Genomic DNA, 71302 nt, shown 5'->3' with positions numbered 1-71302 from the left:
ATGAAGGTCTCCAATTTTCTGAAGAATAGCAGATGGCTTGAAGGTCTGAGGAAGCCGGTCCTAAAGGAGAAGGAGTTTGGTTGCTGGAGATATTTTGTCGTAATCGTGGATCCTTCAGCTGCTCGTGGTCCATGGCAGCTTGGTAAGGTTCTGCGTGTTTTTTTCTGACAACCAGGGACTTGTGCGTTCTGTGAGATGACAAAAAACAAAATCCAACATCATTGAAAGGCCAGTAACACAACTCTATTTGCTACATGGAGTGTTGATTTGTTTGTCTGTACTGGACTTGGTCATCACTTAAAAAGTATTTTTTACAGATACAGTTAGAACGTAACGCCACGGCACTGAATTTGATTATGAAATATTACAAAATCATGATAATTGCCTCATACGAATGTCAGACTTCTTTTTCTGGTCTGGACGACAGCTGTAATGCAGTTCCTCTTTATTTTTTGATTTCCTATTTTACACAGACACATGAGAGGAGCCGAGCACTTCTCAAGACAAACTCTTTTACCCTGAAGTAGTTGTAATTTGTTTGCCAACATATCAATATATCAATACAATAATGATATTGTGTAATGATTTCCCTCACAACATATGAAATATTCATTTTCAGTACCAAGGATGCAATCCATGTTGATGTGATGACGATATTTCCCGATCTCTTTGGATGTATTTACAAGTTTGCCAAGACCCAGGGGTGAAATTCAGAGGGGATGTTTGCAGTTACTTTAAAAAGATGAAATGTTACAACAGCTTGCAAAATACTCACATTCAAACAAGGGTGTTAGCTTTATTCCTGCTCTCATTTTTATGTTTAGCACCTTCAACACAAGATTTGGCAGAGGGTAGCCTTGTTGTAACTGCTCATGCTGTACCCTACATGATTTTATGTGTTATTATGAATAGCAGGAAATCCAACTGCAACTAGTCAAAACACGCCAGGCATGGGCGGAGCAAGAGAAGAGAAAAAGGAAAGAACACAGGAAGTCCAGACCATTGAGCTCAGCGCCTGCTTCATTGAAGCAACACGGATCCTGAATCCAGAGTTTGGACCAATCGTACTCTAAGAAGACATTAAACTTCAAAATTGTAAGTGATTCTTATAATTTTTGTATTTCTTCCAAGTCTAAGTAGAGTAATAAACACAAGAAAGTTGAGTTCTAGTGTGTAGCCTGAATGAGGAACTAACATGTACACCATTTTATGTGTACAAGGCCACAACCTGACGACAAGATGGCGCAAGTGTCCGTGAATGGCGGAGGGGTGACAGCAGTGTTAGTTTTATGTGTTGATTTTAAACTATATCGCAATTTGTTTCCTTTTGAACTATACTGTTATGCCACTTGGTGAGCAGTTTGGAAATGGCAGATGTTTGAATCGCCATACTTTAAAAAAGAACGGCAGCCTTGCCAGTGATACAACAAGCAGGAAGTTCACGCCGGGACTTTGTTTCTACCTAAGATTAAAAAAAGGCCGGCACAATCACTAGTGCTTACTTTATTAACATTTCAGTTATGTATGTGTATGTATTCATATATAAATACATAGGCAATATCGATATATCTGTAATAAGTTGAAATTGAAAATATATTGGCATGGCTAAACAGGAACCGGTTCTACATTAGTAAAATCTCCGGAGAAAAGGTCCGGAGTTAGCGGTTCTGCTATCGGTATTGATGAAGTTACGGAATGAGCACAAATCTCCTCTCTCTGTCTCTATGCCTGTCTTTGCATGTGGAGCGGAGTTGTGCTTTAGTCTTAGACACACAACTCCGGCTCAGTACAGTGTGAGAAATAATAAAACAATGTCTATTTTTTTCTTAATTAATTGCCCTTTTTTCTCACAATATAATCAAAAAGAACCGATAAGAGTATCAATAAGGAATAAAACCGATAGGAGTACTCACAATGATAGAATCATAACGATACCCAAGCCTAATCATAAAAAAACATACATTTACAATGTTTCATGTATTTTAAGCAGATGAAATGTTTACTGAAGACCAAATATATCATCAACACACAATGAAATAGGATTATATGTATTCCCGATTAAACATGCTTCAAGCACAAGACTGAAGATATTATAACCAAACTCATCAATACTGGCAGAACTGTCTGTGTAATAGCTCTATAGCTGGTAGTCTGAAGTTTTGCACGGCATCACATGTTTAACATTAGCCTCATGTGTTTGTCTTTCTACAGAAACTCTGAAGCAAAGAAGGAAATATCACCAAACAGTTATGGAAGTCATCCCAAAAGAAAAACAAAACACTATAGTGCAATGTATAATGGACAATGACCTGCAGGCCCTCAAAAATCTACTAAAGGACAACATTAATGACGTTTCCCCATGCAGAGACTGGAATGACTGTGTAACCCCACTGATTGCTGCTGTTGTCAGTCACAAGGAGGATATTTTTTCTTTCCTACTGCAAGAGGGTGCAGACCCAAACAAGGTGTCAGAAAATGGCTTTACACCTTTGCATTATGTCTCTCTATCCAAAGCACCCCTTGCTTTTGTGACAAAACTGCTGGAAAAAAAAGCTAATCCCAACGGAAGTGATGTCAACCAACAAAAGTCGCCACTGCAAACTGCTGCCATCGAAAACCGGGCCGATGTCTTAAAGGAGCTCATATCTGCTGGTGCACTGGTAACAATTTTACCTGCAACTGTCCCTGAACATATTACTCACAATAAATGTATATCTCAGATGATTTATGGCCTTGCATCGGAAGGAGATGAGTTTTTCTCCAAAATCAGACATTTTCTGGAGATGGAAATTGCTGTTCAAGGGGGACCACCTGAAGAAGTGTTTGAAACCTTTGACAGACACATGCTGTTGGAGAATCCTCAGACCCATCTGACCATGGTTGAAACACTTTGTAATGTAACTGGGAAAGATGCAGAAAAATACCGCCAGGGAAGTGTGAAATGGCTGGAGGACACTAAAATAAAAGTCAGTCGCTTTCCAAACATTCTCAGACGATTGGAAGAACTTTTCAGCAAACAAACCTTGGAATGCAAAGATGATACAGACTTAACCAGATCTGAGTACAGAAATGACCAGCAAGAAAGTCCAAATGACCCAACACCAGCTCCTGTTGCAGAATCTGCTCAAACGTCAAATGGTTTACCCATCCAACCTGGTCCATCAAAACAACTACAGAAATTCTCAATCAGCAAGAGGTGGAAAGACAAGTTAAAAAAGCTTGTGAACACTGATGAAAGTGAAAGAACCAGGGTTGGACGCCTGATATATGTGAAGAAAAAAGAATTCCGCATAGCGGTGGGTAGTAATGGTACTGAAGTCTTCTTGGGGCTGATAGATGATGACACTGAAGTTGCTATCAAGAGAAAGTCTAGATGCAACGATGAAGAGCTGAATAACGATGAATTATTTCTAAGACGTCCAGAGCTTGATCATCAATTTATTGTGCGATATGTTGGTAAGGAGGAGGATGAGAACTTTGGATATCTTGCTCTTCAACTTTGTGAATACACTCTGGAAGAATGCATCAAAAATCCTCCTAAAGTTCTAGATAAGAAGAAACTTGTCCGTCAACTCCTCAAGGGTTTAAAGGTGCTTCTTAGTGCATGTGATTCAAGACCTCTAATTCTTCGCCGGGATCTCAAACCACAGAATGTTTTGATCGGTAAGACAAGTAAAAAATATACACAAACATGTAATTCACGATCTAAAAGTCAAAGTGCACAAATATGGATCATATATGATTTTGTTCACTGAATCTATTTACTCCATTTGTCCTGCAGATGTTTTGGGTAGGGTAAAATTAGCTAATTTTGGCATCAGTAGACAGTTACCTAAAGGCCAGACAACGCATCGCTCCGGCAGAGCAGGAACAAAATGCTGGATGGCCAGAGAGACTTTAGAAGGAGGAGCTGACACACCCTACAAGTGGAGCACTGACATACAGGTTAGTGCTTCTGCTATATGAATGTTCTTGAATGTTATATGTGAAAAATATTTTGATAACATAACTGTTATGTTAACTTTCAAGGTGGCAGGGATGCTGATTTGTTATATCCTCTCTGGAGGACAACATCATTTTGGTGACAAACCCAATGGATATGAGTACAACATTCATCATGGGATCTGCCCTTTGGACCATGTTGAAGATGTGGTGGCCAAGCATCTCATTGAGTGGATGAGCAATAAAGAACCAAAGAATAGACCTCAAGTGGAAGAGTGCTTGAGTCATCCATTCTTCTGGAAACTAGACAGGTAGAAAGCCTTTAAATATGGCCAATTAATTCAACTTAATTGTTATTATTTTTATGTTTTGTACCAGGCATAGCGTTAAAAAGGCCGAGTCTACAGCCACAGCCTGCCCTTAAAAGCAATTTCATCCAAATGCTAACATGCTGATGCTAAGCAGGTATAATTGCCATGGCCACTATCTTAGTTTTGCACTTTAGTAGCTCAAACTTGCTAATTAGTTCCAAACAGAAATAAAAACAACACACACACACACACACATTTTTAAATTACAGTTTTGGATGATGGTATTTGGTCAGAAACGAAGTGCTGGACAAACTGAAATCTTGACTTGATGATGGCACTAGAGAAAAAGTGGGGTCATTAGGATTCATTCTTGAGGAACGATGAATGCACGCACAAACTATCAAAGCAATCCATCCAATAGTTCTTGAGATATGAAGAATCATCAAAGTGGTGGACTGGACTACTGATTATTTTAGTCATGCTCGTCTTGTGTTGGATTTTTTTGTTTCTTTTTCTTCGGTTGCTCTTATTTCCCTGTCAATATATTTTGCAATGCCTGTCCATATCACCATTTATTTGCAATATGATATGACAAAAATGTTTACATTGTTTATATCTTGTCAAACAACCACCTTTAACATAGGCTGCATTTTATTTTTCAGGAAAGTAGAATACTTGAGAAAGATTGGAAACGAGAAGGAGGTGGAAAACTGTCGAAATGCTGACCCAGAATTAATTTCCTCGCTGGAGAAAGATGCTGGGGGTGAATCCTTAAAACTGTGGAAGGAGAAGGTGATTTCGACATAACGATTTTAGTATTTATTTGGAACCCCACTAGTTTGTATTCCTTAAGTTAACTTTATCACTATGTATAATTTTAATGTTTTGCATTATAGTTTCCACCAGAGGTGGTCCAGAAGTTGGAGGGCAAGAAGAAACCCTACCCTGAACATGTGGTTGGATTATTGCGCTTCATGCGTAACCTCCATGAGCACTAGTAAGTTAAACTGAATTAAGAAATATGAAGGGCCTTCATATGTCAAGAATAAACTCACCATCAACATGATATTTTCTCTCTTATTTCTCCGTTTATTCTTTTGGTGGAAGGAATGAAAATGTTCACAGTGACTGGAGGACATTTTTTTTCTGAAAAGAGACGTTGATATTGAATTTTTCAATTGTAACTTTTCATTCCCCTGAGCTCCACAAACAAAATCCACCTTTATTGTATTGGGTTGAAGGTAAAAACTGCAAAGTGAGAAAAAATGCTCAAAAGACTGAGCTTTTGATATTTTGATAGGTCCTATTCTTTGCAATGTTAAGGATTCTTGAAGTATGTGTAAAATGAATTTAACATATTTATTGAATATTTTCACTGTTTTACTGGTTTCTTGGTATATGCGTTATGCAATATCCCTTTACTTACATTAGGTATCACATTCATCTCCCCGGCCACATCAGTTTATGTCAATGTCTGCTCCGTTACCTTTTTGACATTATTTTGTTTTTGTTGCCACTTATTACAAAATAAAATCTAAACAAAATAGACCTTTCTCTAATATCTGCTTTTCTGAAAGCAGTTACTGGGTCATCTTACCTTTTTAGGCCTTTAAAAACTCAGTTCAAGGGGTCACTAGCCAAAATGTTGGGAATCACTGGTTATATTGTGGATGACTGTCAGGGATTTTCTTTATAATACAATTTCATCTTTCTGTTTGCAGTCCCGAGGACGCGGCCAAATGTGATCTGATGGTGATGTTTCCTGATCTCTTTGGAGGTGTTTGGACATTTGCCGAACGCGAAGGGTGGAATTCCACTGGAGTCGTAACACCATCTGAAAAGAGTGGAGAGGATCTTAACTTCCCAGTTCAAGAATCTCAACGCATTTCCACTAAGCCAACTGCTAATTGACACCACGCTCGTCATCGCCGTTTTTCAATTTAACAGCAGCTAAATGCAATGAGACCTGGTGCTGTGTGGCTGTTAATCAGTGCAGCAAATTCACTTGCTTATTTTGTCATTGATCTGTCGATTCAAAGTACACTTCCTCATTATTTTGGATTGATTAAGACACTGTGGTGTTAAAATGTTCGTCTGTTTGCACAATTAAAGGCTGTAAATCAATCAATGTGCTGCAGTCCATTTATTTTCCCTTCAAGATACACTGTATTGCAAAAAGACAACTCTGCAAGCCTCTGGATATTGGAGACCTGGATCTCCCAGAATTCCAAAGTTATTATCCAGTAGCTAATGCAAGAACTCTGGTCCAGTGGCAGATTGACGACCCTGATAGACCCTGCAAGGCTGCCTGTATCACGATATGTCACAACTCAAGCCAGCTCGAAGTCATTCTGAAGACCTTGTCCTGTTTTTGACTATGCGTAAACTTTTTGTTTTGTCTTTGAGTTGTGTTTCTGGATTCAAGCCTGTTGTTCTCTGAGCCTTCACAAGATATGCATTTTTGTTTGCAGGAAAGTTCCTTACTATCTTTTCAATTAAAGATAATGTAATGATCAATGTTTCCCTAAAAAATTGGTATTGGATAAAAAAAGCTTTCATGGAAATAATGGTCTTAACCCCTGTCTTCCCTTATCACACTTTGCCCCATACAATTCAGATTTGTTTTCAGATGAATAAAAAAGAATCTTAAAAAGGCTTGGGAAAATATATTTTAGTTGTAACTTCAACAGATACTTGGTTTAATGCACTTAAATGTATCCAGTCGTATTAGAATAAGACACCAGTTAATTAAAAATAAAGCGATTCATCTATTTCACTGTTCTCAGGTAAAACCGAATTCAATATTTCCATCAGTCCTGCAAGGATTCTCTTGGTGAAAATCTCTGTCCTAAACTCTAAGTGAATGGTTTGCAATTTTGCAGAACTAATTCTATCTAATGATTATCTTATTACTTTTTATATTTTTTGGCATATTGAATATGTTCAGAATATACTGCAAATTTAAACTTGAATTTAAATATGTTCATTTTTATATTTTGTGTTACTAATACATGATTGTAAGATGTGTTTTGTCATGTTTGTGCTATCGTTATTGCACAATGTCAGTCAAGTATAATTTCCCCTGTCTCAATGCACCCAGCAATAAGTTAATAATATCCTTTGTACCATAATACAAGGTGAGAATTAAGGCCCAATTCACGAATCTAATTCTGAAGCTATAAGAGCTAAATATAAATCATTAAAATGTCTGACTTATTTGTATCCAATGTTGATCACAATTACATTTTTACAATGACTGCGTGCTTTTATTGTGAAGGATATCTTGTTCAATTTATGTTATATTACAATAATTCCTCTTCAGGATCGCTCTTGTTTAGCTTTACTTCCAAATAGTGCAGGCTATCCAGTGTTTCTTTAAAATTTGTAAATCAGAATTGCTCAAAACTCATTTTCTTCCACGATGATTTTATTTTCAATGCAATACCGGAAGAGTAATCTTCTTCTCATCCACGGGACTTGACAGTAGAGTCAAAGAAAAAAAAAAAGAAAAGTGACGTTGCAGGATAAACAAACGGAGCTTGGGCAGAGTCAGAGAGGACAACCTGTATTCTGACATTTTGTCCGAATATTTTCGGACGATGCAGTCTTCTAAGAGGAGCGAGAGTGACTGGCAGGGGCTGGTCAGCGAGGTGAGTGGATGGCGAACGCCGCGAACAGCTGTTGCGGAGACGGACTGATTTTTTGCAGACGCTCCCTTGGACCGTGTGGAACGAGCTTCGCTGTCTTGGCATTACTTAATAACAGACCGAGGAGCTTTTTAACGTCACACAGAAAACCTGTTGACGTTACTTGTTCGTGTTTTGCTCGATATGCTGCAGAACAAATGAAGGGGTAAGCTAGCGTGCTGTTGTGTCAGACCGACAGCATCACGACCCCTCATCCAGCATGCAGCGACACTCCTGCCCGCCTCTTCAACATGTACAGTACGGTGATATGTATCTATATATAGATATATATATATACATATACATATACACGTTTGACCAGACGTATAAGACACCTGTGGGGCTGCATTTAACCACTTGTGAACATAACTAGAACCAATTCAAACCTAACTTAAGTGAGATTCGATGAATAGGGATATACATATATATTAAATATACTTGAAAATGTAATGTAAGCCTATAGCTGGCTGTTATTAGCATACAAAACGTTATGTGAAATGTGCAAAGCAACAAAAAAACCTTTTTTGGAAACTCAAACAGTAATACCAAATAGTAATTCAATTACTTGTGGTCGAGCCTGACTACACACTGCCTCTGCACAGCCAGCTCTGCAGCTGCTACTTAATTTGGTTATAGGCGGGTCTGACAGCTATCGAGGTTTACTCTGCTGTGTCTTATCTCCACCTTAAACACTTGGCTCCAGTGTGTGTGTTTTTCCACCTGTGGGGAACCGTTCGGGGCCAAGAACAAACTGAATGATGGTGTTATGATTGATGGATAAGATGTGACCTGTGGTCCCTGGAATTAACACGGAGCTACAATGAACTGTATCCACACAAAAACTCTCTGTTCTCTCCCTGTGTGCGCTGTTTGTCTCAGTTCCTGGTGTGTAAGCGCAAGCTGGAGAGTAAGAAGGAGGCCCTGCTCATCCTGTCCAAGGAGCTGGACACCTGTCAGCAGGAGAGAGACCAGTACCAGCTGATGGCCAACCAGCTGAGGGAGCGCCACCAGGGACTCAAGAAAAAGTACAGGGAACTCATTGTGAGTGGTTCAAGGTGACGCTGACTCTTTGTGATGAAGCAGTCTGGTCATGCTCAACAGTATGACGACGAAGAATATTTTGATTGTTTGACTCTTTTCACATTTTAGGATGGGGACCCCTCCTTGCCGCCAGAAAAACGCAATCAAGTAAGTCGCGGTTGATTTAAAAGTCAAGTATTTGCCTGCATTATATTGCAGTGTAAATGTGATGTTGACTTAGTTTGGTGAGGATAACCTCTGGCACGTGACTTCACATCGAATACAGATCACGTGCTCACACCGCTTGCAGACTTGTTATATGACAGCAGTAACAACATGCCCCGTTTACCAGATAATCACAGTTTGGGATAAATGTTAAGGTGGTTGTGTCTGTAGGACTCTGCCTGGTGGTGCGTTCAAGGACGCCGTGACAACCAGAATTTAAGAGTTGGCGGCTGAACTGCATTATAAAAAAGGAGTCTTGCTGATTAGAGGGCAAACACCAGTATTGTAAAAAAGGATAATGCTGACATGCACACTAGATCACTTTTTATATCAAGTAAATAATGTGATTCGTGGACATCAGATGTATTTAGTTCTGATAGTTATTATTTAGAATTATATTGTTTTTTTCATAACTCTATTTAGCCTGTTTTTGATGGTGCATGACCCATTCAAAAGCAGTTAATGAAAACAGTTGACAGCTGTGTCTGTGTGTTAACAATTGTTCCTTGAGCTGAAGAAGAAAGATGTGCAGTGCTACCCAAATCGAATGGGTTTTATCGGTGGATTTCTCCACGACGGATCAAGTGGCCTTTCACCAGCTGTTTTGCAATAAATGACCGTTCACTTCATTTCTTCTTCTCCTCCTCCTCGTTCTCCTCAGGTGAACCTGGCTCAGCTGTTGCGAGACTCGAGGGAACGAGCAAAAAAGCTGGCTGAGGAGGTGAAGGAGCTGACTCAGAGACTCACGGAGGCCCAGGGGGACAACAAGGTGACGTGAGGATGACCCCTCCTCACGGTGCAGTGAATGAGTAGATGTGTTCGAGAGAAACGGTGAATTCAACATGTTTTTCCTGTTTTCTGCAGCTCCTGAGGATGACCATTACTCGACAGAGGCTGGGGGACGAGGAGGTGGGGGCACGCCATTTCCCCCCCCATGAACGGGAGGATCTAGTTCACCAGCTTGAGAGAGCGGGGCTACAGGTTGATACAGTTCCTTTGCTGAAAATAGCGTGTGCACCCTCAGCAAATTCTTCTCTCGTGAACAAAGCTGTAAGCGCTCTCACAAACACTTTTTTGCCTTGCTGCTTTTTTTTCCCTAGATGGTGGAGATGGAGCACAACATGAAGGCCGTGACGGACGAGCTGCAGGACGTGAAGGCGGAGCGCAGCGTGTTCAGGGAGAAGGCCTACCGACTCAACGTGGAGCTCAACCACGTGTTGGGTAACCGCGAGGCTCGCATCATCGACGTGGACGCCCTCTGCATGGAGAACAGGCAAGTGGGACAAAGAAGCAGATCCCAAGTACACACAGCTGCCTCCAGTGGTCACATCGTTTCAAGTCCGTTGCACTGTTGTCCGTTTTCTGAATCTTCTCTCCTCTTTTTCCTCTTTCTGATGCTTCACCGAGACATTTTAAACTCTAAATTTCATTTTTTTTTATTAATCATTTTCTAACATGCTTTTTAATAAAGGGGAAACATGTATGAAAATTAGGTCATTAACATTACACAACATCAGTACAACACAACATTAGTAAAGGCCCATTTACAATATCTTTGGTACCCTTTGCGTAGTAGTTGCACCTTTTTTTAGCTTTGCTAAGATTTAACCAGAGTACTGATCCGATACCAGTGTTTAAATGTTTAAAAAATCATACATGTGATTGTCTTCAAGTTAAAACTATTATAGTCTGGTATGTCTTGCATGTAATCAATTGTGTTACGTGTGCGTTGGCTCTCCTGATGTATCACTTTGATCGTAGGTATTTGCATGAGCGCTTGAGCCAACTACAAGAGGAGGTGAACCTGCTGAAATCCAACATCATGAAGTACAAGGTGCGGATGAAATGCCTCTGATTTCGGCCGCTTTATGAATCCTGAACAGTTGATTTGACTTCTGTTAAATTTGTATTCTTCTGCGTATACGCACTAAAAGCAAGACTTTTAATTGATATTGTTCATCAAACATGGCGCGGTCAGCTTTTATTCTCTTGTTTTTTTTTCCCCCCCTCCGCACAGACGGCTCTTGAGAGGAGGAAAAACTCCAGCACATATGGGAAATCAAACAGCAGTCCCCTCACTGGAGTTCTCTCAGCCAAGCAAGGTGAAAACCACAAACTGTTCAGCTCACTTTGAAACTCCGACATAAATAGATGGCCGATCTGGAGAGTGTTGAAGGCCATCGCCTCAGTCTTTATGGCACGTACGGTAGTTTTTGATCCGATAAACTCTTCAACTGATTCTTTCTTCAGTGTAACAAATCAGTTTCTTTAAAAGGCCCCTTGGTTCCTTGCCGCGTATCAGCGCTTTATTTAATAACTCTTTTTTTTTTTTTTGCGCCGATGCTTCAAGCCACCGCCCCGGACTCCAGCTGGGCTCCTAATTGTATTCTGAGTGGTAGAGAGCACCACTGGCAGGGAAATGAGCCTGCCAAGATGACTGACAGTTGCTGGCAGCAGCAGCACAGTGGGCTCCGGAGTTAAAGAGAGGAGAGTGTCACTAGTAGACAGCTGTTTCTAACTCTCCATCACTGCCTTGCTCTTGTCATGCTGTTTTTCTCCCCGTCTCATGTTAAAGCACCCTCTCTTTTATGTATATTTTTGTAAGTTTTGTGAAAGTTTTATCCGTGCGTTATTGGCAGGTTGTAGGAAAAGCACCACATATTGTCGTTGATGGCTTCAAATTCAAATTGCTTTCTCATTCATCTTTCATCCCTGTGTTTCTTTATTAATCTGCCATCCCTATTTTGTCCTCTCCCTCTCCGTTTGTAGTCCAGGAGATGCTCCTGGAAGAGCAGGGCTGCAGCCTGCCAGCCACGCCTCAGTCCATCTCTGACCTCAAGTCCCTGGCCACGGCTCTGCTGGAGACCATCCATGAGAAGAACCTGGTCATCCAGCACCAGAGGCACACCAACAGGTATTGAAATGCGACATAACAGTGATTCTCTGACTCATTGGATCCTTGCTGACTGCAAGGGCTTACGGCGCACAAGCAGAATGTTTGCATACCTGTTCTGAAAATCCTCCTCCACCTCCAAGGCAAACACTGAACTGTGACACACAAACACACACACACGCACACACACACACACACACACACTGTTCATCAGTCCCAAGAAACCTGATCCATTGTATTTGGTCTGCAGGATCCTTGGAAACAGAGTAGCAGATTTGGAAAGGAAGCTGAAGACGTTGGAGGTTTCTGGACTCTGGAGTCTTCCAGGTGGGTCTCAGGGCCAACAAAAGAACCACTTCAGCTGTACCACGTTGCAGCTTCCTTACTGAAGTCCTGAAATCATTTCAACCTGACATCAAACACAATCCTCTTAGAGAACAAATACAGAGTAATAACAGTCATTTACATCTTTTTATATATATATATTCTTTAAATATTTGCATATGCTTTGACCTGGTTGGAAATTTAAACTGTACCACACCATTAGCAAACATGACCGTGTGCCTATGGGCCGTTTTTGTGCGTGCTAACCAGGTTAACCAGTTCCAACCAGTTAACTTGTGATAAACTGTCTCATTTCTGTCCCCTTTTTATAATTGGGAATTTGCTTTAGAAATTTGAGAAGAGAAATGTTTTTCCGAACATTAATCCTCTCTCTCGTTTCATTTCAATCCCTTTTTTTTTCATCATTTATATTTTTGAACGGATTCTTGTGTCTTTTTCTTTCTCTAAATACATGATTGAGGTTTTATGTTGATAACAGTGTGCCTTTTCTCTCTCTCTTCTCTGGCTGCGTCTCAGGCTTGACCTACCGCGTATCCGTGGGAATTGGGAGTATGTATTCCTTCTGCCCCACTTAGCCCATCCATGCCCTCCGCTATGTCACGCCAGGACAAATCTGGGCAGACGCCCAGAAAGCGTGTCACCTCATGCCCACCGTTTACAATGTGTTTACTCCATTGACCACCCGCTCATGTGTCTGTTCCTGATACCATTGACTGCAGCAGGCTGTATGAGTATCAAACGCTGGTCCTTTTGGTCTAGTGGATCCGTCTGAAATGTGCCGTTCAGAGAGAAAAAAAAAAAAAGATCATTTATTAACGTTGGGGTTGGGACTGTTTTACGGGCAGGAGAGACCGTGTTAATGCAGCGCACTGCTTTCTTCTGGGTTGATTTAAAAATAGGCTCAGATGCTTTCTGGCAAGATTTTGAATCGTAAATCATTTGAGACCAAGACTGAAGGCTGTCATAGCAGAGAGAGAGGGGTATGATGCAGACTGTGTAGTTGGGCGTAAGAGAACAAGAAGTGATCAACAGACAAAACGTTATTTTTCTGAGAATTGGGGTCAACACAATACAGTGTTTTTAGGATATGAGAGGGAGAATGAATAGTGAAATATGCTGTCGATACTGCAGATATTCTTTTTAACATTCTTGGCAGAGAGTGGAGAAAAGCAACATTAAAATTGAGGAGCAAAATGTAATTTAAATTTAAAAAAAAATGTAGATCTGTATCCATGCATTATGAAACCCAGGCTTTAATATTAAATATCTAACATGCACTGTATTTATAGCAGCCCTTACATTTTGCTAAGACGTCTGTCAGCTGTTCCCTACCTTTTTAAAACAAATTATTATAATAAAAATGTCATCCTTTAGAGCAGCAAAACCAAACAAAAATGTAAACTGCATGAAAACGTTCTATCAAAAACTACATTTGATGTCTGAAAAGAATTTCCAAATGCAACCAGGAGACGAGACGCTCCACCGAGTGAATAGTTCCCGGCTTTTCCCACTGGAGGGGGATGTTGTGCCGTGCATGAACCAAATTGAGAGGTGGAGAGACTGCGGCTGGATGGAGGTGCCCTGTCATGAGACCGTCATTCTCACCGCCATAAAACTGACAAGCATCCATTACTGAAAATGATTGCCCACATTACAAACACATTTAGGGGAATGTGCCGTTATTAGGGAATTTGTCGGCGAGGGCCCAGAGTGCCTGACGACCACGCTGTCCACCACAGTTAGGGAGACAGAAATATATAGAGGGACGTGAGCGTCTGTGGCCTTGATGTGATATGAAGTTGTGCTGATGGATATTAAAGGCAAACAGGATAGGATGGAGGGCCTTGGCCGCCTGTCTGAGGCCCGGAGAACAGTAGAGGTGACTACTTCGTCTCCGGATGAGGGAGAGACAAAAACAATAACAATGACATCGATGCAGTGAGTCAGATAAAGTTGTGATTGATAGAACCCCATCAGTCCTCCAGTCCACCCAACACCCCCCCCCCCCCCCACTCCCCCATGGTGACGGAGTGCAAGCTGAAATGTAACACAGCAAGTGAAAGCTTGTCAGTGTGCATCACCTATTGGAAAATGCATCCATGTAGCTCTGTTTTGGACAGCACAGCATCTCAGTGGAGGGTTTAAGCATGTGACTGTTTGATAGACGTCTCTTCTTTTTTTTTTTGCCCTCTCCTTATTGGTGATATAGAGAATGTGATCTGATATATTGGAGTATCATATCATGCAGAAGAGTCTGTCATCTTTGCAGGATGGGTGCAAACGCATAGACAGTATGTCATATGTGTGATGAGGAGACGGATCGATGGCTGGACATGCAGCTGCCGGTAGGGTTTAAAGGAAGTCGCTGGTGCCTCCCCCCTGAGTGCTGCCTGGCTCCTGGAGACACTGCTGTGCGCAGTAACCAACACCACCTTTATTATTGGCTTTCAAAGGCAGTCTGCAGAAGTCCTCTAAGGCCTCACTTTCAAAACTTGAAGACATGCCAATGGTCACAATTGTTCGAATGGAGATTCTTCTCAACTGATATCGATTGGTTGATATCTGTTTGTATCGGGTCGTGGGCAGTCACTCAAATGTCATACGTGGCTATTTTAACTAATCATTTTATGATTGAAAGAGAAACGAGGCTACAAGTCTACTTCCACGTGAGCGATACTTCAAGCTAAATGCTAACGTCAGCACGCTAACGTGCTCACAGTGGCAATGCTAACGTGCTAATGTTTCCCATCTTTATTTACAGTGTTCGCACGCTAACATTTGGTCAACAGCCATAAACACAATTTATGGGACTGTCATTAGTTTTCCAGGTAATTTGGTCATAAACCAAAGTACGAGACTAATTGAAATGTTGACCTGGAGTCACCAAAGTTATTATAATTCACCCTGAGGGCGCATGAATGTTTATACCAAATTGCGTGGCAGTCCATCCAGTAGCTGTTGAGCCATTTCAATCAAAACCATCTGACATAAATGATTACAACACCCGTCTCAAGTAAAGGAACTTTTTAGACAATCGGCAACTTTGTTGGTATGTAGAAGCCTCGGGATCCAACCAGCACCCACCCAATGCTATCGCTCACTGTTCCCACATCAGTGTCAACACTGAGCATCCACCACAATATGGCCGGCATCCATAACAATATGGTCTCCGTTCGCCATTCATGATTCTCACGCATCGTGTCACCCAGTCATCCATTTTCTCATTCTTCTGTTTGTTTTTGTGCCTCACACTTGAATGGTCAGAGAAACAGGCCTATTCAGGGGGGTTTCTGTGAAGGCACAGGCTGATGTGCACAATTACAGGCTCGTGTGTATTCACATGTCTCTGTGAAGACAATTTTGTGTGTGTGTGTGTATTTGTGATGTCTGGTTTATAGCGCACAGTCTCCTATGAGTAGCATATGGTGTCAGCCTAAGAGGCGTGCAGCCATCACTAATGAAGACAGATGACAGGGAGCTGAAACCACTTCCTGTGAGCACTGCAATGCATACGTGCGTGTATGTTTGTACACACAACACGGCGCCATACATGTGCTCGGATGAGCTCCATCCATATCCTAACATGTCCCAAAACTCTTCATACCGCTCACTTTGTGTTTTGTGCCTTGTTTGGGGTCTTGCAGGGAATCGAGACAACTTCACACTGAGTGAAAACCTTCAACCGGAGCTTCACCCAACGCCCGCCACGTCTCAGCCGTACACGCAGCCACTCAAAGGTGAGCGTGCCTATTCTGTTTCTCCAGCCATTGATAAGAGAACCCGCAGCTCACGGGACAAACACTGCAATTAGCCACCTCGTGCTAAACACTCCTTGCTATCTTCCACGTTTAACCCGAGTCCTATCCCGTCTCGCCTCCACTCCTCTCTGCTTCTCATTGGTGCAAGCTGCCCAAATGCCATGGCATTTTGGAAATGTGAAGCAAATTCTCGCCCGCTGACATTCAGAAACTTCTGCCGTGTTCCTTTTGAAAGGGGATGGGGGACGGGGGGGCCATAAATATGGATGCCAGTTCAAGTAATGTTGCTTTCTTCCTGGGTGTTTTTGTGTGTGCGTGCGTGTGTGTGCATGTGTGTGTGTGTGTGTGTGTGTGAGTGTCTGAAAAGGTGGCTGAGACTCCATGTGCAGTCTTTAACCTTTTTGCCTGCACATCCACAAATATGGGTCAGTAATCCCCAAAGTGAGAACATATTTGGGTGAAGAAGCAGAACTAAGCTGTTGCTATTGCCGAGATGCGGGGCGTCACACTTGTCTTGCGTCCCCTTGTCTGGGGGGCACTGCTGCTATATTTAGCCTGTTGCCATGGAAGCACTTCAGTCACATAAGTAATTGAAATAACTTTCTACGTTGACACAGTGGTCCAGAGGAGGAAAGCTCTCCTCGTGTTTTCTTTAGAAAGTGTTTTTTCAACATATTTCAATTTTCTCACAAAATAAAAGGATAGAAATAGTTAAACGATGGACTGGCATGGCTTCATGGGCCTTGGTCTGTCAGCACCCTTAGTTTATATTGGCTGTTCAATTACTTAATAATCTTTTGTTACTGACTATCATTGTTTTGTGTTTTAGATGCTTTTTTTGCTCCTTAATATTCATTGTAAACTCTGGCTGAAATGCTGCATCTCAACTCGAGTTCTTTATTAGTAATATTATCGTTAAACATAATTATTACAACAATTTTCACAATCTTATTTGAAGTTCTTTATCAAGCAAAAATGCCAAATATTAGCTTTTCCCATTTCTACTTCCCTCTGTTTCATATTATTGCAAATCAAATAAAGTTGTACTTTCATATGTTGGTCAAACAATATCAGTCTTCAACCATGAATGTTTCAGTGAAGGAGGAGTTGAAGTAGATGTAACAGAAGGTATTGTTGTTGTTATTGGCAGCTCTATTTTTTGGTAGTTGATCATGCTGATGTTGCCAGATAACCCAAATCAGAGGCCGCCTTACTTCAGAATAGGTCCAAAAGTACTAGTTTTTTTGGTGCATCTATGGCCTCTGATCAAGTGAGTAATTAAAATGACCAGTTGTCTCATCTTCCCTCTCCCAGTTGTGTCAGACGACAGAAGTACACATGAATCATCGTGGGAATGCCACGCTGCTGGCAGCGACCTTGGCACAGATGGCGTCAGCAGGGAAGACGCACCTGCACTGCTCAACAGCCTGGAGCCTCTAGTGGGGGTGGAGACGAATGGGATTGACAGGCGAGGGGGAGAAATCGTGACCCTGACGGAAGACGGCGCTCTGATCGAGCTGGAGGAGGGGCGGAGTCCGGTGGAGGAGGCGGGGCATGAGGTGGAGGGAGTTGAGGAGGATGAAGAGCTGGGCTCCACGGTGGAGGAAGGAGAAGAGGCGGCTCTGGCACTGGGTGTCGCGTCGGACCTTCCGTGGCTTCCAAATGTGCAAGCCTCTGTAGATCAATCAGAGGTGGGCCATCAGCCCTGCAACTCCCGGGACGCTCGGTCAAATCCCGCGCCTGAACATGTGGAAACCTCACTATCAATCCCAGAGACCCAGCGCACAGAGGTGTCGAATGCAGGAGGGTGGGACATCGTAGAACTGCAGGGTGACACTACCTGTCGTAGTGACAACCTTGGCATGATCTGACGTCACTGAAAGCCTTTTAAATCCTCGTCCTTGTCGTTCGTGCTGGTAATTGCATTAATCGTCCCTAGTTGCATTCACACAGCGTGGCCGCCGCTCACCAGTTCCACCTCGCAGCTCCGTTTCAGTCAATAAAACGGAGAGAAAACACTTTTTCAGCCGCCGTCGACGGAGCCGGAGGTGCACTTTGTATCTAGACAGGCTTGTTGCTGCGCAGGAACAGGCAATCTGGAAATCAATGGAGTTGCAAACTCCATGCCCTACAGGAAGAGTTTAGCTATGAAAATAAAAGATATGGCAGCCTCAGCTCCTCTGCCCCATATTCCCTTCTTCCTCTCCCCTGCGATAAGATAATCCCAATTGTTTGCTTTCGTCTTCCTCCCAGAGGAGGCCAACAAGCCGAGTGCTGCATTTTGTTGTTACTCTCATAGGTGGTCCAAACACTTGTAATGAATGTTTTGTGAATATATGTAAATTAATATTCAAGATTCTATTTATGTATATTCATCTGTATGGGTGAATATTACTGATCTGTCAGTTTTTATTTTTCCTTATTTATTTTAATTTAGAAGTCGATATCTGGATGAGACTACACGTGCCTTATATGTGGAAGTACTGTATTTATTGATATTTATTCATATAAATGCATGATTCCGCAATATGACCTGTCTCGAAGTTGGTCTTTTCCGACCCCTGCACATACACAACAGAAAATATCTGAGGGACTTGTACCACAGGATGTACTTGGAAGGTAAAAGCAATGGTGAAGATAGTTTGATTTGTGCAATAGATAAATGGTGAAATAGCTTTAAAAAGCCATGCAGAAATAATATAGTAATTGATATGGTTGAAATAGGTTTCTGAAAGTAGCCTAGTGAATAAATGGTTAAAATAACTAAAATCAATGGCTAAAATTGGATAAAGAAAATGCAATGTTGACCAGACCGACCTGAACATTGACAGATCAAATGTACGATTGGAACATTATCCACTTTAAATAACTATTTAACGATACCGTCGTCAGTAAAGGGGTGTTGAGTTCATCCTCTCGGGGCACGTTTTTCTATTTTTCTTGCTCTTAGTATCGGCTCGCTCCTCTTTAAGCTCGAAACCGCACAAGGAGCAATTCAATCGGATTGAAACTTCCACTCTGACACAGAGGCTGACTTTGTGAACTTGGTGTAATATTTGTTTGAGCTTTCACACACAGATGAGGTTTGTTTGATAGTAATGTTCTGAACCAGAAAATGAGCCCATATCTGCAGAAAATCTCTCTGACTAATTTCTTTTAGTGTTCACAAGGTTGGTCTCTCATTAATTCTAAATGCAGCAGTCTCAGTCTTTTGATTGTTTTACAGATTAGAGCGGCTTAACTTGATTCTCTTCTCTTTTTTTTTTACAGCCTTGGGAGAGAGGATTGTTCCCGGCATCCCAAATGAGTTGTCTAAAATTCTTCAAATTCTATTTTTAATTGAATTAATGTATACATTTTTTGGAAAGATATTTATTGCATCTGCCACCGTTTGGGGTTTTCCTTCATGTCCAAAAGAATGTTTATTTTCTGTTCGATGTACATAAATATGCGAACACATACACACAAAGTGTCTGAGCATGATCGTGTAACTTTAAAAACAAAGTTATAGACACCAAACGTCTTCCAGCACCGTGAAACGGATGCACAGACACGCCCATTTTGTCTAGCAGCCAGAGTCCACAACCCCACTGTGCATTGGGAGTCGGTGGTGAGGCCTTCTCTTCCTGCATGCAGGTGACAGCTGGCCTCTCCAGGCCAACGCAGTGTAAAAAGCCAGAATCCATGAACTGCTTATTTTGCAGAAAGCCACTTGCTATTTTTAATCTCTGACACAAAATAGAGGCGAAGAGAGAGAGAGAGAGAAAGAATTGAAGCTCTGGAGCTACAGTATGGTGCGTACCCAGTGTCGGCCCGGTGCCAGGCAGCTGATTTGGCACACTGCAGCGAGCCTTTTTTCTCCAATGAGTTTAAGTTTATAAACCAGATGGAGTCTAAACTAATGGAATTGTAAGATGATACCAGCTTGCATTGGGTTCTTCATAAAGTCGTTGACCTTTTTTTATTTTTTTTTGCATATCTGTTAAAAAAAGAAAGAAACACTATAGTGAGACGCATTGTCTGATTCAGGGAAGACTTGGTAAGAAAGAGTCACGGTTGTGGGCCGGTTAAAGGTGGGACATGGGTTAGAGTTGATCATATTTATTTGTATATATAAAGAATCGCAAATGAACAGACGCCGTATATCGGCTTTGTGTATATGTTGGCCGATGTATACAAATAAATTAAAGTGCAGAAATGCCAAAGATATGTTTGGGGTCTTTTAGAAATAGTCTGACCATTACATAGTTTGTCCACCAGAGAGCACTGACAAATTGCAAATCGTCCCACTCAGGACATGTCGTGGCCAAAGTTCTCAACATGTAGATGTTTTGTGTTTAAGCCAATACTGGATTTCTTGAATTCTTTAATATTGAGATCGGTATTTGCGTTAAAAATCCAGTATTGGTCAGGTTATACCAGGAAACCCCAACATTTTTAGGTGACTTTATCAATATCGGACAGCTCGTGGTGATTTCAAGCTCTTATGAATGCATCGCCAGATAGATTAGGCACAAAAGAAGAAGAAGACAAAGTAAGACTCGTAAAGAGAGAATATGTGGAGGTGTATTGCTTGCTTAATCAATAACTACTTGAAAAAAAAAAAACAACCATGATAGAAAACCCACCTGTATATGAGCTTTTTACTCGCTAAACATTGATCAGAGACGTATCACACGGCTGAAAGGTTCAGGTTGCCTCCCCAGACCCCAAAGAGCAAAAGGAGGATTGTTGAGAGCCGTTGAAGCCAATCATCACCACTCCAGATAAAATGAGCCAACAGTACCAGACCGCTAGCCCATGCCAAAAACTAATCTTAGCCCCTTATCTGTGACGGCGACATCCCCCACTAGAGGGCAAGTAAAAGAAAAGTGCATTGTGAAGTGCTTTGATTGGCCCCATGCTGCTTCGATCAGTCAGGTGTGTGTTCGGCCCCCCCCCCCCTGTATTTGTGGTTCAAAGAGAGATCAAGGGAGGAATCATTTGTACGTGTGTGCATGACTTTTGTAGCTTTGTGCCTACCCTTTCATGTTTTAGATGTTGAGAAGGGTTGTACCATATCATACACCACTCATCTTATCACAGTATCAACCCACTTTGTTCTGCCCCCCCTACCCCCCTCCAGTTATCTTACCCTGGAGCCTGGATAGTGGGAGAGACCAGCCGGGGTCACAGCAATGCTCACTGGCTCTAATAAGTGTGACCAGGGAGGTTTTGACATCCCATCATCTCTGGGTCCTCCAAAGGTTTGAGGGATAGGGGTGGACAGGGGCATGTGGAGCCAGCAGTTTCCAGGCCAACCACTCAGCAGGGTTAATTACTATACTACCCAGATGCCCCTTCCAGTGATGGTCGGTGCCCTTGTGATCCATGCTTCTTTCGCTCACCCCGCTTTTTTTTTTTTTTTCCGCTTACCTGAGTTTTATCATGTGGCGCCTCCAAGACGCAGAGAGCGCCGCAGGACTTTCTCCCCGGGGGTGCTGCGATTTGAGGAGTGTAACTTTCTGCTCTGTTGCTGACAATGCTGTTATTATCTGAGATAATAGAGGAAAGAGGAGGGGGGAGAAAAAAACAGGCAAAAATATGTCAATCATCTTTTATCCCGCTTGTTTCATGTGGAGATAATAATTCTAATGTATCAGAGACACGATATGCATAACTGCATCATTTGCTCGGTTTGCATTTTCATATGGACTCTGCAATTACCATGTGGATTTTCTCATCGCTTCAGCCGTCAAATTTGAATATGATTTAGTCAGTTGATAGGTAAATTGTGTCTCGACTCCACTTTATGAAGGCTATGTAAATTTAGTCCTAAAGTGCAAACGGTGACGTTGTATGAGCTCAACATTGCCAGAAATAAACATATTTAGTTTTCGTTGCTTATTTAGATGAGTAGATTGATATCACTCTCATATCTGTTTGCTAAATGTGAAACTAGAGCCTCATCATCACAGATATGAGGGTGGTATACATATTCTCATCTAACTCAACAAGACAGCATATAAAATGTCAAACTATGCCATTAAAGCAACTTAAAATGTGCATGTCGTTGAACAGTTTTTCAAATTACAGAAAGATTGTAAATACACTGGAATCACTGCATCAGCCCTCATATCAATATAGAACTTTCTTTGATAACTGAATACTTGCTGCTCTGCCGCTGCCTGTTGTTCTTTGTCCCGTGTGACCTACCGCAGTAGTTTACAGATTACCGACTAATTGCATCAAAAACAACATGGCTCCGAAGGGCCCTGCTGGCCGAGCAAGGCCGGCAAAGTTGCTGGATGTTGGAGGAGTGTGAGCTTGTGGACGGCCGATAAGCAGAAAGGCCACGCCTGGGGTCAGCACGTAGCCACGGCGTACAGTCAGATCTCTATTAAGATAGGAGATGGTGGGCCGGTGTGATAAGAGCTGACAGGACCTGATGTGATATCAGTGTTGGGGCATCAGCTGCAGATGCTACCTTCCCCTTCCCAGCAAGAGAATCACGGTTGGGCCAAACGTATTCTAGGCATTGGTATGATGAGGTAGTCCTTAATTATCTGTCTCTGGTTGCTTTGTTTTTCTTTGTAGTTGTTTTGAGGGTCGGTTTTGGTCATTTTGTGTCTATTTAGGTGACATTCTGCCGTCTCAGGTGCTGTATTTGAATGAAATGTTACTGTACAGCCTTGATATGAACAAACAAATCAACGAAAACAAGTATTGGTGAGGATTTGGTTGTCAGTCACTCAATACTGACTGTTGAAAATGACTGTGATCAGGATCTGGATCAAAAAAACGATCAAGACATTTCTACTTTTTATTGAGCTCTTTGACTTTCCAACAATAACAGTCACTTGAAACAGAGGCATGGGCCTCCGAACCCTCGGACCCCTTGGCCTGTGGGGTTCAGAGATCCGTTCATGCTCGAATATTGTACGAAACTAAATTATGATAAGAGGCATAAAAACATCGCTTCTAGATCATATTTTCTAACTTACTGTCATCTTTAAAACCTTTTTTGTCTTCAGTTCTTCAATGCTGGGGGTTGCAGTTTAAGTTAATGCGGCAGTATTCCAAATGATTAGTCCCCAGTGTTAGTAATGTCCATACTCTCATACTGCCAGCTCTGCAGCTGTGTTTGCCAGAGCTATTTCAAACAGCGTTTGGACTGCTATTTAATAGCCTGTGAAAATGAGACAGACAGAAAAGTGGGGGGGGGAAACTGTATTTAAAATTATCCTTGCATATTAGAGAATTATGACTTTGTTGTAAAGTTGACTTCTCCTTAACCATCACCATCAATCCCCCAGCTATAAGCAATGAGCCATTTGCCATTATGCAGCTTGTTAGCAATGTCCAGGCTGTGTAATTACCTGTGTCAACGGCAATGATTGTCTTCAGTGACAGATTATTCATCACTTTATAATTGTCGAGGTTGAAAGAAGGATTTCTAGTTCTTCTGTAGCAGAGCTGAGAATTAAAAATGTCCACGCTCATCACTTTTCCTGCTTGCACCTTTCGGACTGGATCAAGTGTGTCTGCAGTCCTGTAAACTACAGTCCTGATAAAACAAGACAAATACCTACTCCTATTCATACTGGAAGGACATTTTAAATGCATCCAGCATCATATGAAAACATGAAAATTAACTAAATAAACAATACTTTAACAACTCCATACATCACTACAAATGGTGTTCACCAGTCACGTTTCTTTTATGTGGCAATGGGAAAATTCTCAAACATTGTGATTTCAGTACTTATCAGTAATAATATATTATAATAGCCTGATTTTCTGTCTTTTTTTCTGCCTAATTCCTTACATAGAGTACAAACAATATATAATAACTCCCCTTGAACCGAGGAGGTGGTTTAGTTACAGACTACTAGCCCTTATGTGAAGGGCTGATGATCAGTGGTTGATCATAGTACATTTGGGTACCAATACTGCCTGGAGGCAGCCAGGTGCTTTAAAATGAAAGGAAATGAATGAAGAGGAAGAGTAGCAAATTAAGATGACCAATAATGTCATCCTTCAAAATGTAAGTCAGTGTTTGCAATATGAATTGCTGTATTCAATATTTAAAATTACTTTTGTCCTGTTACAAAATAATTCATTTAATGGCTATTTTTTGCTTATGTTGGAGTTATACTCTGCACATTAGAACAACAACAGATGCTGAATACCCGCACAGTGTCACCATAGTATGGCTCCTTAAAATGGGGCCCCCAGCCATGGTGGTGTGTACAGCTTTCAATCAAAGGACGAAGCAGTCGACACTTATACTGAGCTCACTATTCTGATCATCCATGCAACGAGTCCTGCTTAAACACTAAATAACAACGAGGTTGCGTGAGACAAAACGCACACCATCCTGCACTGCAGTGACTGCAGCTTTGGGCTGAAGGGGGCGAGGGAACACTCGCGTGTGAGCGTGCGCGAGCGTTGTTTGGCGGGCACATCATCATCTCGACCGAGAGGCAGCAGACCTCCCACATCCTCCCCGGAACCACTGCATCGTATCTGCAGCCACTGCGACAGGCGTTAACGGACCGCACCATGTGCATTGCTCAGTGAAGCCAGTACCTTTTTCTATGCAACGTGCTCGCAGGGTCTCACAGTAAACCACTGCGTTCGAGTCATTTTGTCAAGGATAACGATGAGGTAAGAGCTTCCGGTCGCCATTTTGCTGGTGTTTTGAGGGGAGAATCTGCATGGAATAATAAGCTGCTAAAGCCGCTGTTTGGAGGATGTTCAAGCGACATCGTTTAGATTTGGGGGATGATACTTCGCCCGGTAAAAGGAGACCTTCCGACGGGTATGTTACGTTAACGTTACCTAAAAGCGTCCAGCTGTTGGAAGTGTTTGTGATTTCTCCCGGCTGTTTTGCTGTTGTCTTGTTTCTAACTAGCCGTGCTAACGCTAACTCGTAGCAAGTTTAGATAGCGAGCTAGCACCGGCTGGGGTGGAAATGCACAATTGTTCTAAATATGACTTTACCAGTCACCTGTATGACTGGTAATGTTGCATGTTGTAGGGCGACACGGTCGCGCAATGGTCCAGCAAAGTGGCTAGCTAGTGTAATGTTAGCTAACCTAGCTAGCAAACAGCCTGCCTGTTCTGGGCTGCACGTGGCTACATGCTAGCCAGTGCTAGTTTAGGCGCTGTGTCTGAAATTTAAAGGACACGCATTTCACGAGACAAAGTCAATATGTCTTAATTAATTCCTGGTTGTTATGACATGTAGCTTTTACTACTCATTGAAGGAAAGCTGAACACAGAACCTCCATTTAGCCAGGCTAATGTTAGCCGTTTAGCGGAAATGAGATGTCACTGCTATGTCTCAAATTACTGTCCCAAGTCAGTCGGGCGACTTTTGCTGCGATGCCAAGCTCTCCCTGGGACTATTAAAGGACTGCTGAGCGTTCACATGTAGGTCTGATGGGCCTGTAGAAGTTGGAGGACCAAAGATGAAGCGTCCCTGCTTGTCAGTTGTCAAAGTCACAGAGAGTGCTCTCGGGGTCGCTGCCCTGGATTTTACATCGCTTTGATTGACCGGGAACGACGAGCAAAATACACATTTACACCATCAAGTGGATCGCATGCATCACGTGAAGGATAACTTAGAGCCCGGCGTCATTCCACGTGCATGCTGCAGCTTTCCCATCGTCAATGACATGAATGAGAGGCTACATCCAAGCCAGCTGATCGGTGTTGAGGTTTCAGACCAGATGATACACGATGATACACTTCTGTATGAGTCATGCTTGGCTTCACTTTTGTTGTGACTCACTATACACAACTGTCATTGACACGTTTAGGCACAACTGCATCTTGATTAGTAGTAAATAATATACATTAGTAATGGAAATGTGTTAGTTTTGTGTGACAATGCTTCATCAAATCTTAACTCCACGTGTCTCCCTCTCACAGGCGTGACCGGGACAGAGACCGCGATGAACGGCCGAGGGACAGGGACCGGGACCGGGCCCCGGACCGCGACTGGGACAGAGATGTGAAGTCATCCGGGGTCCCCAACAACCCAGCTGCAGGCTTCCTGAAGCAAAACCCCGTTCAGCAGCAGCTCAACCCCTACACCAACCTGCCCCACACGCCACGCTACTACGAGATCCTGAAGAAGCGGCTGCAGCTGCCCGTCTTTGAGTACAGAGAGCGCTTCACTGACATCCTGATGCGTCACCAGTCTTTTGTGCTGGTGGGAGAGACGGGCTCCGGAAAAACCACACAGGTACGAGGCAGAATGTTAAAAAATTGGTTTTAAGAGTAATGGTGAGTAAAAAACAACAGGGTGCAAAGAACATATGATGCATTTTAAACAGTTCCTCTGTGGAGCTGATTCAGTGTTTGGTTGTTAAGTTCATTTAAAGTTGTTGAAAGAGCTAGGTTGTCTCTTTTTTTTAATTTATGTATACATATATTTCAAAGTGAGAAGTTGAGTTGATCACTGGTTGAGCCTGAGCATCCTCCTGAGGGGAATACAAACCATCTTCCAAACACTTGTTAAATAATTTGGTGTAATCTTCTCAGTGTGTTTAGCCTCGTTTGTATTGCACACAGTCATCATGACTTTTTGAAGACACCTTTTTATAGAGGGTTTAGTTTGCGGTCTCCTCTAAATACATACATGCTCAAAAGGAAGGAGCTCCATTTATGGATCTTTCAGGAGTTATTTCTCATAAAATGAATGGGGAAAAATCATCAATGCAATTTTAGAGAGACTGTTTAGTATTTTATTCATCTTTCTCACGTTTTAAAACAGACATATACTGCATTAACTCTTGTCTTCATGCGAATGCAGCTTAAATCACGAGGTAGCATGCAGGCGTTCCACCAAACATATTCCGATGATCAGGGTCAGGCCCTGTGAGCACTAATAACAGATGTTCACACTGTCCTTGACATGTGTATCTCTTCCAAACCTGTCGTCTGCATTTTTTTTTTGTGTGATTCTTCTGATTGGATGACATTTCAAAGACTGGTAGGAGTCGAATCATCGCTAAAGGGCAGTCATCTGAATCTCAAGCTTAATAGGGTGGAAGTAAGACGCTCATCGTTTGGAGCCTCTCTCAGTACGCTGAGTTTTGAAGCTCTAAGCGAGACCATGCCGTCCGTGAAACATGTTGACGGGTATAACTCTCACAGGTATTTGTTTTTCAGGACACGGTAAACCGTAGTGTCGCCAAATGTTTGTTATACTCCGGTACACCCACTGCATTAATTCCCCTAGTTTGCTTGATGTCTTTTACACAAACCGGGCTCGTCTTTTGTCTTCCAGATCCCTCAGTGGTGCGGGGACATGGTGCGGTCGATGCCGGGGACAAAGAGAGCCGTGGCCTGCACCCAGCCCAGGAGGGTGGCGGCCATGAGCGTCGCCCAGAGGGTCGCTGATGAGATGGATGTCATGCTGGGCCAAGAGGTGGGCTACTCCATCAGGTTCGAGGACTGCAGCTCTGCCAAGACTGTACTCAAGTAAGAAGACCAGTTAGAAACATTCCCCTCATGTCTCCGTTTATGTTCTAAGCAACCGATGACAAAAGCCGCGTTTCCAACAGGAAGTTCATGGTCATTCTAGTCCCGGGACTACTTTTTAAAAGATCTGTAAGGTTTCTTCAGCGCCATCGTTGTCTGTGTTTCCACAGCAGGATAAAGACCTGGAGACTGAAATAAACCGTGGTTTTGTCTCACTGCAACGACATTTACTGCTGCATAGTATTTACTGATGCATGTTGGATGTAATGAAGGAAATGCAAAGAAGGAAATGAAACCAAGAGTGTCTGTCTCCACAGTCAATCATCTGTTGAGTGTTTGATGGTTATTTATTTGTGCTTTAGAATGTAACTGCCGTGAAACAATCAGAAATTATCTTTTTTCTCTCTCATTCGCAGCACTTTCTCTCTTTTACCACTCGCGCAATCTCTGTTTTTTTCTCTCGCCGACAACAAAGCCAAACTTTACTTTTGATGTTATCAAACACAGAAAAGCTTTCCCCTCATCCTACAACGGACCTAAATTTATACTAAATTCCTTGTTTTATGAATGAAGCGGTACGCGAGTTGTGCGCTTGACCAAACAATTTTCTCTAATCCATCTGGATTGTTATACTTCCTCCCCATTTGATTATATCCTGACCACAGCAGTTTGAAGGGGGGAATGCTGTGCTCATTACGTTCATTTAAATCACATAATGCCATTGTGTGTGCTGATGAAGCCTGCGTGTCTTTTTCTTCGTCCAGGTACATGACCGATGGAATGTTGCTGCGGGAGGCCATGAATGACCCTCTGCTGGAGCGCTACGGTGTCATCATCTTGGACGAGGCTCACGAACGCACATTAGCTACAGATATCCTCATGGGAGTCCTCAAGGAGGTGGTCCGCCAGAGGGCTGACCTCAAGGTAAAAAACAAGCGCTATTTTCTCATATGATCTTAAGTTTAGGATTATTTATTGCAATCTTTTGATAGCAGGTGGATTCATTTGAAAGTTTGTAAATCTTTTTTTTCTGGAAAATCCAGCTCACTTTTCTTTAGCTTGTGTCTCTAGACTTGGTGTTGAAAGTGCTCTTGACAGTAGTCTGATTTTGTTTCCACAAATATGTCCCACTTAATGCGTTTAATACATTGTTAAAGCCCCAAAACACCACTTCCTGCGGGGGATGTCCCTCTTCCGTCACCTACCTTTTGTCACATTTTCTCCCGTCGCCGTGTCTGACAGCTGTGTCTCTGTTGAGGAAAGCGAAATGTCGCTGTTGGGCTCAGAAATGCACATCTATTCTGCACCGCAGCTAGTGGAGATTGCTCCTAGAGTCGGACCAATTTTAAGCCAATCAACCAGGGGGGGGGGGGGGCGAGAGAATGGCAATGTGTCGGCGTGGATGGGAGTTTACAGGCAGGTGGAGGTTTTATAGTCAGACTGTGCCAGACATCGCTTCCATAAAGCAGATGGATAATGACTGGTTGTTTGTCAGCGTGGAATCAAAGGTTAGATCGTTGTTCGCGGACTGTTAAATGAGGTCTAGGTTATTGGGAACGATCATCCACCCACACACCCCTCTATCTCCTTCATCCCTATCCCCTTTCCAAATTTGAAAGTTTAATTTGCCTTGATTAAGAGCAATTATGATGTGTCGCAGAGCGTAAAGCGAGATGCCGAGACACTGGCCCCTGAAAATGTTTGAGATTGAAAAAGGGAGACGCGTTTCCCATCAGAATCCTAATGCGCTCTATCTAATGGCTCTGGAGAGAACATTGTGTACCCAACATCAGGAACCCGGACTGTCCTAGCTCTGTGTAGGTCAGCGACTCGGAGTGTAATGCCAAGTTCTACACCGTCTTAGTTTCGTGCCAGAGACCTCACCCTAAATCCTGATTCAGGAGCATTATTCATCCTGTATAGCTTTTTGCACTCTTCATCTATTCTGTATTTGGTGGCACCCTTATCCACTTAGTATGTGTCCTTATCTTCAATTATCATCAAGCCACATCAAATGTTAACTCATTCTGCACTCGAGCGCTCACTCCCGTAATCACCACATTTACACTCCGCTGTCCTTACTTTCAGTTTCATCTTCCCTTTCACCGCTTTTGTGAATACACTGCCCCTCACAGACATTTCCTGTGCCCTTGTCCGTCCAGGTGATCGTGATGAGCGCCACGCTCGACGCCGGCAAGTTCCAGGTGTACTTTGACAGATGCCCGCTGCTCACCATCCCCGGACGCACGCACCCCGTGGAGATCTTCTACACGCCCGAACCAGAGCGGGACTACCTGGAGGCGGCCATCCGCACGGTGGTCCAGATCCACATGTGTGAGGTGGACGAAGGGGACGTTCTGCTCTTCCTCACTGGACAAGAGGTACGCCTCCATGGGTTTTAAATGAGATGGTTTTTACGGATTGCCCGAGGGTTGTTCTAGGTTTGATAATAGAGATGCACTGATTGCAAATCTGAAAGTTGTGACAAATTGCGGGCTGCAGGGCTGATGCTAATGATAATTTTCATCATCGATTAATCGTTTGGTTATTTTCTCTGGTAATCGTCTGGACTTTGATGCCCATCACAATTTTCTAGATCCTACGATGAGATTTTCAAACAGCATTTTTCTGTCAAAACACAAAGATAGTCAATCTGTCAGTCAACTAACAACTAGATACATGTATATTGTTTAGTTTTTTTGTCCAAACAAACAAGGTTATAGCCTTGTGCAAAGATTTTCTACATCTCCAAAGTTAAGAGTGCGCATATTAATCTAATTACATAGATGAGTTACTCCCATACACGGTGCCATGAGCCCACTCCTGCACCCTCAGCACAGGATATTATTAATCCTCAGTTTGATAGATGTTGATGCACGTGGGTGTGCCTGCTTGGGAACCACCAGGATTTGCACAGTGGAGGGAGAAAAAAAAAAAAAACAGGAGTGACCCACATTCTGCCCTCCCACAAATCTCTGAAATTAAGTCATTTATTATTTTTTTCCCCCCTTCCTCCCTGCAAATGTTGTCCACTGATGTGTAATAGAGGGCAGGGTTCATGCCCAAAATGATGAATTGGGTCACAGCAGGGTGAACACACACGCACGCACAGGAAAGCACCAACAAATATTTCAACGTCCCGATCACTGGACAGGAGAAGCCTGTCAGAGCCGACGGTGCCTGTGCTGCTATGATTATTCTCTCAGCACTCTGACAAAATGCTGTTGGAGACCATGTGATCACGTCGAGAATGTAACTGGTGGGAATACAGCACAAATTGCTCCGGAGATTAAAATGACATGTTGGACTTTTAGTATTAACGCTTTTGTTCCGCGGTACCATTTATTTTATGTCGTTGTCTTTCTGGCTTCCCCGATCACATCTTGTGACATGTTGTTTATTAGCCGTAATTATTTGTCACTCAAACATCGGCCCCGACTGTGGCAGGACACCTACGTCAGTTTTCATTTGCCAAAGCAGGATCAATATGCGGCTTGTTACGAGGGGGATAAAGTCATCGGAGGGCACGGTGTTTGAAGTGGTCTCCTTCGAGGGCTGGTAATTGATTTCAGATTTAGTGGTATCCCGGCTGCTCGCAGGGCTAGAAACGCTGATCGCCGCGCCTGTGAATGTGTAGAAAAGTCCGGGGATATTCGCAAGCAATGTGTTGAACATTTCTCATGCAGTTAAATGTAATTTGTTGATTTATATTCACCCCCCCGCACTGTGTCAAGCTAAGGCATTACTGAGAGCACTCCCACGTTGAGTTCATTACCCCCCCCCCCCCCTCCTAATTGGGTTAAAGAAGTTAATGTGTGGTAGGTCTGGCAGAGATGGGTGTTCAAAGGGTGCTGCAGCCCCCCCCCTCGAGCGCTTCTTAACCTCTTCAGTCTCCCAGCAACTTTGATGTAGACTAATGATCGGGAGGCAGATCCACGGCGAAGCCATAGACTCTCTTTTTTTTTTTTTTATCTGTTTAATTTATAACTGGCGAAAGCAAAATGCACGGGACTCTCTCCCTCTCTCTCCTCCACAGGAGCGAGATATTTCGCTCCCACAAACAAATGGAACCGAAACTCCAAACAAGAAAGTTGAAACTTATCACAGCTGTTAAGCAAAGATAAGTCCTAATAGTTAAGCTTCCCCCTCAGCAGCTAACATCAAAACACGGGGATTGGCGGGGCGGTTGTTTGCTAGTCAAGAGGAGTGCCTAAATGTGTCGGTTATTAGCTTGGCTGTAGATTGTTGCTTCTGGGGTCGCGGGGAGAGCCAGTGGACAGGTTCCCAACACTGGCCAACTGCCCCCCTGTTGTGTGTGTCTGTGTGCACACACAGACACACACACACAGACACTCTGTCTTGATGTCCCTAAGGGACAGACAGCCAGCTTGCTTCGAGCGCTTTGGCAAAGAGGTCCTTTTTTTCTCCTCCATGGCAGCTGCTGCATCCAGAGGCTTGATAGGCTATTAATACCCGGGCTAATTTTACCAATCCATTCAGATTTACCGTTTTTTCCACTTGTCAGCGTGTTGATTAAAAGGGTACACGGCCATCAGCGGGGTTCGACTTAATGCGACGAGCGAGGGGACGACGGGGCTAATAGCACACTCGCAGTCCAGAAGGAAACCAGGAAACCGCATCGCGGCGCTTTCTCATGTCAAAGGCAAAGGGTTACTGGCTTCACACGGTGCTACAAATTATGTCCGCTTCAGTCGTGCCTAAACTGATTTCAGCGCAGTATGCCTTTTTTGAGAAGAAAACAAAAAATGTCTGAGGAGTTTTGTGGGTTCATTCGTTACCCTGCTAAATCATAAGTGTGCATAAAGAGCTCTGACGTAGCCCATTGCCTGTCTTTAAGCATCAGGATAATACATTCCTGTTCATCATCACTGCTTTATGACTTCTCTTCTGGAGAAAGTGCTGCATTGCTCCCATGGGCCTGCAGGTGGTGCAACAGTACAGGCTGTAACGTGACACATATGGTAACCGCTCCTTCACGAGGATCAAACGATTGTTGTTAGCAAAACAAAGGAAATGGTTCTTAACAGCGGGAGTTACTCGGGAAATGAATAGCTGTTATATGTTGTTTTAGGCCGTACCAGAAACCACTTAAAACCTTCAAGTATGAGGATTAAAAATGTGTTTGTTTGCATGCTGGCAGTTAACATACAAGTTTCTATGAGTGCCTGTGGAATGTGTAGACATTTAGTGCGTTTTAATAGTCTATTCCGACAGGCCTAACCCTGTGCTCACCATCGTGCTTTCTTATTCCTGGCGCTGCTCCGGTCCTCTGTCTGTCTGCCAGCCCACCGGCTCCAGAACGTTCAGCTTCACTAAACTGATCTGCCGTGATTTGCCGCCGGTTATGCATCAGTGCTGCAGTCTCATCTCACATTCCCCTCTACAATGCTGCACTGTGGAATAATGAACCCCCTGTTTGAGTCTGTTTGGCTCTGTGTGTGTGTGTGTGTGTGTGTGTGTGTGTGCCTTCGGAGCGTGCGCCTCCATGTTTTTCGTGATTGCTTGCATTTGACAACGGAGCCACGGGGAGCTCGGCAAAGCACACTGCAGTCCAGGTTTAATTTCCTCCGTCAGATGGAGCGATAGTTAGAACAAATGTACTGTAGCAGGGAACCACGGTTTTCCCCCGGCCGCCCCCCCCCCCACCTTCCTCTATCATCCAGATGCACCGCCGTTGTTCATCCAGGTGTCGTTCAGAAGCCGTTTGATTTTCCTGTTTACACACACACCTGGATTAATTGTTGCACTTGCGTCTTTCAGGAAATTGATGAAGCCTGCAAGCGGATCAAGAGGGAGGTCGACGACCTGGGCCCCGAAGTCGGCGACATCAAGATCATCCCGCTGTACTCCACGCTGCCTCCGCAGCAGCAGCAGAGGATCTTTGAGCCGCCCCCACCCAACAAACCGAGCGGTGCCATCGGAAGGAAGGTATAACTGCTTTGTTGCTTTAAAAACACTCTGAGGGGGGAGCAGTTGAAGAGGGGAGTTTGATAGAAAGTGAGTGGGCTTGGTGTAGAAAAGCCAGATGGGGGAATAAGGTGGGTAAAGGTAGGGACTGGGACTTTTTTTCCCCTTTCTCAGCTTTAGCGCAGGACTGACTCACACAACATATGCTGCTTTTGTCAGCATGCGATTCTCGGCTCTAAATTATAACTGGGGTATTACTCACGCCCTCTGAGCCTGAGGAAAGCACTGCATCCTCAGTCATTTTTAGCTTTGCACTACGTTTGCGCAGGCCCCGCTGCTGCTCCGAGAGGAGGCCTCATACCTCTGACGCCACGTGAAGCGCACTTCACGTGAGCTGATCCCCAAAACAAGGAGTTTTCTCGCTGCTCCTCCTGAATCGCTTAATCTCAGAGGGGGTGGCTGGTCCTCTTATTGATACAGGCACGAGACAATTCCTCTCTCTCTCGTGTGACCGTTTCGATTCAGACGGGCTCATCTCCGGAGTAGCGGCACCACCTGCGCTGCCACGCTGTTGGCTGGGGATCTGACGGAATATCAGAATATCATCGCTGCCAGTTGAATGAGCAAACATTCAAACAAACACCAGCGTCTGATAGGGAACGGTGTCGATGAATGACTCATTGCTACAGCCCTTCTAATTGAGGCAGATCAGGCTGCAGTGGAAATATTTATTCGCTTTCAAAGTTAAACACATTACAATGCTGTGAAACGCTAAATTCAACCTGGATTTTTGAGAACATACGATTCCGCACAAAACGAATTTATGAATTGAATAATAATAATTAATACAGGAATTAAAGTGAACTCAGTGACGGTGTGTTGACGGTGTAACCTCTGAACTGTCAAGCCAGCCACCGCTTCACTTCAGCCTGTGAACAGCACAGCTGATGCCCCTTTATTCCCCCTCAAGAACATCAACTGGAAAAAAATGCAGAGATGTCGTCCCAAGCCAGCCCGAGAGGAAGTAGTGAAAAAGAATTAAGGTTTGCGACGGCTGCCGCTACGCATGCTAACGACTGCATTAGGCACCCCTCAATTAACATAAAGCACTTGCTCGTCATTGCTCTATTTCTCCAGGAAAGCCACTGATCTTCTATTTTTGAACAGTTTAATCATTTAGAGCCAAGGCAGCAATTGACTAATTACAAACAAAGACTATAATCTCACTTTGCGTTCGAGCATCTCAAAGATTGTCTCAAGCAAATGTGCCGTGATGAGCGTTGGGTTTTGTTTTTCAACATTGTCACGTTTGGAATATTCCCCTCAAATGTCAGCCGTGATTCTGCCGCGTCTCCGTTTCAATGAGCTCGGGCTGTGGCCGCGTGGATGCTGCTCAAGGCACGCTCTCCCTTCTCCCCAGCCGGGGGGAAGGCTTTATTTGTCAACAAGGCTGCGTTTCCCAGTAGGGGACGTGAAAGATGGCCCGCGTTAGCCGTAGTACTTACTCCTCCTGCAGGTAATAACCCAGAAATAACATGCAGAGATGATGCTCTAATGATATTACTGATAAAGAAGCCAGGATTATCCAGCGCAGCAACAGACTGGAAGGAGCCGGCCTGCGTTCAGTGTAATGGCCCTAGCCCGGATAATCCTTCAGAATCAATGCAGTCAATGAGGCCACCCATATGATCATGAAATGTGAGAGGTTGTCATGTGTGGCATCTGCTGGAGCACCGACTGTGTCCCAACACGCAGGACGGCGGCAACCTCGCCGAGTCCATTTGTAAAAACGGACCTCTCATTCCTCGCTGGGACGTCTGTCGCTGGCATATAGTGTCTGTCATGAGACAGTCTTTCTTTTTTTTTTTTGGACAGCCACTTTAATTTCAGTCTGCCACAGTGTGGCTAATAGGTTTTGTGACGATGTAATTCCTCTGTATCTTTGGGCCACTGAGGGCCTGTTTCCACTGCAGGAACTTCTTTCCTTAAACCTTCCCTGAAGCATCACATAAACTAATCTCTTAGTCTTTGGTACTCTGGTTTTTCCCTGAGTTTTCATTGTATTTTAAAACCGGGGACATTTCACATATATGCCGTTTGAAAGGTGAAAGCGGGACCTGCCAAGTCATTTTCTGTACCGTTTGGTACAAGGTTGATGTAAGCGGTTGTGGCACCGACAACAATGTAAGAAGTCATGCTGTTTATTTATGTTAATAGTTTTGCCTGTTTATTTCAAATTTACAGATTTGTTTCCTTTCTTTTTGGCAGTATCTTGTAACGCCACCGTTTTTTGTTTCTAGCAGCACACTCCAGCTCCAGTGTTTGGTACAGATGCAGTAGTAAAATGATGGTTGTGGTTTATTTTGTTGTCCTCTTCGCTGAGATGTGACGACATATCTGCGTAACCATAGATTGACAGCACAATCTATGGGCAACGTCTGAAATACTTTGATTTGGAGTTATTAGAAATTATGTTTGAGGAACACGTCCTTGATGGAGAACAGTGGAAACTGAAGCAGAATAATGGCTCCGTCCTATAAGTGCGTTTTTGAACCAAGCGGTTGGTTTTGGTGTATTACTGGTTGTGTTTTTTTTTTGACGGCCCATATTATTTTCAGTTGTCTATCAAAATTAAGCAACTCCCATTTGTCATGGGGTGCTCATGTCAATCAGATCTACACAGCCAGTCATCCAAGAAATACACAAACGACCCAACCGTTTGCCAGATACTGCTGTCTGATCAGTTTCATACAGGCGTTTATTGCCACCTCTTCATTCCTCTGCTTGAATACTAAGGGGAATGTGTCTTTTGTCAGGTGAATTACCCGAGGTCAAGGTCTGAATGAGTGGGGGGGGGGGGGGGAGCCCTCCCTGGCATTAATAACTAAACACTCAGGCATTCTCAGGCTCAAGAGAAATCCTCACTTAAAAGGTGGGATTTAAAAAGTCTGTAAGGCTCGCAGCTTGAAGACAGCTGAAGAGGCACAGCTACAAAGGAAGTGTGTCAAGTGTGCAAAATTGTTTCTGTGCACCAGTAACGGCGACGACTACAGAGGAATGCTTGGTTTGGTGCTTTGCATTTCACCACGAGGACGACGAAACACACAGATGGGATACCACCAAATGACTGCTCAGGTCAGCCCACAGCTTCTTCCTGTCTTGGTAGATGGTGAGCACGGGATCGATATCGATGTGTATATATTCCCAAACACCCACTTGCATATTAAGCTATCGCAGCGGAGTGACAGTTGCCAGTAGAGCGTGCTGTGATCCGGCCGCCACAGTCTTGAAAGAGGTTTCTCTGTCCAGTCTGTTTGAACTGTTGCGTAAGAGGAACTCGCCCTAGCGGCAGTCAAGGCTCGCGTGAGAGCAGCTGCAAATCTGTCGTCCTCTCCTCCCACTGTGTATATGCTTACAGCAAGAGACTCGAGGTAGGGTGATGTGACTCATTTGATTTTTTTTAATTTATTTTTTGCTCAGATTTGTCATTTCACATAGACAGCCGTGCTATAGAGGATAATTGTAGTAGAAAAAGATCTGAGCCTGGGTTTGCCTTATTCTCATTCTCACTTGTTTTTCCCTACATTTCAGTACAAAGACACTTAGAGATGAAATCTAGCATTATCAGTTGATCAGAATTGCAGGAGCCGTGCGTTAGCCGGCTTTAGAATGTGTGAAATTCCATTCTCCAAACCGCTGATCCTATTCAGGGTCGCGGGGTGTATGTCTGTATTTAATTTGAAACGTTTCCGTTTGCCCCAAACTGTCAAATGGTACACAACCAGTGCCTCCTTTTTCAAAACCTGGATGGCCTGACATGATTCGGTGGTTATGAGGACTTACCACCCAATTATACATGCTGCTACTTCAACAATTCAGCGCCGCTTTTGAGCACACGTCGGTGTGAAGTACGAGCAAAGCCGTCTCCACTGCAAATCTTCTGCTCAACACAATTGCTGCTCTATCGCAGTGAATGAGAAAAAGGTATCAGTAAGTCTTTGCACAATATTCTCTCAAAGTGCAGTACAAATTACATGAATGTAACTCCATCTCTATAACTAGATGCACGGCCCACGGTCTCTATATTTCACAAAGTGAATGAAAGAATGTAAACACAGTTACTGTGGGGAATACATATAATTAAAGCACAATGCTGCCTGATCGCAGTACGTCCAACAAGTGATGTGGTGGTGCTGTCGACGGGGGAAATCAGTGCTGAACTCTAAATCAAAACCCACTCCGTAGGTGTTTTCATATCTACGGCGGGACTTTGTTAACCCTTTGCATCAGCATAAATCCAGCTTTCTTCATAACACCTGCACCCCCGGGTGTATGGATCGTGTGCTCTGAGGTGACTAAACAAATCCAAATTTAGTGTTTCATTGTAACACTACTGCATTTTGTTTTAAACGCACCACCCATGTCTTGTCTCACTAGTTTTTATATGGACTGGATGTGCCCGTACATGCATGTTTTTATTCCGTGCTACATGCTGGAATAACGGTCCTCTGTTGGTGTTGGGAATTAAGTCAAATCTCAAAAGCTTCTACACAAATAGCAGCTTGTTTACTATGGAAATACGAGAAAAGACTTTCCAGTAGTCAAATGATTTTGTAAATATTTCAAACTGGACACAATGCAAACATTTGCGGTGGCAAGAAAAGACGCTTGGATGAAAGCGGTAACCATTGTAGAGCAAAAAGCAGGAACCATTGCATCAACTATTTCCAAGAGAAGGGATGCTGACATCTCAAACAAAAACCAGCAGCATGCTGAGGACATTCAGACGGAACCCCCGACCGCGCACACACTATCACGTAACCCAAAAAGGGCCAGAGGTAATGCGTTTGGATTGGGACACTGAGCACCAAGCCAGCTCTCGGCACAGATACGTTGATGGCACATTAAGCGTGATTGTAGAAACTGTTGTGGTACTATGAGGCAGCGTGTGTGCAGTGCACTGTAGTGGCATCTCTGCAAGCTTGTCAACTGGCTCACATCAGGCAGCTGTTCAAGTTAAAGCATAGCAGATATATGCTCTTGTTTTACTCTCCTTTACTCGTGCTTAAGAACTACGATTTGTTGTTTGAATGCCAGCTCCAGTACCAGGTCTTGTCGGTCCCTCCATGCACCCGGGTGGATCATTTCGTAACCCATCCGTTCTCATTTCCACAGGTTGTCGTGTCGACGAACATCGCCGAGACGTCGCTGACCATCGACGGCGTGGTGTTTGTAATTGATCCCGGATTTGCCAAGCAAAAGGTTAGCTCTCCCCCGTCTCTCCCCCCACCCCCGCCCATCTTCTCCCAGCACTCTTTATCTGAGATCATCTGCGTCTGTTGCCTGAGAATCCCCAGATAAACACGGCGGTGCACACCTGACAGCGGCAAAGATGGAAAAGCCGGTTATTTATTCCTCTGACATTTCACCAGCCTGGAGCCAAGTCATACACGGGGCGCCAGTAGAGACTATGCATTGTGGTGGATAGTGTGTGTGTGTGTGTGTGTGTGTGTGTGTGTGTGTGTGTGTGTGTGTGTATGTGTCTGCTTTATATTTAGTAGATTATGGGTGTTAGTATGCACTTTTTACCTCTTGAAAAATCTGTTTCGTTTAAACTTTCTTTTCCCACTAACCTGAAATTCATCTTTCTCCTTTCCTGTCAGGTGTATAATCCACGCATCAGAGTGGAATCCCTTCTGGTTACGGCCATCAGCAAGGCCTCGGCCCAGCAGAGGGCAGGTCGTGCTGGACGGACACGCCCCGGAAAGTGTTTCCGCCTTTACACAGAGAAGGCCTACAAGACAGAAATGCAGGTAAGAAATACGGCGCTCTGGAAATGTTAAGAAATTCTTCGAGGTGCTTGATTCTCACATTCTTCAACGCCACAAGCTCTTTGTATTCCCCCGAAGCGGCCCTCTTGCTGGAAAAGCTCTCTTATGCAATATTTGCACTAAGAATCCACGATTCCCAGTTGAGCTGAATTATAATTCCAAGAGCTCGGTGCTAAACCGCACCGCCTCCACCCGTCTTCATAACCTATGCCAACGAAACGACCACTTTGTGACAAATGAACCTGCGGAGGCCCAGCTCTCACTTTTAACAGGCTAATTCTTCCACGTCAAGTTAAATAGCCCTTCAAATGCCCCCAGACTCCCAGTCTCTGTTCAAGTCGACACATGAGCAACGCATGAGGAGATGATAAGCACCCAGACTAATTGGTAATGAACTGTTCCTTGGCTTTGTCTTGTACCTCTTAACCCGTCACAGGACAACACGTATCCAGAGATTCTGAGGTCCAATCTGGGCTCTGTGGTGCTGCAGCTGAAGAAATTGGGTATTGACGACCTGGTGCACTTTGATTTCATGGACCCACCAGGTTAGTAGGACTTTGTTTATTTAGTTTACTAATAAAGACTCTTGAAAGATTATTTCGGTCCCATGAAGACGAAAAAAACGTTTTAAATGTATTTAAAGTTATAATCCAGACAAACCCCATTTTTTACATTTATAGTTTTATATTTTAGCCATGGTCACACATTCTGTAATACCTGTGTACTGTCTTCGTTTTCATTGTTGGTGGCGGGGTCCATGTAATACAGTTTTTCCTGTATTTTATTTTGAAAAACTACTCTCGCGTTGTGCAGCGTGAACATGGGAGTGCGTTTGCAATTGTTATTAAAACTACATGACATTTTTTTTCCTGCATTGCGAACTGATGCACCAGTTGCTCTTCATCCACTATCCACTACAACGATAGCTCTTGATTTTGATCAGTGACATCTGAATCTAAAATACAAACCGCTATAAAGTCTTCATTTAGTTGAACCGCGCTTGTTTCATGTACAATATCAAATCTGGGTTGGCTGCGGCACATGGGAGCCCGGGGGGAGAAACGACAAAGCAAAGATAAAATGATCGCGGCAGATATCAAATGCTGCGTCGTGAATGTTTGGAGATTTGACTACAAGCGCTCTGACAGACGTGGATTACACACTAGTGTTATGCGGTTTGAAGTTCAGTTGAATCATGCTGGATGTAGGCCAAAAAACCCAGTTATGGCATTCTCCAGGAGAGTGTGTGTGTGTGTGTTCCTGCGGAGACCTCCCCTCCTTTCCCTATCCTCTTCCTCCCCCCTCCCTCCCCCCCTTTTCGTCTCACCATAATATAGTTTTCATCTCACCTCTGAGATTAAACCCATCTCTCCCCGTCCACTGTGGCAAACGGCATTTTGAGAATGAAATTGGTTACATCAATAGCTGCACTATCACCTTGGCTATTGCCTTCCCTTTATATTCCTCCAGTGAGACGTGACTGACCTCCACCGCCGCCCCCACATTTCTCACAAAAACGCAAGAGTAAAGCGTCAACACGGCGGGATTGGCCCCGTCTGCCGACACTAACTGGGAACAGTGGGGTGAGGGGAAAGGGGAGGATTATCTTTTTATGTATTTGATCCACTCGCGGCAGAAGGTTTCTCCTAACTAGCTCGTGGAAGACGGAGCTGGTTTGAAGTCTGCTTTGAGTCTGAGAGTTCCTGGAAAGGTTTATAGCATCCAGTTCCACTGGATCAATTGTGATACGCCGTGTCAAAGGCCCACCTCCGAGTAAATGGACAGGTCAGAGAAGCTTCTCCGGAGAGTTCAGATTCAGAGGCTGGAACAATAGCACTACATGAGCTTTAAGATGGGTTTAATGTCGTTTTCTGGCCTGTTTGAAACCCTAAATGACTGGATAGATGGACATTCTTCTAATTGTCACACTCAAAACCCCAATAAAGCTATAGAATAGATGATGCCAGGCCAACGTATGGTTATATTGTTGTTCCTTGATGTTTACATTTCAAGTCAGATGAACTTGATTTAGGTATCATCTCCCTGATGATCAACAGTGTCGGCCCCAAAAAAGCCAGTGGCTTTTTCCATTTAATATGCTTATTGTCAATTAATTTAATCCAGTGTTCAAAATGCATAAAAATAAACAAACACCGTCAAATAGCAGAGTCCGTATTCTCAATGGGAACCTTGATTTTTTTTTTCCGTTCACTGTGGAACGCTCGGCTATCTAGTTTATTTCTCTTTGCCCAACCTCGCTACTCGCTCACTAAACACGGGAGCGATGGCCAACCAAATAGAAAATCCAAAAAGAAATCAGTAGCGATTTACACAAGGACTTGGCTGGGTGGGATTCATTTGCCTCGTGACATTTCCAGAGAAGTACCTTTCGGAGCCAATGTGGTTTAATGTACCTTTAGCCTTTCCTCTCATTGATTTGGCCCTCGGTTAATATATCGGATTCTTGAGTGTTGAGAGAGTCAATACTTACTTTCTGATGAGCCACGTTGTGTATATATTGAATTTCTCGCCAGCAGTGCTTTGAAATCAGATTTTCACCCTTTTTGTTGAGCCCAACACAAGCCGCTGGTGTGGTAAGTAATGTGGCCGGTGCTCACTTTGTGTAAAAAAAAAGTAGCTTTGATGCCCCAAATCAATATTTCTTAATCATAAAAAAATGCCTCCCTGCTGTTTTAAATTGAATTTTTTGGGAGCACTTGAGAGAAATGAAAGTGAACGAGCACCGCAGCCGGCGCTTGAAGCTAATTTTCAGTTAACATGCAACTGGTCATTAGGCTTTAGCTCTCGGGAGCCAAAGGTCAATAATTGCATCTGGAGGAAAAAAAAAATCTTTTTCACCAAACGGTGGAAGCCTTTTGTGTTGAAGCATTAAGTAGAAAGTTCCCCTGTAATTGCATTAGTTGTTTAGGATTGCCCGAGCGGAGGATGAAAAATGAGCTCTGCCACGATTACTTCTCCGCTAAGTTTCTGTCTGGCGTGACTCACAGAGAGCCTTCTCGTTGGGATTGACCTCATGCTCCCCGCCACCAGTTAGCCACCGCTCCACTGTCTCTCTTTTCTGAACTCGCATCTGTCTTCGACTACAGGTCTGAGTAAAGCAGCTGCTGGATCTGTGGCGGTTTATCACTTTTATCGCTTCCTCCTTAAGTCAAATTCGGTTGCTCGGGTTGCAAATCACTTCCTTTACTGAGCCAACAAGCAAGTTTATATCTTAATCCAGTAACAGCTGGATTACATGATAGACACTCAGAATTTCCCAGAAATGAATTGTCTAAAAGGAAATCGATTGCAATTATTATATTTTATTCATTCATTGTCACATTTAACCGCTTAAATTTGGAAATTTTTAAATGCTCGACCAGCCAAATTTAACATAGATATTAACACAAAATGTGTCAGATCATCCTTGAAAGATTGATCTCTATGTTTAATGCCATTATGGACAAATATATTATTTAGTGTGAAGATGCAAAAGGCTGCGACTAATTATTCTTTTTGATTGATAAATCTGACAATTTACTCAATTAATTGTCCGTTATAATAATCAAAGCTCACAGGGACTTCTTCAAACGTTTCCTCTTGGCCAACAATCTCAAACAAGGCTATAAATCTATTCAGAAATACGTGTTTGGAAAAAGGTTCTCCTCAAGTTGTTGCTGTGATGCTAAAATGACAGTTTTGTAAATTGTTCTCCCGCTGTCGTCTGTGCGTATTGCCCCATGGGGCTTGGAGCGCTGTTAATGGCCCCGTCTCTCCCGTCCAGCCCCAGAGACCCTGATGCGAGCCCTGGAGCTGCTGAACTACCTGGCGGCGCTCAATGACGACGGTGACCTGACGGAGCTGGGCTCCATGATGGCGGAGTTCCCGCTGGACCCCCAGCTGGCCAAGATGGTCATCGCCAGCTGCGAATTCAACTGCTCCAACGAGATCCTCTCCGTCACTGCCATGTTGTCAGGTAATGCTCGGGGCTGGCTAAATGTGTGGGTCTGAGCTGCTACTCTCTCCATTTCCTGTGCTCATGGACCAGTGAGCTCAAAGGAAATCTACAGAGCAGCTTCTGTTAAGTCCCCCCCCCCTTTTTAATGTATTTGCATTCCTTGACCCTTCATTCTGTTCTAGATTTGCCCTCATCGTCAAATTCCACTTACGACGGACTTAATCTGTATGAACAATAGACAGAGCCGAGCCCAGAAGTTGAAAACGAACTTAACGACAAAGCAAGTCGGGGGTAAAGTCAGTGGTGTCAGCTATTACTCGTGAGGAGGGGGGGGGGGGGGGGGGGGGGGGGGGGGTAGGGGGTACATGTCTGTACAAATGTATAGGTGTAGCTGCAGCAGCACCAGCATGCTACAGCAGTAATTGCACTTTGGGCTTGCCAAAGCAGAATGCTGCTCATTGAGATGAATCTTGACGCCTTTGAAGGGAGTGCGAGGGTCTTTGAGAGTGGGGGAAATGGATTTAACTAGCTCTTTGGACGTGGTGTGCACTTAAAGCAGGTGTTTCAGGACGGCAGGTTGTGGTTTTTTTTTTCTCTTTTTTTTGCTGAGTTCATTAAGAGTAAGCAGCGAAAAGTGCACCTGAGAATGATGCCGCCACAGCAACCAACCACGAGGCTCAATAAACACAGCCCGTACCCCATTAAAGGCACAATTAAGCAGCTTTTGACATCCAGAGAAAGTTCACAGCGGGGAAGACGGCAGAACTCTGGTCCTCCGGATGAACTCTTCGCCCCCGATTGGTCTAGCGTCAGCATAGCATCCATAAACTGGGCGTCACGTGGTTGCTATACGTCGTGTAAAGCCATACTGTAGTGCATCAGGACGGAGGAGCCCATCCTTCTTCTCTTTGACCCTCATCTTCTTTTCCACTTCGCAATACACTGTGCCCTGTGAAGTGCTCTGTGCCTCTCTTGAGCTGAGGCCTTGTTCCTGTCTGCGGGATTTGCTTAACTTATCCCTATGGGCGGCTGTGTTGGGGCCTATACCAACCTTGTTTAGTCCCACAGTGCTTCGTCCGACCCACGGAGGCTAAGAAGGTGGCCGACGAGTCCAAGATGCGCTTCGCCCACATCGACGGAGACCACATGACGCTGCTCAACGTCTACCACGCCTTCAAGCAAAGTGAGTGGCCGCTTCTAACACACGGTCCCAACATCGGCTTTGTTCGTCTCTTAACCCTGAATCGCTCTGGTCCCACGCAGACCACGACTCCACTCAGTGGTGCTACGAGAACTTCGTCAACTACCGCTCGCTGATGTCGGCGGACAACGTGCGCCAGCAGCTGTCCAGGATCATGGACCGCTTCAACCTGCCGCGGCGGAGCACCGAGTTCAACAGCAGAGACTACTACACCAACATCCGCCGCGCGCTGGTCACTGGCTTCTTCATGCAGGTCCGTCTTGCTATTTTGTCTTCTTTTACTTTCTTTATATAGTATTTGTTGTTTGTGCAAAGGCAGTCGTTATATCCAGCTTCAGTGTTATTCTGATGCTCGTTGTAGTTTGCCCTTGTTTAGTTTGATCATTTGAAAAATAAGTGTTTTTGTGCAAAACCAGGTCCTGACAAAAGAATTTTGCTGAGATGTTAATTGTAATGGATAACCCGCCTTTTAAGTGCACACACACACACACACACACACACACACACACACACACACACACACACACACACACACACACACACACACACACAGAGAGCTGCTTTACTTTAAACACATAAAAATAAATCAAGTCAATTTGCTCCTCGCGTAAGGAAACAAATGGCATTTTGCAAGAAGCCGTTTTCAGGCTACCTGAAACAAGCAGCCTGACAAGTTGAATTATGGTGTTAATATTTGAATATTTGTCAACATTAACCTTTATCTCGGAGACAAATTTGCGGTTCATGTTGGAGCTTTCACAGCGTTTGTGAAGCCATGTCTTTGTTGGGAACGGCCTTTATTGAGACTGATTGCCTTGGTTAATCACAACAGCCACTGCAGCTTCACCTAGTAGTGGAAATCACTCACTGCCTGCTTACAAACAAGTTTGCAGCATCAGGCTGCAATATTAGTAACTAATAAGGTTTTGATGTGTCTGTATGGTTAAATTAGGGGCAAATGCCCCTAATTTAACCATACAGACAACAGACAACCATACAGACAACCATACAGACAACAGTGAACTGCATTTGTTCGTTCCTGATCCTCTTCTCTCTCTTTCTCTCTCTTTCTCTCTCTCTCTCTCTCTCTCTCTCTCTCTCTCTGCGGTGCGAACAGATCGCTCACCTGGAACGCACCGGCCATTACCTGACGGTGAAGGACAACCAAGTCGTTCAGCTGCACCCCTCCACCGTGCTGGACCACAAGCCCGAGTGGGTGCTCTACAACGAGTTTGTGCTCACGACCAAGAATTACATCCGCACGTGCACCGACATCAAGCCAGAATGGTACGTTTCAGTGGTGCGCTGTAAAGATAATTATCAGAAAGAAATGTTTTATTTAGTTCCCTTGACTAATGGAGAGCGTATTTCTTCTCATGATATCTTTAATTGTTTCTTTGTGGGAAATACCCTGGATTTCTGCACACAATCCCATATTATTAGTTTGAAGTAGCTTCAAAGAGATCATTCTTCTTTTGAATTGCGTCCGTACGTCCGTTAAGCATGTTGTGGGAGGACATCTTTGAAAAAAAATGTAATCCAATGCATGTCAGTCTTCTGAAATTGGATACAAATCCTACAGTGTAGTCACTCAGTATTAACACAAATATCGTAATGGGCACCACGCAGCGTAAGACACGTCGACACCCACACCTGTTGTCCTCCGTGTCAACCCGATCACGATTCGCCACCGTCCTCTTCCTCACACCTTGAGAGCGCCACATTAGCAGCTTCAGTGCTCCGTCTGTGTCTACACGGGATGCATTCCCGAGTATTAGATAGCCTAATGTTGTGTGACCAATAAGATATTTTGTTAAGACAACTTAAATATAGCTATATTGTTTTTAAGCTTCCATTGAGGTTTTCTAATGAAGCTTTGGAAGTCTGTCGTCATATTTTCATTTTTTTCGGCCCCAGTGAAAATGTTGTTTGTGGAAGTCTAAACACCAATAAATATGGATTAAAGCATAATTCTTTCTTAGCTAACAGACTGTATTTCGGAAATAATGATCCATCTTTCAATAAATGGGAGGAGGGAATATGACAACAAAGGTTTATTAATTCAAATGACTTTACCTTACCTTTACCTTTTGTATTTGTTGCTGTGCTGGAGTACAGAGCCAACACAGTTTTATGAGTTTTTACTTCTCTGCTCTAATAAGAATAAAATGCCGGCCTCACCAGTGTAGGCTTGTTTGCACACGCATGTACTGCAGTACACCGACTACGCATGTTTCTCCCCCCCCCCCCCCCCCCCCCCCCGTGTGATCGTACACAATTAAGTATCGCATCTCGCACCGGCAGTCGCCGCGTGATTATGGAAGAACCGCGCTCTCCCACAAGTAAACACAGGAGACGAGTTTTCTTTGTGACTAATGTTTACTCGCTTTCTTTCCCAGGCTGGTGAAAATTGCCCCGCAGTACTACGAGATGGGTAACTTCCCCCAGTGTGAAGCAAAGAGACAGTTGGAGCGTATCATTGCGAAAGTCTCATCAAAGGAATTCACTCAGTACTAAGGAAGGTTCGCATGTGCTGCAACGGCATCCTCAGTATCCGTATGAAGTAAAACCTGGAACTTCTTTTTTTTTAATTCCACCAACAACCTAATTTTGAATTCTGGTTTTTTTTTTGTTTTGTCGTGCTGTGCGTGTGTGTGTGTGATGTATTTCACGACGACTGATGAATTGTGTCCTTTGAGGGCCACCATGTGTCATTTCTTTGAAGCCCAGAGGGTTAAGCACTACCAGAAATGGACTGTAAATGAGCGGTTTTCAGGAATTTAGTTATTAACCATTCTGTTTTAAAGCATGATATGTCAATTTCAGCATTCCTCCTAAATACATCCATACTATAAGTCACAGCTCGGGATTCTTTGCTGTTGCTTCTACTGCTTTTTTGATTGAATATAATTTATACTGTTTTGAGGCGGGCATAATGTATTGTCCTCTTGTCATGGAGATACTAAGAGGGGCACTTTGGTCACATTTCCTGTCGCTGTTCAACTTAATAAAAATGACTTTGTAATAAAACGTTTTCCCCAGTGTCGGCATTAAAATAACAGGATAATCGGGGCGTAAACCTTTCACTTAACCCTCACGCACACACACACACACACACGCGCGCGCGCGAGACCACGCTTTGACCTGCCAAATCCAGCTCGTTTCCCGGCTCTTCAGGGGAAGTTAAATCTTCTTACTGGGATATTGATAGCTTCAGAAACAGTTGGGAGTGAGGGGGAATGTTAATTACAAATGTTTCGGAAGAAGATCAGTGTGAAATCCCTGCTGTGCTGGAGCCTGTTCCGGCTGTACTGCTTTGTGTCAGCGCTTCTGTAATGTGGAAGGTAAAGCTTGCAGTTTGGGAGAAGCAGGGAATTTCCAGCACTGTGGTGGCGATCTAGAACACAACCAGAGTGATGGTCGGGGACAAAACTTGAGCTCTGACAAACTTTCTTGGGAGGCTTTCCCCTCATTCTGTGGGTCAACAACTTAACCGAGGCAAGCTGCCTGCGAGTGGCGGAGCGTGAATTCCACTAAAAGTCTTGAGTAACCAGACTCGTGAGAGGCCTGTGAAGGTAAGAGAGCACTTTGGGAGCATCCCGGTCTTGCAGAACTACTCCTAAGGACTGCTTACTGCTACTTGGCAGCTGCAAGTTAACCGTGCGCGTTAAGTCTTGACGTTGTTGTTGTTGAAGTGAGTTACCGCTCCACTTTAGAGCTGAAACATGCATTTAAAGGAGCACTCCACCCAGTTTGCAGTTAATAGCTCATTTCAGTCAGTAGCACGACTCCCTACGTCTTGTGGAAACAATTGTTTAACGTCTTCTGTGGTTCTGGACGAGCTCCGTCAAGTCTGAGAGACATCACCCGGGTATTTTAGCTCAGCCGTGGAGAGATAATAATTTACAGAAATCTTGCATTACAAATTGATGGTGTGGGGCGTTTATGAAGCAGGGAGGTTCAAGTTATGGCCTCTGCTTCATCAATTTTTGACCATTCTCTTTTTAACCTGTCACTTAAAAGGCCCTTCAGCTTTTAAAGAAGTACATTGTAAAGGCTGCGGTGCCTCACTATGTAAAGTGCAGAGCTTTATCATGCATTCTCTACAATTTCTTCTTACTCGGGCTGCAACTGACAATTGTCTTACAATTGATTAATATGCCAATTATTTTTGCCATTAACCAATTAAAAGCGACCTCCGTCAACTTTACATATTTAACTCTATTTCCATGTGAAAAACTAGTACAAAGCCCTTTTGTGGCACCAGAGCTGCCAACAGTCTGATATATTGCCTCAAGAGATTGAACTGAGTCAGCGTCAGTTGGCAATATATTTGAAAAGTCTGGTGGGGCCTTCTGCAACCGTTTCCTGATCTTTGCTTGAGGTGACTCCACCTACATTAACTAACCACCACAAGCAATATGCTCCCAGAAATCCGACCAAACTTTTGGTGGTTATGTTGCACTGTGGGTAATGTATGCGCCAGGTTTTGACAATAAAGAAGAATGCATGGAATTTTAAACATACTACCTCTGGTTCTGCTGCATCGATTTTGATATATACAGTATATAGTATGTATATATTTTCTTTGATGCTAAATTAGTGGATTATGCCAATTTCCGACTAACGGTCAAAAACCCAAAGATATTCAATTTACTACGTAAAATAAGAAAAAACTCTGCAAATGTTCACATTTAATGAGCTGCATCTGGCAGATGTTTGCCATTTTTGCTTTTAGTGACTAAAATAATTTTCTGTTTGAATAATGAACATATTGTTTCAGTGATGTACTTGTGACATCCTCAGTTGGATAGACTTTTTTTCGTGTGGAAGAATTGGAAAAAAACCATTCTTTTCTCAACTAAGTTTGACACTAAATGTAAATCAACGTCCCCATTTTGTTCATTTTAAAGATTATTTGTTCTGTTCGGGTTGCCTTTATGATAGCATAACCTTGCCTTCCTCTGTTCTGCAGAGGCAGATATGAACCTGTAAGCATTTTTCCCCATTCTCTGTAGTGTCTGGAAGGAGGCAGGCAGAGATACCTGCTCAGGGAGTTTTTAAATGAAGCCTGCAGATTGTGTAATATGCTAAGTCAGGAAATTAGCATGTGTGCTTTAATATTTTTTGGACTGTTGGGAGACAAGTTTTTAAGTGGATGGCCTTTTGCTTGGGAACGTACACAGAACCACAAAAATGGTGCCGGAGAGATTCGTCTCCCTCCGAAGTGAAGCCAATAGAAAACCCATTAGTTTGAGCTGATGTGGAAATTATATGGAATTGATCCTGCGGTAAGAACAGTTTTTCTTTGCTCAATACTTACCATTGATTCACACCGCCGTGATTACAAATGAAAGTCGTAATGTCTCCAAGTTGTATTTTGTTAGTGTCTGATATGAGGGCACGCGACTTATGCATGCAGTCCTACCTCTTGCGCGCAATCATACAGTCTGTCTGTAGTGTGTGCTTACACGGGCACCCTTATATATTATTAAAAGTTGAATTCTGACACAGTTACAATGAGATCTGGAGTTTTGTTTCGCTGTTCAAGCTGACAACTTACTTGAGGTCAGGGATGCACTGTACATTTCCTTCGCTCAGCTGTGCACAGCACATCCCGTACTTGCACCCTGGGCTGATGTTAGAGGCCGTTTTATGTGTCTCTTTAACCGTAACTCAACAAAAGTAGCGAACACAAACAAATACCAGACAGGTATTGTTCAGCTTGTTTCCAAACAGTGTGAATCACCGCCTCGCCGCGGCTCAATCTCCTGCCACCCACAGAGTCCGGTATGGTGCCTCATCATCATTTGAGGCCGTGGGTAGGGAAGTTTATTGCAGAACACCTCAGCGTTTCAGGAAATCCATCGCCCCCGCCCAGTCCTCCTCCCATCCCACGCCGATCCTTTCACCCACCGACGCAGCCACCAATCGGAGACGAGACAGGTGTCTTATCTCCATCACACAGCACAAGCACAGCCAATCTTCCAGGAAGATGGCGACTGGAATGTGACAAATCCATCTGTCCTGGTTTGAATTTGTATGCTAATTTGAAGTAATAGCCCCTCTGGTGACAGTGCAAGGGAACAATTCAATCATGCCATCTATGACAGTTGCTTTCCAGCCTTCTCTGTGATATGGGAGTATATGCACGTACCGCCGGGTTAGGCTTGATAAATTGGTTGTGTAGGGGAGATGTGGCATGTAGACTGCATGTTTAAAATGGGCTGCCAGTTTGAAATGAATCGTGCAGCTACTGAAGGCACCTGTGCAGAATGTGCAGCCGCTACCTGTCAGCAGAGAGGGGAAACAGCGTTTGATTTGACCTCATTTATTTCCCCCCTTCAACGCGGCCGGATCGGTGGCTGTCCTGAACTTTCACCCAATTTCCCCTGCCACAGCCTTCAATGAGATACGTGTGAACGGTGGAAATATCCCCCACAAAAAAAAAATAAAAAAAAATCACACTAACACAATTGTTACATTGTCACACTGAATTATCTCGGGCTGTTGATTTGATTCCGTGAAAGGCTTTCATGTGTCACCGGGCAGAAGAAGGGACTGATCAGAGGAAGCTCACAGAAGACGCAAAGGCACACGAGTATACAGGAAGGAGCTGAGCTGTGCCACACGTTCAGGAGGAAGCCAGCTATTTGTGATCTCTCTTGTGCCTTGGCACTCCCCCTGCATTGTGTGCAAATGTATGGCACTCCATAATCTTTAAATTAATCTACAAGCACGGGACAGATTATGGACGATGGTGACAGATAAGGCTAAAGAACAAACGGCTCTTCGTTTTGCTTGCATCATTCTTTTTCTTCTCCTCCAGATCACGGCTTACACACACACACACACAAAAAAAATGCATTTTCATTAAAATACGCAACACAACAATCAAAAACTGTAAAATCACTGAGACCTTCAAGTGTCGCAGAAAGCTCAAAGCCTCGCAAAATCCTTTATTTATTGCTTCTCAAAGGCCGAGCAATTTGATGTTTTTATTCCACAATTTGCAGTATTGACACCTCTAACAAGCCTCGTGAGAATTAGGAAGATGGAATATGTAAGCTGTGTTTTGGTCAATCACCATGGGGGGACATTCGCTGTCATTCTGTCTTGCTATGCTCTCACTACTGCAGTGGATTCTTGACAATTTCTCCAGGAAGAAAAGAAAAATGCACAGCGCTGTGCCAATTGACCACACTTCAAACGGGTGCAGATCATGCGTGGCAAACACGCCTGATCAAACGAGGATGCCAGCAAAAAAGAAAGGCTGATGAACAAAAAGGCCCCGTCTAACTGCACGGGGTCTGCCATCACAATAAATAGTGTGCTAAAAGACAGCTCTCCAAATGAGCTCGACACCAGCAAGCCCTCCTTGCACGGTTTGCAGGGAGAGCTCAAAGATTGTCTGTGCTCAGCATGGCTGCACGCGGATGAGTACAATATTGTGCTGCTTTTTTGTTCTGTTTTCCACAATGCTTCACACTTGCTCTAATGGTTGACATACTGTACTGAATCGGCTCGTTTTCTTTTTTTTTTTTTACAAAGCTGTGCGAATGTAATTCAATTTGAATCAGGCAGGCTTTTTCATTTGAATTCATCATATTTGATTATAGTCATAGTCTGCGTGACTGATAAAACCTTTAAAGCGCAATCAAACGGTACATTCAAGGCAACATTTAAAAGGCAAACTCAAAGTAGAAATGTTGCACAATATATTGTTGTATTGGGTTTTTTTGGTGGTTCTGGCTCCAGAGTAGCCTGCTGCTGCTTTCCTATCTCTGCGACTAGTGCAGTCACCGGGTGGCTCAGATGTAAATCACTTGTTCTGTCACAAATTAATTAGCTTTCTGTGCTTTGTTTTGCCCTTTTTCAGTGGCACCTGATTTGGGGAATGACTTGATGTAAATTAGCCGTTGGCCATGTCTCCGGTGCAATGGGCTGTTTTATTTTGTGCTGTCAAATAAGGAAGGTTAGTAAAGTGAGAAAATAACTGGGGTCCGAATCATCAAAGTGGGTTTCAAGAAGTAATAGGAAGTTTTAGCGCATACTTCTTTTATGAATCATAGGTCAAAACATTTTAACTTTTGTTGCAGTATTTCGTCCTAATTAAATGCCCTGCCCACTCATGCAGTTGCTTTCACGTATTCTACCTGACTAGACGTCTGCTCGGGCAGAGGTGGGAATTGCATAATGTCACCGCTCTCTCTGTACTTATACTACGAATGATAAAGGTGTTGCCTCACAGCAGCAGGTCGCAACAAACGTAACAGGAGAGTGAGGAAGATGTCAATCATAAACAGTGGACAAGCCCACAGTTCTGATAATGCACCACTCTGGGTGTAACACGATTGTGAAACTTAGATTAGATTGTTTTTGTATACTTTTTCCACCAAGTATATTAACTGTTATGAAAATGAAGTTTGCTGCACTCTATTGTTATTATGTAATGTTGTATCTTTGGGCTCAGGAAGGAGTCATCCCAAATTGAAAGGCTGAAGGCTGACTCAAATGACTCAAGCATGACCAAGTCACTTAGCCCACACGCTCTAAAAAGTTCCCACAATGGAACAAAAGTAACATGTGCAGGACTTGTTGCTGGATATCCCACAATGCAATACTGCACATTTTACCATTACGTCATTGTCACTTCAGCAGCAGGTCTGTGAGCATGCGAAATGGTAGCTAATGATTTAAAAGTGTTCAAAATATCAATGTTGGATTGTAAACTGTTGAGTGTAGCAGGGAGTAGTGAGAGAGTGAAATATGAAATGATTTTTAGACCAGCAAAGGACAGCTCGTTTTCTTTTTTAATTGCAGCCATTGAAGCTAATTGCAGCTGGAGCACCAGGTGATTTTAATTAACAGAAGTAACCTAGCTAACCAGCGAGTTAATTGTGTTCTCGAAAACTGTCATGTGTTGGCCAGGGATAATAACAACAGCATTACCTTTTTTTTTTTTTTTTTTAACAATGCAGTGACATTACTGTGAAATTGAAATATTCTATATCATTTTTTGGGGGACACACTCTTAAGCCTGCAGGTGACACCTACAGGCGGCCCGCGGACCCCACTTTGGGAAACAGTGCCCTCGAAAGCATCCCACTCCGTCGTTTTTTTTTTGGGGGGGGGGAGAGAAGAGAAGCTGCACACGTGACAAGGGAAGCAGCAGCCAGCACACCGCCGCTGCTCGTTTGACAGCTTCCACGACGCCGGACGGAGAAGCGAACGAGCGGGCAGAGAGAGAGACACACACACTGCGATAGAGACACTCGTCGAGGGAAGACGAAGCGAAGACAACGTCTTCGTTTGCAAACCCTTAAAGAACTCCGCAGACTCCCTTCCGAACCGAGACGTGCTTTGGCACACATCATGGACGGTTGTGCCCGGACCGAAGATGAGCTGTTCTCCTCGTGCCTCCTGAACCTCACCTGGGAGAATTGCTACGAGCAGGTAGGACACTTCTCTCTCTCTCTCTCTCTCTCCAACGTAACGCTATGACTTTCTGCAAACATTAGCTCGACTACTGTTGCACGTAACTGACTACAACGAACATGCTCTGATAAACATGTTCTGATAAAAATAAATAGTCACGTAAGTTGCAAAGGGATACACCCCCTCCTTAGTGAGTCAGCTCATGAGGTGAGCGCAGGTAGCAACTTCACAAAAACTTAATTGTCGCTTAATTGATGACCTGCAAGAGGGTCCCCGAATATCCCTCCGCCCATTTCATACATGTAAAAGTCGCCCCAATGTCTCCGAACTACTTTTCTGAAAGGTTGCCTTGCCGAACTTCCACAGCTCTTCGGGATGGGCTCAAAACATCCTGCCCTTGAAATCAATAATAAATTAACCGAGTAGACAAAATAAAATGTTATGCCAGGAATTCTATAAATAAATTAGGGGTAAGCGCAAACTTAGCATTCCGTTTGAAGTAACTGATATGCGTCATCTTCAGCATTGACTGAGCGATGCTTTTAACGTGAATATCGCGAGACACGAGCGCTTCACGTGCATCTCTGCGTTCCCGAGACCCCGTGGGTTGCCAGGTAAGGTGTTGAAATCAGGTAAAGCACATTTTGGATTGGTGGTTTAGGAATAGACCGAGCACTTTGATCCTGGGGGTGTTGGGCCTGCTCTCTCACAGCAGAGGAGCTGTATGGAGATAATTACCCAGTTCCCCCCCCCCCCCCCCCCCCCCAAGCTTAATCAGTTCTGCCTTTAAAATACACTTATCATGCTGTATGAAATCCCTCTTCATTCTCACATTCTAATTTGTGTGAGGAATGTGAGAGGCTAAAGTCATCTGCCACAAGAATGCCAACGAAATCATTCTCTGAATGCTAAGAGAGCTCCCAGCTATTTAGCAATTTATGCCCAATGATTGATGCCATAACATTTGTACAGTGATTTCTATGGTAATTTACTTGAATGCCACCGTGAGAGTTCAGTATATATATTTACAGGATATGTATTCTTCTGCTATCAGTATCCAGGTTGCCATACAGCGGAGGAAGACTTTGAAACGATAAATCTCCCGTGGTTTAGTGGGCCGCCATTTGAATACAAGTAATCACAAAAATAAAGAGGATTAAGCTCTTGAAGTCTGAGCTTGCTCGTGATTGGCTGGGCTAAGAGTCATATTGTAGCAGTTATTTTAGGCCCAGAAAACAAAAGCCACCTCAATCAGAAGTCATTACGAATGAGTGGCATTTTAAACGTGCAACAGCAGTTTTTGCCAATCAATTGGAGGCATTAAGACACTTAAATCCACAATGAGAGCACAGAGTTTAGCTGCCCGTCTCTAGTGTTCAACTTGAACAGAGGGTTTAAGTTAAGGTTCATGACTTTACATGATTGTAACTTTGTACATGATGACTTGAACGTGAGTGTTGAATGTGACAGCTGTGAGAAATGGTCAGTGCATTGCTGTTTTGAGATGATGAAATCACCAATCATTTGAATAAATGTATCTTTTCAGTCAATTATCAAGCAAAGACACCGAGACACAGAGATTGGCTTGTTCATCTTCTGAAATGTGAGTGTTTGCGGCTTCTCTCTGCAAGTTGATTATCTTGTAGGATTTGGACCTTTTGGTCGGACAGATTATACTTGTGAACAATGAAGTATTGTCTTGTCCAAGGTGCTGCTATTTGCTCAAATAATTAACAAAAACAAATTTCGTAACAACTTGAAGTTTTTCAAAGAAACTGTGATGACCATATTCAAGTTATTTCAAACATTTCATAGACAAAAGGATTGATTAATAATGATTATTGAATAAAGGAATCTGGTCTCCCTAAAAAGCTCGCATGTAATCTGCCAAAACCAGTTTGGGACGATCTGCACTTCCGTTAATGAAAAAGCAGGTCACCGGCTTGGCCAGCATGTTGTTAGCCATGCACATATCCTCCCTTGCCCTCCCCAAGTCCTACGGCGGGTGGCTAAATAAATAAATAAGGAAGTAAAGGGGAATGTTGACACAGCCTGTCCTTGTGGCCAGATTATCCACTCATGCTTGAGCACTGGGTAAAGGCCCTGCATTATTCAGCCTAAGACACAGAGATGGGGGGGGGGGGGGGACTGTGGAAAAGCTGGGTCCTGCCTTAGGAGTGTGTGTTTGTGTGTGTTTTGGGGTAAGCGCCTCCACTTTTGAAAGTGCAGACATGGGGATAGCTGAAACGCACAGGGTGGGAAAGAGGATGTCTTCGTTAATTATCAAATCAAACTACTGCCTCTCGCTTTCCGCCGTCTCTCTCTTTTCCACTCTCACACGCTCGCTCTCCCGCTCTCGCCAGGCTTCTTGGGTGCCGCTGTCCGTGGTGCTGAAAGTTTCATCACACATTTTGTGCATGTCTTTTTTAGAACTCCGAGCTCCCTGCTCTTCAAAAGCAATGTATTCAGTTTGTCTCGACAAAGTGTGCCAGCACTTGGCAGTCCGGCTCAAAAGGGTGAAGCCTATCATTCAAGACGTTTCAAAAAAAAAAGCTGCAGGTAACGCAGCGTGCTCTCAGAAGCAGTGAGGACTAATGCATTCTGCTTCTGCCTACGGCATGTTTCATCACGGCAAGGCTCAAGTTACGTTACTACTCACTCAGTGGCTCGGTTAAATGAAAGCTCCTTTTGTGTGGCGCTCTCATGTACAGTATTTGATCCATGCGAGTCACTTCTTTTTCAGTGTAATGAGTCAGTAGCCTGAATGGGTTTAGTGGAGGCACGCACACAACAGCAAGAAAGAGATAGAACATTTAAATATGGGAGCTTTTTGGAGCATTGGGACTTCTGTTTCTTTCAGATCACAGACACTGCAGAAAGGTGGACTCTGCTACTGTGTGTGTGTATAGGGTGTCAAGATTAAGTGCTATTAAGTGGCTCAAGTGAGTGTGAGCCGAGTGATGTCTGATGCTGTTGTTTCATGCTTCCATGGTTGGTGAATTGGCCATTCCTAATGAGCATTTGACTGCAGGAAAAACATTCTGTCAAAACTGGAAAGCAGCTTTTATTTCCTGTTCCAGAAACTCACTTTCTGTTTTTCCTGATTTCAGTCCGTGATGTGCTCTGTGCACCTAGAACTACTCCTACCTCTTACAAGTACCCCCAAAGGAGTATCTCATTTCCATGTTGGCACATCTTTTATTTATTTTTTTTAGATCAACAAGTGTGTGTGTGTGCCTGCTGAACACCTCACTTTTGATAGCGACCCACAGGAGCAGGGCCTGTCGGCGGTTTAATGAGAAGCGTGTTGTTCCCTTGCAACATATTGCCAAGATATGGATGGGCAATTATCTAATCAGCACTTTGTGAAAGTGCCACCACTTGCTGACCTGCTAACCGTCTGCCAGTTCTTGCAGCAAGATGTTTATATACTTTTAAATTGATCATAGAGCTACATTTCTGTTTGACCATGTTAAAAAAGAGGATGAATACCACATCATAAACTTACATGTACCCAAAGCACACTGTGTTCAAAGGGAGATGTGAACCACCAGAGGGAGCAACGAGCTTTGATTCCCAATGGAACTGACTCATTTTAAAGATTGTCAGCAGGAGAGCATTTCTGACTAAACCATACAAACTGAATATTAGTTGAGAGTTCAGCCTTATGTCCGTGTGAGGTACTTGCTTCACAGAAATTGATAATCACCGTTTCAGTTTCCAGAGATGTTAAATGTTTTTGGGGCAGATCACCGATGGCTGCAGTACCTGCTCGTACCGATCACAGGTTCCTTTTATCGTGTCGCATTATTTATCTAACTGTTCTTCACAACATTGTATCTCAAGTATAAAGATTAGAGAAATGGTGTCGCGTGTTTTAAGCCGTCTGATCGTCTCTTCTGATCATCCTTTTTTTTTATCGAGACCGCCGTTCAAAATATTCAGAACAATTGTCGGCCGATCAATCGGAGGATCTTCAGTGCTCTCTAAATCCACGTCATAGCAGGGGGAGTGCAGGCGCTCGACACTACATTCTTTGATTATGTGTGGGAAAATGTCTTCCTCACCATTGACAATCTGTTGATACCTTGCAAAATGTGAGATGAAAGGAAATGCAGCTTAGACTGTGAAAAATCCTTGCCTTCTCACCGGGAGGTAAAAGTACTCTCACAAACATTGAATTGTACATCTGAAGTGTTATCAATTCCACCTGAAACGGAGGGGCCCCGGTGGCGGAGCTGAACCCCTGTGCTTTTGATCGCGCCAGCAGTGCCTGTAAACAAGTATTTTCCCATCTCCCTCTCTGTCTGCCTCCCCTTTTCTCTCTCCTCTCTCTCACTCGTCCTCCCCCACCAAGGTGTCTGGAGGGGGAGGTTCCTTTTGATTATCTCCGCTGTGGATTAATTGCTTTTCTTAACCTCTGCACAGACGTGCTCCTACACCGCCCCGGAGCCCGCCGCACGTGCCCAGATGGGCCCCTGCCAGGAGAAAAACAAACCCCACCATGCTTCCATCTCCCCACCTTCTCTCAATTACTGACCTTCATCCTTTCATTTCGCCTCGGATGTTATCATCGGCATTATCGGTGTATTTACTTTGTTTGTTTAGCCAGTTACTTGGCGCACTGCAGCATTCTTGGCTAGATTTTAAGGAAGACTGAGCGGTGAGGTGTGTATTAATTTCTGGGAAGAGTTACTACAGTGGATGAGAGGAGTGCATGTTGTCAGGTGAATGCATTGTGTCTCATAAAGTGACTGTGGGGCACGTGTCAAGTGAGGCGGGGGCGTTTCCATGCAGGAATATTCCACTGCCTCTTTTTTACAACTGTCCCTATTTCATGATTAAATAGATTTTGGCCTTGAGTTGTGCTGGCCAAGCGGTTTCAGTCACGCCGCTTCTTCCCAACACTGAGTGCTCTTTAGCGTCTCGCTTTGCCTTTGAGACACGCATGTGCATCACATCTCTAAAAAGGTTCCAGCCCCTGCCTCCAAAGACTGTCGCATGGCAGTGGCCTGCTTCCTGCAGACCTTGGCCTTTTTTTTTTCCTCTTCTCTAGGACGTCCTGAAAGCACATCCAGGGGCCATCTCAATGATTTATGCACCACAGTATGGACGAGACTGAGCGTAATTGCCACAGGAGTAATGAAAATGTTCAGATCTTTTTTTCCCAGTTGTTGGTGCTGACTGAGAGTTCAAATGTAGACATGAGGAAGTTTCTTTCTTAGCCTAGAGTTGTTGGCGGAAAAGTGTTGCAAATATAACCTTTCTAGTCTCTGGCGGGAGTTTCATAATCCATAACTCCGACTTTTTGGTCTTGGTCTCTCTCCAGTTCATCTTTTTTTTTTATCTCTATAAGTGAATCCAGACGAACTTCTCTTTATAACTTTAAGTTTTGCATGACTATTTATGACATTACTGTAAGTGGCTTTAGGGATTTTTATTTTTTTTTTCTCTGAGTGTAGCCTAATTGGTTCAGGTGTTTGATACAGAGAGCACTGTGGGGCTCCAGTCTAGCAGAGATGAGAAAGCCCACGCATACACAGGCGCGCACACACACTCGGATACACAAATGCTAAATCTGCATGTGAGACATGAACAGACGCATAATGTGCACACTGACTCACTCATTCACTCACTAACAGGCTAGACTCCCTGGACTGTATGGTACAGTTGATTTTCCCCATCAGCAGAAAGCCGGGATGAGCTGAGCTAATTGAGCTGGGAGGCCCGGCGGGGGAACGGGGCCCCTTTCACACACCGGCTCGTCACTTCCTTTTTTTATCCATCCACCACTGTGTCTTTAGTTCCCACATCTCCAAAACCACTCGGTGCTGCACAAAAGAAAAAGTACTTTAACGCACGAGTCAATGTTTCAGTAAATGCCTGATGCACATTGATTTGATCTGAAATAGGATTTAAATGCATTGCAAATTCCATACTTCATGGTAAATGACAGCAGTTCTCTGTACTGCTCTTTGAAGCCCACTGTACTAGTTTGAATTCTTTCTCTATTAGATAACCCCCAATAGTCGATCAACTGTAAGCCCTCGCATAAAGGCCCGAGCTGACAGGCAATTGTTTTCCAGTTCTGTGTTAAACCTTAACAGAAGTGGACAAACTGCATTGTCTGTATCGCGGCAAACTAGCCGACAACAAAAGCTGATTACCTGTTCTCTGTGAGGGGTATTAAGATGTTACATGCCATCCGATTGGCCCTGGGAGGCTCGTCATAAAAGCCACAGCAAGCTGTTGAGACGGAGACTCTGAGTTGTTTCCATCTTTTAGCTGCACTTGGGGACTGATTATGGTCAGGCAAACGGCCTTTACCTGGAAAGTCACTTTCGCTTTCTCGTCCACCATTTGTTAGTATGGCTAATGTCTCATTAAGTCTCACATCGGGGAAATGATGTGCTCTTTGGGTGAAGGTTGGGCTCTTAGCTTATCATGAGACAAAAGAGAAACTGATTATCACGGCACAGGCGTGCCTTCGCCTTGTGTCTTTCACAACAAGTCCTATTTGTGTTACTGCTGGAGCTGCTTCATTACCTGTAATCTATTAGCCCTCCCTCCACCTCCCCCAGATATAAGTCAAAACATTTGGGCTAAATGATGAACGCTTGATCACTTCTGCGTGGTGTTCTGCGGAAAGGAGTGGACGGAAAGGAGGTGTGGGGGGTACATTTTACATTATCAAGGAGATAATTACAAAGCAATCATAAGTTGTTTCCGGTAAAGTGGTAAACAAGCCAAGGGCTTGTGCCTTTTTTTTTTTTTTTTTTCTTCCCAAGAATAATTAAAAGCCGCTTTGCATTCTATGCATCAGTGTCCTTTTCCTCCACTTCTAATACATCTGGCTGACTCTTACTGTAGGGGAGGGGTCCTTCACTCAGAAGTGATTTGCCATTTTCTGGACTTTTCTGTCTTTTTTTTTATCTTGTCACAGATCAATAGAAAACTCTTTAATTTGCAGTTAACAGTTTTCTACCTTTTTTTTTTATTTTTTCATCTGTTGTTTTCCTGCTGCCAACTGACAATTCGGAACAGCTGTGAATTGCTGTTTCACAAAGCGGGAAGGTTTCCAAATATAGACGACTGCTCCTCTCTGGTTGTGCCGTTTTAATGCCCGAGTAACAAGTTAATTCATCGATTGGTCTAGACTTGAGAGAATGGCGACTTGCCGGCGGAGGTGAAGGAATATTAGATGAGAAGCCTCTCCATTTGGATGAATTCTAAAGCATAAAAATTCCATCAACTTTTATTCCAAGTGACAATAAAAAAAGTATTTGTATGCAGCATGCATTTCAGCCAGGATTCAATACTAAAATGCAGTGCAGATGAGTCTGGATTTTGCATTTTGAGGATTTCTGCAATTTGTTTTCCATGGCTTCCTACAGCATCAAGGTGTTTTGACGTCTTGCCACAATTTGCCTGCGAAACCCTTTTTTAACACGGTCCAAAGATCTCAAGAGAAAGCATGATCTAAGGACGATTTCTTTGCATGTTATCAACCTCCTTTCTCAGCCACGTCCATAACTGAAGAGGCCCGCGGGCTGCGTCGTTACTCCACTTCTAACAACACCAGAATCAGTCAATTATCCATGGAATCGATCAACATAACCCCACTGCCACTCATTTAAAAGAGCCAATCAATCTGCATGGGCCTTTTCTCCATTTTCCTCGCCCTGGTAAAAGTGTGTGTGTGTGTGTGTGTGTGTGTGTGTGTGTGTGTGTGTGTGTGTGTGTGTGTGTGTGTGTGTGTGTGTGTGTGTGTGTGTGTGTGTGTGTGTGTGTGTGTGTGTGTGTGTGTGTGTGTGTGTGTGTGTGTGTGTGTGTGTGTGTGTGTGTGTGAGAGGCGCCGCAGGTTGGCCCGTGATGGATCTACTCGAGTGACAGCTCGTCTTCTGATTTATGACTGTTTATCGGCCGACTAAGACTGGAGTTGGCCCCTCATCTAGGTTGCCACCGCTTCCCATGATGCCTGTAAAGCCGCACATTGAGTTGTATGATTGGCTTGCCGGCCGACGTGTCGTGTGGAGAAAAATTCCTACCGCACAAGTAGAATTGGTTTAGCATTTGAACTTTAAATGTTTGCACTCAGACTCTTAAGGCACTCTGACTCACTCACTCACTCACTCCCAGTTTGGGTATGTGCCGCGTGCGCTCGCCAACTCCGTGGTGACTTCATTACTAAATGAAGCGCCTCATAATTCCACATCGCACCGTGATAAATGCTGTAGCGGCAGTCTGCGAGGCAGAAGGGGGGGGTGGGGTGAGGAAGGGGGACACCGCGTCCTCCCTACCTGATGACATGCAAGGTTTATCACGTTGAGCAGAGACATGGTCACCTTACCCCGGGCTTCATTGTGACAGCCAGCAAGTCACTCGAGAGCACCATTGGAAATCAATAAGCCTCTGCTCTTTAATTGTTAGAAAAAAGCCTCCCTGTTTACAGCATCACATCATCAGTCAGGACAACCTGACTTTCATTTATTTTTGCTTTTTCCTCTCTTCCTCCTTGTCTCCTCCTCCTCCTCGATGGGATGTGCAGGCTGATTGTTTAGTAGATAACCCAACGGGAGCTGGCTGGATTTTATTTTCGGGGGAATTGTTTGGATATGTATACAGACAGCTTTTCTGGTTAACTTCAAGGTGCTCAAGGCTTTTGTGTGTCTTATCTCGGTGAATGTTTGCCTCGGCGTGAGTTCCTCCGCTGTTGTCTCGTACTAACCGAGGACACATGCTCGCTTCTGTCCTCTGTGGACTTTAAGATGCAACTGCGCCACTGTGTGCCAAGGAGGGGGGCCGGTGATTTGGTTTCCGTCATCCTTTCTATCTCTCGATCACACAGCAGTGTCTTAAACTGCACATTCCCAACCTTTTTTGGGGGGATTATGGCCATGTATTGCCAAGCAATGCCTGCTCCAGTCCCTTCGTCACACATCATGTTTATGCATTTCAGAAGTGATGTAGCAGAAAATTCTGCTTTTATATTTGTTGTTGGATACGTGCTGTTTGAGTTACGCACTGCTGATGGTGCTGATACATTTAAGAAACAAGAGTTAATGTGAACACAAAAGCCCTTTTCTAAATGACTCAAATTATTTCCAAAGCAGCAAAGCACTTGTAACTAAAGTCCATTGTACATTTTTACAAATCAAATCATGTTCACTGGTGGGACGGCTGTGACCGGAGCGATCACCGCTCGGTCTGCGCTCAGCATCTCTTCGCCTTGTGTGTGTGTGTGTGTACGTAGAGCAAAGTCACGCTTGCTGGATCTGTGCCCCTCGACGGTGGCGTTGTGAGGCTGATGACTCAAATTCTGCACCGTCTTTCCGGGCAGTGCCCAGTTGCACGCCAGTGTGTAATGCAGCCTCCAGAGGGTTCCACTCAGCCCTTTTTGGCCCGAGTCCTCCAGAGGTTGCGTCGGAGAACGCTCAGACAGGGCTCTGATTGGCTCGTCTCATGACATGACTTAGGAAGGACGTAGCCAGACATTTGTCTGTGGACAGCATGGTGCTGCAACAGGTGGATTTCGCTTTAGTTAAGGCATTCATTTTTAAGTTTTATTTTTTTTTAATAACACAGTATTGCCTGGCAAACATGGATGTAAACCATGCACAATATAAAATATATTAAGATCTTGCAAATGTTTTATTAGTAATTAAATGCAATTGATCAGCCAATTATTTTTTACACACAGGTCAATGCAGATTATTGTGGCATACTGATGCCTTTTTGAGAGGCCCAAAGCCAACAGTCACCCTGCTTCCACTCTCCATCTGTGTCTCCACAAGCTTCTCCTATTAGTGTGTTACCTGGGGAGGACCACAGCTCCAAAACTCTGATTAGGCCCTCTCTGGCTAATTAACTGCCCGGGCCACAGTTGGCCATTTGCAGCGTTTAATGGAGGGACGATGCCGCAGCTGTCCTTCGTCTGTCATTCATCTGATTTGTGCCTTTTTATGCCACAATTTGTGCCATAAAATTCATAAATAGGAAAAGCTAGAATAGCATTTATCGCTCTTATTAAAGTGGCATAAGAAATATAGTGCAGACTGCATCTTCGTTTTAAGCTGCATCTTAATTATGAGAAAGGGAAAATGTAGAAGGCTTTTGTCCTAGTAGAAGACATTCCTGGTGATTCCTAGAGAGAGGACCTAATTATGACAATGTTGTGGTGCTTTAAAATGCTGCAAGCGGGGCTGATTGCTGTTAATTTTCCTCTGTCCTCCCTCCTTCTCTTTTGCTCTTCGGCTATTCAGGGCAACAGGCTGCTTAATAATTTATACCTATCTGTTACGGTATGAAAATCGGGAGGACACTAACATGCGTACGAACAGGGGGAATCTAATATTCCCCCTTTGAGTGTCTAGTTTAGAATCTCTCCTCAGTCTGTCCAGTAACAGCGGTAGAGGCAACAGTAGCATTCCATTGAATCCCAAACACTTCTGTAAGCGCATGCACAAATGAATTTATTCTACAGTACGTTGGGGTTAGTCTTCGTACTAGTAAATGCTTCAACCCTCTTTTCCCCTCTCTGGATGTTTATTTCTAACAGTGTTCTCTTAGAAATAACTTTTATTTTTATTTTTTTCTCCAGTCCTCCCCGAGGGAAAGTGGATAGCACATGTGAACGGATCACTTCTGATTAGTGGGGCTTCTTTAAAAATATGCCTGTAGTGTTTTTCTCCAGAAACAAACAGTGGTGTGGCCTCCCAAGGGAAGACTGCCACATCCTTAGCACAGCACAACCCTGAGAGAAGTTGTTTTATCTCCCAAGTGCGGTTAACTTTGGGCTTTAAACTGTGTGCATGCTGATGCCTTGTTTTTCACATCACAAGAACACGATGATACGTGCAGGAATGGCGACAGAGCTGATTAAATTAAAAAAAAAAAAAAACCCTGTTGGATTGAGCGTCGTCGAGTCTTCACAGGATGGCTTTTTTAATTTTCTAACAGCCTCACAAAATAAACTCTGTCATTCAATTCTCACTGCAAATTTACATATAAAGTGTCTGATAAGCACATTTGTGTGTTGTAGATGCACTTTTGCGCAATTTCTGGCAAAACATAAAGGTTGGAAGGAGTTTGAATCGTATGGCATTTTGTGCGAGAGTAAGGTAAGATAGGGAAGGTAGGTAAATAGCACGGGGGGAGGAGGGAGGGAGGGGAGGGGGGGGGGGGCAGGAGCGACTGATTTGTCTCCGTTCTGTCGGGAGGATTTACGGCGCTAGTGTGTTGAGCCATCAATCAATTGTGGCGCACTCCAAGGACAACTTTGTCTCTTTATGCAATTTGTAAGGCTGTCCAGTCAAATTGATTCCTTAACCAGGAGCCGTCCAGCTCCCAGACAAGAGTAAAACCCCCCTGAAAAGAACATCAACCTCTGTGTTTGCTGTAAACCAGACAATAAATGATAGGACTGTTGACTATTGATGGCCAAAATCACACTACAAAACAAAGCGGGTGACAAAACAACAAAAAACTGTATTTAAAGCGATTGCAGCAGTGATTGATTTAATGTGATTAAATGGAACGACTGAGGATTGATGCTGTCGAGTCTATACGACACTTGATTCATGCATTATCATTGTTTTACACTCAGTCCTTCATTGATTATATCTCCAGAACAAAGGTTTGTATATTTACAACCAAACATGGACATTTACACCCGAAATTCAATAATGCACACACTCTGTGTGAGATCAGTTGTTGTATTTGCTCCTTGCGTTCATCATTTTGTAAAATTAGCATCAATTTATGAGATTATTTACTCATTTTTTTTCTTTTTTTTGCCATGCTAGCGCTATGGCTCCATGGACAGCACTCCTGGTCACTCGGTTTGTCCACAACATGACTTTGGTGATCATGCGACTTTTCATCTTGCGCAATCATGAGGCCAATGTTTTATTTTGCACAATAAGGTTTATAATTAAATACTGCAATTCCAAATATCGTCGTCCGTACTCTGTTTTGTGTTAGTTAGCACATTGTTAACATGCTAAACTAAGATGCTGAACATCAGCATCTTGGTTCTAATTGTCAGCACGGAATCAGCAGCTGCAGCCACTAGCATGGCTTTAGACTCGTGGACTTGTTTTGAAGGAGAGCAGGTATGTAAGTAGCACTCGACCTGTAAATGGTTTGAAAACTAATTTGCATTGCTCAACTCACTCGTCAATATATTCACAGTATTACCTGTGTTTGATTTGTATCACATTATCAGTATAATGTAAATCATACCTAAAGAAAAAGGGTGCTGAAGGAAACCCTGTCCCATAATTTCCTGCTGAGCAAGCGCTCGGTCTTCTTCCATGTGAACTCTGGTGATTTGGGACGTTTAGCGGACAATAAGAGAGCGATTTCAGAAGCAGGCTGTACACTTGAATAATTAATGCCGGAAATCATGCTCATCTTTTCAGAATTCTTAATGATGCCTCCCTTATCCTTTACACACACACACACACACACACACACACACACACACACACACACACACACACACACACACACACACACACACACACACACACACTATTTAATTTGTATACAAACACACTTACGATCAACTGCTGTGAGTCACTTGCCGGGGTGCAGTGATCACATTAATGTGGAAATAATAAAAAAAAATTCCAACATTAATGGCACATGATGAATTGCATTGCAGAGAAAATGTCTTTGCATTGCTTTTAATATGCTCCTTAAGATTTTAGATTAGCATCCTCTCATTTTTCTGCTGTGAAAATCCAATTCAAAGGAACATTTTCCTTCCATTCTGCTGACTGAAATGACTAGAAACATAAATATAGAAACAAATTGAGTCAAAGATTACCTAATGGAGCGTGCGTCAGTGCCGTTTGTCACAAGCTTTATATAAGAGCATTGCTCAATGGCCACAGTTCTTTAACTATTGAAACCATTTTGTTTACCAAATGGTACAAGTTTTGAGCTGAGTCATTCATTTAGGACATGAAAACATTTTGCCACCAGTAATTCTTTAACAACTGGCACAAGGAACATATCACCTCTCCAGTTACCAGTGAGAAATGACAGTGTGCTAAGATTATTAAAACCTCTCGAGCACCTGAAGCCAGGCCTACCTGTTGACAAGGAAAGTAAAATCAGTTTAGAATCGCAGATGTAGAAATGCTGCCAGCTGTAGTCTGATAATCTGACTGATATGGAACATCCCCCCTGATATCGCGTTCATGTTAGCTGATTGTGATTTCTTGTTGGGGGGGGGTTATGTTGACTCGCAGGTTGAGCTAACCGTTGCTGGGATCCGTTTTAATATTGATCTAAGAAATGTCAGTTTGAGTCGTTATTTTGTAAGTTGACCCTGTCGACAGCTGTTGCCATTTTTCAGCATTTTGCAACTAGCTTGTGTCCCCATTCTGAATGCTGCCTGCTAAGTCCTGACTGCTCATTTGTTTCTCTAACGGGAAACGGCTGTCAATGTGCAAGACATTGATGCAGTTTAATTGCTGAAGAAATCTGAGATGTGAGCAGCGATTCAGAGGACAGGAACCAAGCTCGGTGCAGCTATTGCATTGAAAAGTAGAAAAAAAAAAGGTTGAGTAGTGATGACCAGCATGTTGCAGCAGGTGTAACTGTCTTGTTTCTCTCCTCTTGTAGGCGGTGCATTCCTACAGGTGGCAAAGTGACTAAACAGCGCTCTATGTTTTTTGTCCAATGTGTGAGAAATACACATGACAGTAGTTTGAAAAAGTATCAACTGAGGTTTGGGTTAGTTATTGGCTTCTATGGACCGATTGGATTGCCTGTGCATGCAACCTCTAACCTGCTTTTCAAGACCGTGGACCTGGCTAAAGTGTGATGTATAACTACTCCGCTCAGAGGAACTTTCAGTGATTCCTGTCTTGACTGGACATCACGTCACTTCTGGCTCCATTGGAAAGTTGCTCTTTGTTCATTTCCTTCTTTTCGCTGCTTATTTGACATTCCGCTCACCTGTGCATTTGCCAAGCGAGGCATTGTGCTGCTATTGATTGGCTGAGACCCGGTCAGTCAGAAAAAGAGTGCGTGCCCGCCAGGTTATCAGTGACATCACGGCAAAAAGAAGCGGCGTTCGCCTCTCCTTTTCACTTATCGATAGTTTGGGGAGTGCATTAAGAGTGGCTGCTCAGCCTGATTTATTGAGACACGCCAGCGCCTCTCTGCGCACCCAAAGGGCACTGTGTAACAATCCAGTCTCACTTCCTTTCCCTGCAAACACTGTTTATTTACTCACTCTCAGGGAGGCAATGAAGGTGGCTCTGACAGACAAACAATCTTATGACGCAGCCTTCATGTCAGGACTGGATTTTTCTCTCTCTCCTCTCCAGTCTTCCTCCCTCCAGAATGTCTCCGTCAGTTGTCAGTCCTTTTTCCCTAGCCATGGGCCCTGTTGACACAAGAATCCGTCACTCCTCACACGGGGGAGAGCGGGACATGTCGGCGGCCATTACTATTCATGAGGCAGTGTGATCCACTCTGTCACCCGTTGTCAGCAAGAGGTGTCTGTCTGCACCGCCCGCCCGCTCCCCTTACTCTCTTTATCAGCCAGGGGTGGCTAATGACAAGCACCCGGTTAATACCACCACAAGAACAGCAATGACTTTAAACCTTTTAATTCATTTAGAAACTGCTAATTGAAACCCATGTGAACTACACTCTGGACACCATCCATTTTCCGGCAAGCCACCACTAAAAGGGAAGTGTGTGCGCGATTTGATCAGATTTTTTTTTTTTTAAAGTGATGCCAGGATTAACTCACCTTGAACCGGATAATTTCCCTTTTTGAATTTGCATCTCCTTTCTAAGTAATTCCCAGCGCTGCACATGATAGCCATTAAGTCCAAATTAAATCGAGCTGGGGAAATGTCTGAAGACAACCACAACCAAATATATTTAGGATAGTGACACGCAACACCAAGAATAACCGGCTTTGGATAGTCAAAAACATGTTCCTCCAATTACAGCGAGTAAAAACAGCAGCCGTGAGTGACTACTACTAGACAACCTCCTGGATGTGGCAAAGTGTAAATTAAAAATTCCCCCTGCAGTTGTCAGACATGACTTAGTCGCCCTGCACTTGAGTGTTTGATCAGCATGCAGTGAGCGGTGTGGGCTCGTTGACTAAAACCAGGAGTTCTTACTCTCCCTCCTTCAGCCCTCATGCATATTTATCCTGGCAGCTTTTGTCAATGCTGCTGGAAATTAATATTGACAACAGTGAGAGGGCGTTCTCTCTCCCAACACATGGCCAACTTGGTGCATCTGGCACCTTGAAGCCTTTCTTCTCCTCACTGAGCCCAATGCGTGCCAACCCCCCCCCCCCCTTGCATTTACTGCCATCTTTGATGCATCTTTATGCTGCACTGAAGAGCCGTGGCCTAATGATAGGAGATCATTCTACCTACCTAAGATGCAGCTGTAAATATTCAAATGAGCCATCATCAGTCGATGGTGTGGGAGATAACGAGTCCATCCTTTTCCCGCCCCTTCTTGTGTGCGACAGCAGGATATATTTAGTCGACTGCATTATCGTCCCCAAAAGCGCTTGATTTGCCGGCATAAATTTCTGCAGACACAAATCCTTCCCCACGCCTGCAGAGGCGAATACTTATTCATTTACCCGTTTGTCATTTCAATAGTTATTTTATGGTGGTGCTGTATTAATTGAACTGCCTCTACTACACAACAATTCAAGGCCCAGTGAATCTATTACAGAGGGAGTGTGCTGCAAACATCACTGAACGGGCTCACAAATCAGCCTTCGCTGAGAGGGGAACCTCACAATAATGTAACACAATCGCACTAATCTTTCACTTACAATGTGCGCCTTCCTCAGCCATGCACGGAAAATGTCTTAAAGTAGCGGGTGTGTAAAAAACAGATTGGTTGCATGGGAGTTCCACTACATTACTGTGTGCTTGGAGGAGTCGTTGGGCTTCATGGGAACAAATATCCTGTATGTTGAAGAAAATAAGAGACTGTTCACCTTGGAAGACATGGCTGATAACTTTTTTTCTTTATTTTCATCATAGGTGAATTCATATCGGTGTATTTTATTAATCAAGATCAAGACATAATAGATCACAAGTAGCTTTCCATTCAGTTCTGAAATACATATAAACTGGAACAGAAAACGGGGGACAACCGGCGAAACAAAAATTCCTTGAGAAATAAAATGTTACATGTCAAATATTAAAGTATATACACATTTGGAACACAACAAAATACATGGCCCGGGAGTAAGTCATTCTGACAATCGACACCTAACTGCAACGCAACAAGCTGTAAACACGTTTATATTTTTAAAGCGAGCAAAAACCAGTTGCCTATTTACACATGCAACAGACACAGAGCAACATTAGCATTCATTTGGAGATGCGTTTGTGTCCACCTGATAAGTCAAACATTCACTCTCCTTCACCAGCTCCTGAGGGGGAAACAGCTGCCAGATGCGCCACTGTGTTCACTCGCTGTGTCGGTCTGTGGTTGGGTACTGAGCAGGTCGTGTGCAGAGGGTTTATCGGAGCGTTTTGCTGCTGCCTGCGAAAACAATAGAGTTGCAAAACTTAAACAATGAGCTAAAGACACTGAAATATCTGTAGCGGTGAAGAGAACTGCAGTTTAAGGAACTGCTTTTGATTCATTATTACAATGGATTATAGCTTTAAACCTTAACTATTACATCTAACTAACATGTCTGAACTTATCTATGAAGTCCCCAAGCGACGCGTTTTTACCTGCTCCATTGACTGGAAAACTTTGAGGACTGATTTAAGCGTTTAGTGCGACAAAACTCATGAGCTCACAGGCCTGATCACTCAATTCCTACAGTGTCCACATGGTCAGTCTCCTGCCTGTTATCAATGGCGTTGCCCTGCTGTGTAACTTGACTTCACATATTTGAGTCATTGATGATTCAAGCCTTGAACAAAAACCATTTAAGTAACACTTATTTATCTTAAATATGGATTGTAGCTTAACAGTGTTTTGATTTCTCATTTTGTTAATAAAGCTGGTCGGGGAGGAAAAAAAAAAAAGACAGCCGCCTCTTGCTCGCTTTGCCACTTTAATTTGTCCGTTATCTTCCGAAAGACTTAATAATGCTTCTGTGACTCAGCATCCCGTTCTCTAAAACAAACAACATGCTCCAGAGCTGATGGGGACATCCAATTTAACTGCCATCTTAATGGAATCTATAATAAGCACAGGGGCACAATAATGGCAAAGCACTGCATCTTCTGATAACACAGCGAGCATCAAAACCCATGTGATCA

General features: G+C 43.7%; 3 protein-coding genes across 4 annotated transcripts; all 3 read left to right on the top strand.

The window, feature by feature from the left end:
• Window positions 1-1006: 1006 nt before the first annotated feature.
• Window positions 1007-6371, top strand: LOC306715050 (serine/threonine-protein kinase/endoribonuclease IRE1). The gene is made up of 7 exons (XM_079185274.1): window positions 1007-1095; window positions 2212-3663; window positions 3782-3945; window positions 4030-4253; window positions 4916-5045; window positions 5150-5250; window positions 5975-6371. Exons 2-7 carry the CDS (start codon window positions 2250-2252, stop codon window positions 6162-6164), a joined length of 2223 nt encoding a protein of 740 aa, XP_079041400.1. The 5' UTR covers window positions 1007-1095; window positions 2212-2249; the 3' UTR covers window positions 6165-6371.
• Window positions 6372-7778: 1407 nt separating this feature from the next.
• ccdc149a (coiled-coil domain containing 149a) lies at window positions 7779-18652 on the top strand. The gene is made up of 12 exons (XM_079184430.1): window positions 7779-7903; window positions 8819-8980; window positions 9089-9127; window positions 9846-9953; window positions 10049-10165; window positions 10285-10457; window positions 10946-11018; window positions 11202-11286; window positions 11954-12098; window positions 12328-12404; window positions 16067-16159; window positions 17495-18652. Exons 1-12 carry the CDS (start codon window positions 7853-7855, stop codon window positions 18049-18051), a joined length of 1680 nt encoding a protein of 559 aa, XP_079040556.1. The 5' UTR covers window positions 7779-7852; the 3' UTR covers window positions 18052-18652.
• A 6031-nt stretch (window positions 18653-24683) lies between these two features.
• Window positions 24684-47591, top strand: dhx15 (DEAH (Asp-Glu-Ala-His) box helicase 15). 2 transcript variants are annotated; one of them, XM_079185283.1, is made up of 14 exons: window positions 24684-24829; window positions 26099-26414; window positions 27462-27655; window positions 28420-28579; window positions 29818-30036; window positions 33437-33604; window positions 38759-38845; window positions 39247-39396; window positions 39851-39959; window positions 43199-43390; window positions 44433-44555; window positions 44636-44826; window positions 45691-45860; window positions 46973-47591. In XM_079185283.1, exons 1-14 carry the CDS (start codon window positions 24825-24827, stop codon window positions 47088-47090), a joined length of 2202 nt encoding a protein of 733 aa, XP_079041409.1. In that variant the 5' UTR covers window positions 24684-24824; the 3' UTR covers window positions 47091-47591. The 2 variants fall into 2 exon arrangements, with proteins under 2 accessions (XP_079041409.1, XP_079041408.1); XM_079185282.1 differs by lacking the exon at window positions 24684-24829 and adding an exon at window positions 24853-24983.
• Window positions 47592-71302: the final 23711 nt, after the last annotated feature.

This window comes from Pholis gunnellus (assembly GCF_910591455.1).
Source record: "Pholis gunnellus genome assembly, chromosome: 23".
Lineage (NCBI taxonomy): Eukaryota > Metazoa > Chordata > Actinopteri > Perciformes > Pholidae > Pholis > Pholis gunnellus.
The sequence above is the reverse complement of the archived record's forward strand: the minus strand, read 5'-3'. Positions and strand labels throughout refer to the sequence as shown.

Coding starts and splice junctions, on each gene's coding strand:
- LOC306715050 (XM_079185274.1), top strand. CDS start 2,250: ATGGAAGTCATCCCAAAAGAAAAACAAAACACTATAGTGCAATGTATA. Junction 3,664..3,781: donor ACCACAGAATGTTTTGATCG/GTAAGACAAGTA, acceptor TTTGTCCTGCAG/ATGTTTTGGGTAGGGTAAAA. Junction 5,251..5,974: donor CGTAACCTCCATGAGCACTA/GTAAGTTAAACT, acceptor TTCTGTTTGCAG/TCCCGAGGACGCGGCCAAAT.
- ccdc149a (XM_079184430.1), top strand. CDS start 7,853: ATGCAGTCTTCTAAGAGGAGCGAGAGTGACTGGCAGGGGCTGGTCAGC. Junction 7,904..8,818: donor GGCAGGGGCTGGTCAGCGAG/GTGAGTGGATGG, acceptor TGTTTGTCTCAG/TTCCTGGTGTGTAAGCGCAA. Junction 12,405..16,066: donor TGGACTCTGGAGTCTTCCAG/GTGGGTCTCAGG, acceptor GGGGTCTTGCAG/GGAATCGAGACAACTTCACA.
- dhx15 (XM_079185282.1), top strand. CDS start 24,916: ATGTTCAAGCGACATCGTTTAGATTTGGGGGATGATACTTCGCCCGGT. Junction 38,846..39,246: donor CCGGATTTGCCAAGCAAAAG/GTTAGCTCTCCC, acceptor CTTTCCTGTCAG/GTGTATAATCCACGCATCAG. Junction 39,397..39,850: donor CCTACAAGACAGAAATGCAG/GTAAGAAATACG, acceptor AACCCGTCACAG/GACAACACGTATCCAGAGAT.